At 34.4% G+C, this 68,188-nt stretch overlaps 10 protein-coding genes, 2 long non-coding RNA genes and 1 pseudogene across 26 annotated transcripts; 7 read left to right on the plus strand and 6 right to left on the minus strand.

The window, feature by feature from the left end:
- The first annotated feature begins 684 nt into the window (after positions 1-684).
- On the plus strand, positions 685-2,809 carry LOC105108878 (uncharacterized; annotated as a pseudogene).
- Positions 2,810-3,417: 608 nt separating this feature from the next.
- LOC105108877 (probable inactive receptor kinase At5g58300) lies at positions 3,418-7,975 on the plus strand. 4 transcript variants are annotated; one of them, XM_011003373.1, is made up of 4 exons: positions 3,418-3,550; positions 5,320-5,761; positions 5,900-6,652; positions 6,955-7,975. In XM_011003373.1, the coding sequence occupies exons 2-4, from the start codon at positions 5,371-5,373 to the stop codon at positions 7,569-7,571; spliced, it is 1,761 nt and encodes a 586-aa protein (XP_011001675.1). In that variant the 5' UTR covers positions 3,418-3,550; positions 5,320-5,370; the 3' UTR covers positions 7,572-7,975. The 4 variants fall into 4 exon arrangements, with proteins under 4 accessions (XP_011001675.1, XP_011001671.1, XP_011001674.1 ...); XM_011003369.1 differs by having other exon boundaries at positions 3,421-3,550; positions 5,320-6,652; XM_011003372.1 differs by having other exon boundaries at positions 3,422-3,550; positions 5,320-6,652; positions 6,958-7,975.
- A 1,305-nt stretch (positions 7,976-9,280) lies between these two features.
- Positions 9,281-12,359, minus strand: LOC105108876 (UDP-galactose/UDP-glucose transporter 3-like). Its single transcript, XM_011003368.1, has 6 exons — positions 12,188-12,359; positions 11,993-12,090; positions 11,749-11,907; positions 11,467-11,570; positions 11,258-11,379; positions 9,281-9,963 (listed from the first exon to the last, which is right to left on the minus strand). Exons 1-6 carry the CDS (start codon positions 12,292-12,294, stop codon positions 9,555-9,557), a joined length of 999 nt encoding a protein of 332 aa, XP_011001670.1. The 5' UTR covers positions 12,295-12,359; the 3' UTR covers positions 9,281-9,554.
- Positions 12,360-12,760: 401 nt separating this feature from the next.
- On the minus strand, positions 12,761-19,372 carry LOC105108874 (uncharacterized protein PFB0145c-like). Of its 10 annotated transcripts, XM_011003358.1 has the most exons (15): positions 19,136-19,372; positions 18,726-19,001; positions 17,716-17,760; positions 17,520-17,582; positions 17,306-17,368; positions 17,065-17,127; positions 16,877-16,939; positions 16,619-16,681; positions 16,474-16,536; positions 16,149-16,211; positions 15,912-15,974; positions 14,212-14,271; positions 13,876-14,019; positions 13,589-13,684; positions 12,761-13,366 (listed from the first exon to the last, which is right to left on the minus strand). In XM_011003358.1, the coding sequence occupies exons 2-15, from the start codon at positions 18,978-18,980 to the stop codon at positions 12,971-12,973; spliced, it is 1,500 nt and encodes a 499-aa protein (XP_011001660.1). In that variant the 5' UTR covers positions 18,981-19,001; positions 19,136-19,372; the 3' UTR covers positions 12,761-12,970. The 10 variants fall into 10 exon arrangements, with proteins under 10 accessions (XP_011001660.1, XP_011001666.1, XP_011001665.1 ...); XM_011003364.1 differs by lacking the exon at positions 17,520-17,582; XM_011003363.1 differs by lacking the exon at positions 17,306-17,368.
- A 1,245-nt stretch (positions 19,373-20,617) lies between these two features.
- On the plus strand, positions 20,618-22,661 carry LOC105108879 (ubiquitin-conjugating enzyme E2 28). Of its 2 annotated transcripts, none has more exons than XM_011003375.1 (5): positions 20,618-20,819; positions 20,899-20,990; positions 21,223-21,350; positions 21,502-21,676; positions 21,769-22,150. In XM_011003375.1, exons 2-4 carry the CDS (start codon positions 20,921-20,923, stop codon positions 21,634-21,636), a joined length of 333 nt encoding a protein of 110 aa, XP_011001677.1. In that variant the 5' UTR covers positions 20,618-20,819; positions 20,899-20,920; the 3' UTR covers positions 21,637-21,676; positions 21,769-22,150. The 2 variants fall into 2 exon arrangements, with proteins under 2 accessions (XP_011001677.1, XP_011001676.1); XM_011003374.1 differs by lacking the exon at positions 21,769-22,150 and adding an exon at positions 22,310-22,661 and having other exon boundaries at positions 20,621-20,819; positions 21,502-21,606.
- A 1,389-nt stretch (positions 22,662-24,050) lies between these two features.
- Positions 24,051-32,289, plus strand: LOC105108880 (thioredoxin H-type). The gene is made up of 5 exons (XM_011003376.1): positions 24,051-24,292; positions 24,702-24,775; positions 26,968-27,090; positions 31,368-31,490; positions 31,801-32,289. The coding sequence occupies exons 2-5, from the start codon at positions 24,755-24,757 to the stop codon at positions 31,951-31,953; spliced, it is 420 nt and encodes a 139-aa protein (XP_011001678.1). The 5' UTR covers positions 24,051-24,292; positions 24,702-24,754; the 3' UTR covers positions 31,954-32,289.
- A 421-nt stretch (positions 32,290-32,710) lies between these two features.
- LOC105108881 (uncharacterized) lies at positions 32,711-33,486 on the plus strand. Its single transcript, XR_839139.1, has 2 exons — positions 32,711-32,955; positions 33,137-33,486. It is a non-coding gene; the product is annotated as an uncharacterized LOC105108881 (long non-coding RNA).
- Positions 33,487-34,492: 1,006 nt separating this feature from the next.
- LOC105108882 (receptor-like protein kinase FERONIA) lies at positions 34,493-38,022 on the minus strand. Its single transcript, XM_011003377.1, has one exon. It carries the CDS (start codon positions 37,435-37,437, stop codon positions 34,753-34,755), a length of 2,685 nt encoding a protein of 894 aa, XP_011001679.1. The 5' UTR covers positions 37,438-38,022; the 3' UTR covers positions 34,493-34,752.
- A 3,289-nt stretch (positions 38,023-41,311) lies between these two features.
- On the minus strand, positions 41,312-42,271 carry LOC105108884 (uncharacterized). Its single transcript, XR_839140.1, has 2 exons — positions 42,057-42,271; positions 41,312-41,845 (listed from the first exon to the last, which is right to left on the minus strand). It is a non-coding gene; the product is annotated as an uncharacterized LOC105108884 (long non-coding RNA).
- Positions 42,272-42,506: 235 nt separating this feature from the next.
- On the plus strand, positions 42,507-44,775 carry LOC105108883 (mannan endo-1,4-beta-mannosidase 6-like). Its single transcript, XM_011003379.1, has 6 exons — positions 42,507-42,813; positions 42,902-43,181; positions 43,297-43,491; positions 43,612-43,734; positions 43,865-44,076; positions 44,159-44,775. The coding sequence occupies exons 1-6, from the start codon at positions 42,641-42,643 to the stop codon at positions 44,589-44,591; spliced, it is 1,416 nt and encodes a 471-aa protein (XP_011001681.1). The 5' UTR covers positions 42,507-42,640; the 3' UTR covers positions 44,592-44,775.
- Positions 44,776-45,597: 822 nt separating this feature from the next.
- Positions 45,598-48,640, minus strand: LOC105108902 (serine/threonine-protein kinase STN8, chloroplastic-like). The gene is made up of 6 exons (XM_011003398.1): positions 48,617-48,640; positions 48,112-48,426; positions 47,707-47,886; positions 47,010-47,414; positions 46,410-46,757; positions 45,598-46,148 (listed from the first exon to the last, which is right to left on the minus strand). The coding sequence occupies exons 1-5, from the start codon at positions 48,638-48,640 to the stop codon at positions 46,410-46,412; spliced, it is 1,272 nt and encodes a 423-aa protein (XP_011001700.1). The 3' UTR covers positions 45,598-46,148.
- A 1,349-nt stretch (positions 48,641-49,989) lies between these two features.
- LOC105108885 (serine/threonine-protein kinase AtPK1/AtPK6-like) lies at positions 49,990-54,091 on the minus strand. Its single transcript, XM_011003380.1, has 7 exons — positions 53,984-54,091; positions 52,164-53,123; positions 51,862-51,944; positions 51,654-51,774; positions 51,367-51,540; positions 50,814-50,921; positions 49,990-50,499 (listed from the first exon to the last, which is right to left on the minus strand). Exons 2-7 carry the CDS (start codon positions 52,800-52,802, stop codon positions 50,197-50,199), a joined length of 1,428 nt encoding a protein of 475 aa, XP_011001682.1. The 5' UTR covers positions 52,803-53,123; positions 53,984-54,091; the 3' UTR covers positions 49,990-50,196.
- Positions 54,092-63,459: 9,368 nt separating this feature from the next.
- LOC105108887 (uncharacterized) lies at positions 63,460-64,489 on the plus strand. 2 transcript variants are annotated; one of them, XM_011003383.1, is made up of 2 exons: positions 63,460-64,020; positions 64,110-64,489. In XM_011003383.1, the coding sequence occupies exons 1-2, from the start codon at positions 63,586-63,588 to the stop codon at positions 64,293-64,295; spliced, it is 621 nt and encodes a 206-aa protein (XP_011001685.1). In that variant the 5' UTR covers positions 63,460-63,585; the 3' UTR covers positions 64,296-64,489. The 2 variants fall into 2 exon arrangements, with proteins under 2 accessions (XP_011001685.1, XP_011001686.1); XM_011003384.1 differs by having other exon boundaries at positions 63,461-64,020; positions 64,113-64,489.
- The last annotated feature ends 3,699 nt before the right edge of the window (positions 64,490-68,188 follow it).

The following is a 68,188-nucleotide window of genomic DNA, read 5'->3' on the forward strand; positions in this document are numbered from 1 at the left end:
AAAAAATTTTGAATCTAGAAAAGTAAAAATAGACTAAACATCAAAATAATGATGTTACTATCATATAAACAATAATAAAAAGTAACATACGGTTGAAACATTAAGTTAAGCTTTGATCAACATCACTTTGTATTGACTTAATGCTCAAATCAAAATGGTTAGCTCAAAGTTTGAGAAGATGCATCCCTGACATAAATATATCTTTAAGACGTTTCAAAAAGGTCTTTCGAGGAGTAAAGAGAACTTTTTCTGGAAGATCATGGAATGATTTGAAATGCAACTGTTCTTTCCTAATAAGGAGCTGAGTTCTAGTCATCTTAAAGGTTAAAAGTTCTGGCTATGAAACTCAGCAAATTCGCTTCGTCATTTGTAATTCTAAGACCACATCCTATATTTGCATGCACTAACAATCTATTGATTCAGATTTATCCAGCTGACTGAAAAGAAGGGCTACAAATTATTGAAAACTTGCCTGCTGGGCCTTGCAAGTTGCGAGTTAGAGTCAAATGATCGTAGATTCAAAAGGGATAGACATATGGAATGGGCAGGGTCTATATATCTATAGTAAAGTTAATGTTGTTTGGCACATCCTATGTCTTGATTAGGGCCAACGTTGAGGAAAGTCAGAACTCATTCTGTTAACTGTTACTTGTTGTTCATGTATATATATGTGAACTTGCTTCTCATTTTCTCCTCCAATGAATGGTGAATATTGCAGCTGAAATGGCTTATCTTGAGACCAAGAAATATCTTAGCACCATTGGCTTTCTTGTCATCGTTCTATGCCTATTTCCTGCAATGGATGATGCTACTGCAGTTGTAAGTGCTAATATGCTTTCCACTCCATTCATTTCTTTTGACTAACGAAGCCAAGTTATTACTATATACTGTCATCTATCATGCTGCAAGTATTCTAATCTCTAATTTCATGTGATTGAAGTGGCTAAATCATGGAGCTGATATTAGCAATACAAGAAGTGCAAAGGGTGCTAATCAATCGATTGACAGTTAAAAATTTGCGGCTAAAATGGACATTCTTTGCCGGTAAAGACATATCTGCAACTCCAGCAATAGCCAATGGAGTTGTATATTTTCCTTCTTGGAATGGATTTTTGTATGCAGTTAATGCATTCAACGGTGCTTTAATATGGAAGCAGAACCTCAGTCAGCTAACCGGACTAACTGGCACCGGAATCGTAGTGAACGTGACAGTGTCTAGATCAACCCCCACAATAGCCGACGATCTCTTGCTTGTTGGAATTTATGGGCCCGCTGTAGTGATTGCTGTCACACGGGCCAGTGGGAGACTTGTGTGGTCTGCTCAACTAGATCCACGCCCTAGAGCACAGATCACACAATCCAGAACATTTTACAACGGGTTAGTCATATGAACAACTAGATTTCTAGGTACATATAGTGCCATAATCCACCACTAACATCACATGAAATCAATTTTTTCCGTTTTTGTTCCATAGAGCATTCTATGTTGGAGTTTCGTCACTAGAAGTAGGTTTACCTGCTAATCAGTGCTGCACTTTCCGAGGTAGCATGACAAAGCTAAATGTTCGGACAGGTGCCACCATATGGAGAACATATACGCTACCTGATAACCAAGGCAAATTGGGAGGCTACTCAGGAGCTGCCATTTGGGGAAGCAGCCCCGCTATTGATGTAACTAGGAGACTGGTTTACGTCGGAACTGGGAACCTCTACACAGCTCCTCGAGAAGTGACCCAGTGCCAAGAAGCACAAAACAATCAGACAACAAAACCAGCCCAGCCAGACCAGTGCATCGGGCCAGATATCCACTTCGACTCAATTTTGGCTATCAATATCGATACTGGAAGGATTAAATGGTCGAGGAAACTGAGTGGCTATGATGTTTTTTACTTTGCATGTTTGGTTCCTAACAACCCTGATTGCCCTCCAGGACCTAATCTGGATGCAGATTTTGGAGAGGCACCCACGTTGCTTACCATCACCGCTAACCGAACTAGACGTGACGTTGCAGTGGCTGTACAAAAGAGTGGCTTTGCCGTGGCTCTAGATCGAGACACTGGATCTATAGTCTGGTCTAAAGTAAGCACGAAACTAATGAAAAATAATAGAAAAACCAAAGGGTTCTTCACTAACAAGTACTGTACATCCTCAGGATCATAACATTCGCTAATAAGATCTGATTTCTATTTATGTAGCTGGCAGGACCAGGTGGTTTGGAGGGAGGAGGGATATAGGGGGCAGCTACAGATGAGAGGACAGTGTATACGAACATTGCCAACAGCAATCGAGAGAGGTTCACACTGGCGCCGTCGAACCAGACAACAACAGTAGGAGCATGGGTAGCACTGGATGCAAACTCAGGCCAAATATTGTGGTCCACAGCAAACCCCAGCAACGAAGCTGCTCAAGGACCCGTAACAATAGTAAATGATGTACTCTTTGCAGGATCGGTGGCTCCAAACGGCCCCATATATGCAATGGATGCCAAAACTGGCAATATTCTGTGGTCATACAACACTTGTGCGACTGTATATGGAGGTGTCTCAGCAAGTTACGGGTGTATCTATCTTGGGAATGGCTATTCAATTGGCCTGGCAAGGTTCCACCCTTCTTGGACTGGTGGAACTTCACTCTATGCTTTCTGCGTTGCCTAAGTGGCAGCTCGATCGACCCTGGCGAAATGAACGAACCTAATAAAACCATCATGTTACTTATCTCCATTGTCTCTGTTTCCTCAGTGCTGAGATAATATTTGCACTTTTAAATTGAGACAATAATACCATATAAAGCTGCCTGCTTTATATGATAAGTAACCTTATCTCGATAAGAGACAATAACACTTCTTTTTATTAAAAAATCTAAGGGCTTCAATTTAAAAAAACAAAAAATTTAAAAATATTATTTAAAATAAATAAATAAACCTGCTGAATTAGGTTATTAATTTACAAACTAAGCCACACCAAAAACCGAATCGATCTGGTGAGGTTATATAAACATTATGCTATATAAGTGATCATATTAAAATCAATTTAATTTATATGAAAATATAATTATGATTATTTTTTAAATAATTTTTATGTTAAAATATACGTTAATGATATTATTTATTTTTTAAAAATTATTTTTTATATAATATATTAAAATAATTTGAAAATACTAAAAATATATTAATTTAAAGTAAATAAAAAAATAAATTTTTTTAATATTTTTTAAAATTATTCTTAGAACGCAAAAACAACCAGTAATTCTTAATTATGGGAAACAGATAATTAATCATTGAGATCTGCATTAAGCTACTGATCTGATCACTCACTGGCTTATGGCCACAGCGTTAGCTTGACGATGAAGCCTAATATTTAAAAATATTAGAAACAGAACCAGCGGGAAGCGTGTTTTTGAAGCAATGCCGTTGCAGCTTTAGCTTCGGCTACCTACACAACTTTTTTGTCCTTTTAGTTTCCTTGCTAGCTGCCTGTATGCTTACTGTTTTATCCTACTATCTCCAACGGTTATGACTGCTGCGCTGCTCTCGTTCCTTGTCCGTTTCTAGGTGTCAACTCTCTCTCTCTCTCTCTGTGAATGTGGTTGTGCTTTTAATTCGAAAGTTTTTCTGTTTTTGGTCTCTGACAAAGTGTAGGAAAATTGAAGAAATCTGATTACGACGTTTTGTATTATTGTGTGTGTGTGTGTGTAGTCTCGGTTTGTCAAAGCTTAATTAAGTAAATACAAATTTCTTTTCATTTTATTTGTTTGAATTTTGAATTCGCAACTTTTCCTGTTCGATTGCTGAGAAAATGCAGGAAATTTGATTGCTACATTGTGCGTTATCTTTTGGCTGTATGTATGTATTTATACGTGTAAGTATGCTTATGTGTGTATGTAAGTATTTGTGTATACGTGTTTCCTGTTGGATTAAGCTTGATTGATACAGAAGTTCTTTGCATTTAATGTTTTTGAATTTTGAATTCTTAAGTTAATTTTTCTTTTTTATTTACTGAGAAATTGCAGGAAAACTGAAGAAATTTGATTGCCACATTTCCCCTCTTATTTTTTTGCCGTGCTGTTGTAATCACTGTTTGATTAAGCTTAATTAATTCCGAAAATTGTAACTACAAATAAGATATTTCAGGTTAAAAAAAAGAGACGAATTTTCCCGATTGCTTCACTCTAAAAGGTTACTACTGTGTAAGAAATTAATCAGTCCTTTAAGTGAATTTGACTACTGTGTAAGAAATTAATCAGTCCTTTAAGTGAATTTGAAGTTTGCTAGCTTTGATTCTTTTTCTATGATCACATGGATTGGTGATTACTAACTGTCTTTACGCAATTGAGGATTAGAAGAAGTTATGAAGGCTGAAAAATTACGTTCTTCAATTGCTTTTGCTTTCATTTTAAATAGAAAGGAAGGGAGTTTCTTTTACTTTTTCTTTTTGTTCTTCTTAGTCCTTTACAGTAGGTGATTTTGATGTGTTTCATGCTTTTACGCATTGGATCTATGTCCTTGAAAATTTGGAGTTTGTGGCATGATTATGTGTGTTTAGGGAGACTTTGTTAGAAATTAGAAGAACTTTTGAGACGATTATGCAGGTGAAACCTTTGTTGCTCGGACCCGGAATCTGGTATTTGACAGGGGTGAGTGTGTGTTTGATACACATACCCATGTCCCGACTCAGTGAATTTTTCGAACTTTCTTTCATTTTTCCATGTAGTTGGAGTACTGTCAGAGCTTCCATACTCGTATCCAAGTGTCCAACATAGGAGAAAACTATTTCAGCAAGATAAAGCAAAGACTCTTCCTGCCTACGATTATCTATGTCATAGATTTGCCCCTTTAAATGCTGGCATGACATCATGTCTTTTTCCGCTTTTCTTTTACTGGCTAACAAAGCATTTGGTCCTGACTGTTATTGTGGGGCTCACAGCATTTGGTCCTGAGTGTTATTATGGGGCTCTCAGTAGGCAGTTGAATCCAAGTGGAAAAGGATACGAAATGCTTTTTGATGATATCAGTGTTGACTGATCTCTGGATTATAAATTAGTGACGAGTCTTAGTTTTGTTTACGGATAGGTTAGCTTTCGTGAAGACGACTCTTGGCATCAATGCTCGTAGCTGTTGTTTAACTTCTTTACAGCACCATTTGCCATATAAGGCCAATGTTCATGAGTTTTTATGCTTTCTTGTTCTTTTTCTGTTTAGAATATGTGATTGAGTGGCAGTTACTTTGCTTTGTTAGTCATGCTTTTTATAAACTAGGAAACGTTTTATATAGTCATTATTCTGCATTAGTTCATTTGTAGAAGTATTTTTTGCTGTGCCAGGAAAATGGAGAATTGATAATCACCTAGGTGGACATTTCATCGGCAGACTCTATGATGATGCTCTCATTTTCTGTGGCCTTGACATGGTCTTTACTGCTGCTTTTCCTTCACCATAGTGTGGCTGCCCTCCTTTCTGACAGACAAGCCCTCCTTGAATTTGCTTCTGCAGTTCCTCATAGCCCAAAACTTAACTGGAAATCTAGTATCCCAATATGCACCTCTTGGGTTGGTATCACTTGCAACACAAAAGGCTCCCGTGTGATTGCTGTCCACCTCCCTGGTGTTGGACTCTATGGTCCTATTCCAGCCAAAACACTTGGGAAACTGGATTCCCTAACGATCCTCAGTCTCCGGTCCAACTTCCTAAGCGGGGATCTCCCAGCAGATTTGCTCTCCCTTCCTTCGCTCCACTCCATGTATCTTCAACATAATAATTTCTCAGGTAACATCCCATCTTCCTTCTCTCCCCGGACTAGTATGCTTGACCTTTCATTCAATTCCTTCACTGGACTTATTCCAGCTGCCATACAAAACTTAACACACCTTACTAGCTTGAGCCTCCAAAACAATTTACTCTCAGGACCCATACCTGAATTCAATACATCACGGCTCACGCAATTAAATTTGAGCCACAATCTCTTCAATGGTTCTATTCCAGCTGCCCTACAAAAGTTTCCTACCTCCTCCTTTGAAGGGAACAGTATGCTATGTGGACCACCACTAAAACTGTGTAATGTATCTACCCCTTCACCTTCCCCGAGCCCCACTTCCTTAACACCACCTCGAACAGTGACTAAAAGACCAAGTGATGGCTCCAAGAAGAAACTAAGTAGGGGATATATCATTGGTATTGCAGCTGGAGGTTCTGCATTGCTATTGTTTCTAGTTGTAATGATTGTGGTTTGCTGTGTGAAGAAAAAAAGTGGTGAGAGTAATGGTGTGCTAAAGGGGAAAGGGGGAAGGACTGAGAAGCCTAGTAAAGACTTTGGGAGTGGGGTGCAAGAAGCTGAGAAGAACAAGCTGGTGTTTTTTGAAGGTTGTTCTTGCAATTTTGACCTTGAGGATTTACTAAGAGCTTCAGCTGAAGTGCTAGGAAAGGGGAGTTATGGGACAACCTATAAGGCCATCTTGGAGGAGGGTATGACGGTGGCTGTGAAGAGGTTGAAAGAAGTGGTGGTTGGGAAAAAGGAGTTTGAGCAACAGATGGAGATTGTTGGGAGTGTAGCCCGGCACCCACATGTCATGCCTCTTCGCGCTTATTACTACTCCAAGGATGAGAAACTCTTGGTTTATGACTATGCACCATCTGGTAGCTTTTTCACGGTATTGCATGGTATGTTTCGCTCACCATCTTGTTCTTTTCTCCTTTCTTTTCCAAGCCTTGCTCCTTTTCTTGCATGTTTCGGTACTGATCAGCGATAACTAGACTTTGCATAGTATGCTTAAATAAAAAAAAAGGAGTGCAAAGAATTTAGTCTGCATCATACTTTGGTGAAAAGATAGGATGATTGTGTTAAGCTTGGGATTATTTGAAATGAAGAACACGGCTATTGGCTTCCTCTACTTCTGATGGCAGTTATATCATTTTTAATTGTATGATTTCTCTTGTCATCATAATTCTCCATACGTGACCTGCAGGAAACAGGGAAGTTGGACGAACTGCTCTAGATTGGGAATCCAGAGTAAAGATCTGCCTTGAAACTGCAAAAGGCATCGCCTATATCCATTCTGCTTGTGGAGGGAATTTCATTCATGGCAACATCAAGTCCTCCAATGTACTCCTGATGCAAGACCTCCACGGATGCATCTCAGATTTTGGTTTAACTCCTCTATTGAGTTACCCTAGTGTCCCATCAAGAAGTGTAGGCTACCGGGCTCCTGAAGTGATTGATACACGAAAATCTACCCAGAAATCTGACGTCTACAGTTTTGGTGTTGTCCTCCTTGAGATGCTGACGGGAAAAGCACCAGTTCAATCACCAGGGCATGATGATTTGATTGATCTCCCAAGATGGGTCCAGTCTGTTGTTCGAGAGGAATGGACAGCGGAAGTGTTTGACGAGGAGCTAATGAGATACCAGAACATCGAAGAGGAGATGGTAGAGATGCTTCAAATAGCAATGGCTTGTGTGGCAGTGGTGCCAGACATGAGGCCTACCATGGAAGAAGTAGTTAGGATGATTGAAGAAGTCGGGCCATCTGAATCTGAGAACCGCCCATCATCAGAGGAGAACAAGGGATCAGACACGTAAAAACCTCATAATTAATATGCCACACTTATCACATCGAGATTCCTGCTAAGATTCCTGTTTGAAGCCAGTTCCAGAACGACGATCTTGCGGTGAAGTTTCTGACCAAGACTACAGAGGCTCTCATGTAAGTGCTTAATTACAAGTCCCTCGCACTTCGATTGTTTTAGGAATTTAGTTAACAAATTTGGCGTGACTAGCTCTTGTTTCCTCCTAGCTATCATTGTAACAGTAGTGGTTTCTGGAAAACAAAAAAAAAAATATACTTGCCTTGGTTTATGAAACTGTTAATCAAGGTGTGATATTTAGTCCGCTTCTTATCATTCTGAGGCAGGATATTTTTTTTTTTTTACTTAAACACATGTATAACCAGCTGATTACCTAATTCTCCGGTAACTTTCCCGGAACCCAATGGCATTAGCCGCCGATCCGATGCCATGCCTGATTACCCATCGCTTCACCATCATACATTATTCTGAAAGGAATTTTGAAGCTATCACTCCCAATCCCATGCCAGATTGATCGAGAGAGTAGCCTCGTGAGAAATAATCTTGGCTAAATTTATTGGAGGTGGCTTCCTTATCTGAATGGGAGCTCCTTCAAATTTACTTGTTAGACGACAACTTAATTTCTTGTTGCTGGTGCTGCTGCTCAGCAGTTGGAGACATTTGATGACTGTTGATTTGTTCCTCAAACTAATAGGTCTTTTTCATGCCAGATTGTGCAGGACGTGGAAAGAAGGGGGGGGGGGGGGGGGGGGGGGGGCGCGTCTATTTTTTATTTCTATTGCCTTGGCGACATGGCCGAGTGGTAAGGGGGGGTAGTTGCAGCCAGCTTCTCTTCGTTAAAACATACCCTTAACAAGGAAACAACACATTTTGTTGAAAGCTGAAAGGAGTCGTTTTATGGTTAGAGTTTCATAGTACAAGAAACGAAAACGTATTTAGTGGGAGAAACGGGGGTAAAAGTATGAAATTAATCTGTTTTTTTTTTTTATATATATATAAATAATTCTTGTCTTTTTTGAAAAAACAACAAGGATAAAAACACAGCCTCTCTTTATCTCAATTGTTGGTGTCACGAGACAATAATCAAATTTACCCAACGGACTCCATACAGGGATTAAACTGGGAAATAGTTTCGGTTATCAAGGCAACGAGCCAACTAGTAGGTTTTCCAATCAATCAACTTTATTAAAAGTTGACTCAATAAAGTCAACCATGTTACTAAAGAGTCAACTGGGTCATAAAAGCCAAAAAAAAAAAGAACTGGACCTCTATTGTCGGCTTTTGACGAGGGAGGATGGAATTCCAAAACGCAATATTGTCCCTGAAATAACATTTAAATTAGCAACGTGGAGCACCAACTTTCAGTTTTTCTCAATCAAACACAAAAGCTTTATTTTTTTCACATTTTGGGACACCAATTTTCCGATTATCCCATTATTTTATAAGAATCTATTGGTTTTTCCTTACTATTAATTAAAAAAAATCTAAAAATACTTAATTGGTATGGCCGAAAGAGTCGGTGCACCAAAATATAGGAGAATAAAATCCTTGTAATTGTTTGAGATAACATGTTTTGATATGATTGAAAAAATTGGTGTGCTAAGAAAAAATTAAAGTTCACGTACTCAATTGAGAGTTTACTACTCTAGTGTAATTGTCCTATTTATTAGATGATATAGCAGCAATCAAATATCAACACGTTAGTTGGCAGAACGATTTTAGTATTCGTAGCATTAATCAGGTGAGCAAGTCCGAAGACAGACAAGGGCAGAGCAGCTCATCGGATGAAATTGTAGAACGAAGGCGGGCATTCTAAATTCAGTACCTTCATAAAGTATCTATTCAATTACATTTTACAATTCCTACTGGCAGTTCTGTAAATTTGTAACTGTTGAATCTTTACGGATATAGAATGATTATATATATAAAAAGAAAGTTAATGAGAGAGATGTACGTATTAAGTTCAAAATTGTTGTCGTCACATATGCTTTCTCTTCTTCTGCAGTTTCTGCAATTTTCTCCACTTGAGGTATATCTGATATGATAACCCTGAGAAGACCATGGCTACACATCCCCATTGTTTTGCTGAAAGGGGATTGCCACTAAGCACTGAAGAAACCACAATGCTGACAAACTTGCGGGTTGTGGTGATGGTTGTGTTGGCAAGAGACCCGAATCGGCTAATGGTTAAGAAGATGAAGTTCTGGCCCACAGCACCGCATAGGCAATAGAGCAAAATGTCCCATGCGGCCTCTGGATGCTGCTTGCAGAATTCGATTGCCTCATAGCCAATGCCATGTGGCCAGCCAAACATGTAGATCAGATTGTATATGGTGCCCCACAAATTCATTCCCAGCATTATATCCCAAGCACTTGTCTTTGGATACCTGAACAACACAGAGAGAGATGCTTTAGAAATAAAGATGCACATAGAGTGAAGAGAAGAATGAGGGTGATATATCGCCTAGTTTTTTTCCTATCAAAAAAAAAAGAGGAAGAAGGAAAAAAAGGAAACTTCTGGAGATACTTTCCAACATTATATCATTATTCACATAAAACTCATACCGCCCCAATTTATTTATTTCACAAAGATGTGACCAGATGGTATTATTATGAAAGGAGCAAGATCACAAAGAGATCAATGAGATTATGGCCTTGTGACACACAGAAAGACTGACCTTAGCCAATATGACGACCAAATGAGAGAACAGAGCAGATCACCACTCGACATAAACTCAAGCCCTACCTAACAGAACTACTTAGATACTCCATCGAGATCTAAGCAACGAAACGAAATGCAGACGGCAAATAACAATCAACACAACTGAGCTCACAAACAGCAGATTCAAACACCAGCTATGACTCTTACAAATTCAAATACCAATTGCTCAGATTTCAAAAGCTTAGTGAGTTCAAGAAACTAAAGTTCTATAACCAAGCCCCTTGGCTCTTACGTTTCCCTGACAAATAAGTCACCCCCCTGCTGACATACAACAAGGCACAATTGGAAAACCCATTTTTGTAACTGAAATGGCACCACCACCCAATGATCAACAAGAAAGAGATAACATTTGAAGCAGGAAAATATCCGCAAAACCAAGAGCCTTCCTGGTAATGTTGAAGAACCAATGCACTTCAGTAGATATCCCTCATACATCAAACAGGTCAACATAACCATCAGCAACCAAGCACTTAGGACTCAAACATTCAATTGGCAAGCTCCAGTCTACAAAACACCACCAGACTGGATGCTTTCTCCCAGGACACTGAAACCACTAACAAACTTGGATAGTGTTACAGGCCATTACACGAGAAGATGATAAACCCCTATATCATAGAGAAACAACATAGCCTGCCTCCACAGTCTCCCACTCCATTAAAATAAAAATGATTCTTTCCAGAAAGAGCATCAATTTAGAGTCATAGGAGAGGATTTTTCCAACAGATTAGCTAAAGATCTTCTTAGGATGAGTTGCATCTCAGTTCACCTAATAATTACTGGAAATAATTGCTTCTTCATTAAAATGATGAAACAACCAGAACAGAACCAATTTACTTCAACTTTCTGACCTCTAAAACGACAGAAGACCACAACAATATGATACACAGCCAGCAGCACTGAAATAGTAAAAACAAAATAAAAAACAAAAACAAAAGTTTGGACTGAACAAATAAACATACCTTGATTTAAGTGAATCCTGAGTCGCATTAGTAAACCCATCAAATGCAAGGTTCAAGAAACAAAGACCATATCCAATGGGTGCATTTGGATGTGCAAGCTTACTAATCGTCTTCGAGCTAGTCTGAAATCATACCAACCAAAAGCAAGAACTAAGAACAACCACACAACAACAACAATCACAAAGCAACTAATTAAATTTGTTACTCACCTTCAAAAGAGCAAATGTAGACACCCCTCCAGCAACAAGGAAAGTACAAAGATACTCGGGAACAGTGTAGCTTACTCCATATACCAAACAACCCATAAACATCACTGCACAATTCAAAATTCCCAATCCACCCATCAATTATTCAAGATAAATTACTAGGTGCTTCCTCGCTCACATTTAAAGTGGAATCCACCGTCACAACCACCCATACTAGATCCCACTTTTATCGGAGAGAAAGAAGCACCAGATCAGAAGTACCCAGCTAGGGAAGGAGGGACCGACCTGGAATCATTTTGGATGATTTGGCCAAGACCTGGGCAGGGTAACTGATATACTTTAGGGCTTCAATGCCCATAGCAGGACCAATTGTATTTGTAATGCCAGGACTCCAGTATGACCACCACGGAGCGCCGCTGCTGCCCGTCGACCAAATCTTTATCACTGAATTGAACATAACAAATTAAATTCACTCATTTTAATCTAATTTTTTAAAAACATTATTAAATTAGAAAAAAAAAATACGCACTTATATAAGACCAAATTAAGCAAACTACACTTTGCGCCAGATTTAAGAACGCAAGCTGCTCAAATCTCTTCCCGTCTGCACCAAATCGCTTCGTCGATCTAAATAAAAATTATATTCAAAATTAAATAATAATGCTTTGAAATTTGATTTATTAATAATTACTAAATAAATAAAAAGTAGAGGAAACTAACTTACAGAGTTTCTTGAAGAAAACCTTGATATATGTAAGCCGACCAGATCCCGGCTACGCAAAGGACCAGCACCAAGACTCGCCGGAGGCTGCTTCCGCCGCGTGCCTCCATTTTCCGATTACTTGGTTGCTTCTATTTTTCTCTTTGAGAGATCGCAATTCCAACAAACGGTGATCACATGGAAGACTGACCCATTTTAACATAACGGCCTTCCAACTAACTGCTACGTAAGTTTTCCACGTGTTTGTTTCTTATTGGCTTAGCGGCTTCACCTCTCCTTTCTCATTGGCTGCTCATACGCTACTCACTGTATCGTGCACGATGGTTGCCGATGATAGAAGATATTCAAATTAGACGGCTGTTATCGAGCACTAGCGTATAGGAGAATTCATTATTTCTTGGTGATGATGTGGCTAGAAATGATTGGTTATACGTGAGCACGTTGGAAAATGTGAGGCGCCTTGCTTGACAGCGATGACACGCGCCCCTTAAAGCGTTGGTTATTTAGCTAGCCGACAGGTCGTGCCAGATGAAAAACAATAGACGACTCGTCATTTAGTAAACAAAAGAGAAGAGATTCAAGACAAAATATGGTGCGCGTGCCAAGTTATCAACTCTGCATGTTATCTTACACTTTGATGAGCAAACATGTTTGGTATGTTTAAAAAATACAGTGTATTGGCTCGAATTTGGTCCATCACTACTGCATAAAAAATTGTATATGGGCAAAAAAAGAAAATAGATGGAAAGAAGGAAAGATTATGTATCCTATACCCTAGCTCAAGCCCTAATTTGAATCATCTTTGTTGACCAGGTCAGCACCACTGACATACTTAGCAACAAATGACATTAACCGGAAAGGAGCTCCTATTAGTGGAGCATCCGTGAGTGGCACGCCGCTCTTATCTTCAGCTTGCATCTCCACATCTGGAACTTCATTATCATCCAAAGGGATTTGCACAATTTCTTCAGCGTCAGGTTCTGAAGATTGTGGGAGCACCGCAGCGGGGTGGTCTGCTTCTAAGGACTCTGACTTAAGGTCCAATGCGGACTCGCTTAATTCAGACATGGGACCAGTTCCATTGGCAAGTTCAGAACTTCTAAGAATGACATCACTTCCCGCTGATGAAGAAAGACTAGCTGCTGTCTTTTGTTGGTCAAGTTTAATGTACAACTCATTCACCTGAGAAACAAATATAGAGTTAGATGATTGAAGTCATGATGCTTGCTAACACATTCCACATGAGTTCAAAGGCAAACCGCGCACCCCAACCCGCACATACACAAGCATGGACATTACAAACTTGGTCGATGCATATCATCGTCAAAACCCACTTAAAGACCATACATAAAGCCTCATTAAAAGCATGGAATTCATTAAAGAAAGAGGAAAGCAGTTCATTACTTTCTCAATAAGTTCTGCATTTTCAGTGATCACTTTGTCCACCAGTGCACAAGCTGCTTCAATCTGGGAGTTCAAGTCCTCTTTTTCAGCATCATTCTACATCAGAAACAGCAACTTTTCAGTATGTTTAATCACAATTCATCAGAAATGTTAACAACAAAAGAACATAGCATCTCAATATATGAATGGAAGTGTACAGTGCAGAAGTGTTCAGCAGCAAAAACTCAGACATATGACCATAAATTTAACTTCCAATAAGCTCACAAGCAGGACACTGGATGACAAACCTTTCCAAGTTCTGATGTGTTAGCAGAGGAGATGCTCTGTTGAGTCTCAACATTTTGAAGCTGTAACTTCAGGTCAGAGACACTTTCCTTCAGCTGTTGGTTTTCTTTCACGAGACTATTCCTGGAATATTCCAACTCCACCACCTGCCAGGCTTTGTTTTAATTACCATATCAGAACAAAATCAAGGATATGCTGCATAATGACCGTGCCCTACACACACTGCCTATAGGATAACCAAATATATCAACAATTAGCTTGAACAAAATTTGAAGTTCAATAGGCAGCAACAACAGAAGCAGTGATGTGACCATAACTACATGGATAAAACTATATACCTGTATTCGTAGACTTGCGATGTCGATATTCATTCTACCAACAATTTCTTTGGTTGTATTCTGTGTAGACTCATTGATATGCAAAATTAGAAGCACATACATTAATGCTTTGGTAATTCAATATCACGACTATATAAAGGATAAATACAAACTTCAGTAGATACATGCTTCAACAATGCAGGAGTAATGGAGCATCTTCAAAATATTTTTTCTCATTTTTCTTGAAATCTTATTGCATGTTATTTCTTATTTAGAAATTATGGTTATTATAGTTTACCATGACCTTCAAATTTATTTATTCAGAAGTTATACTGTTTAAAACTTTATTCCATTTCCTATTAAGTTTTGATAATTGATCTGTAAGGATTATTGTAAACTTCAGTAGATACTGCTTCAACAATGCACGAGTAATGGAGCATCTTCAAAATATTTGTTCTCATTTTTCTTGAAATCTTATTGCATGTTATTTCTTATTTAGAAATTATGGTTATTATAGTTTACCATGACCTTCAAATTTATTTATTCAGAAGTTATACTGTTTAAAACTTTATTCCATTTCCTATTAAGTTTTGATAATTGATCTGTAAGGATTATTGTAAGGATTCACTTTTCCTCCTTTCGTTTTTGCTGTCTATAAGAGAACGCCCACATTATCTCTTATAGTCATCACTTCGATTATTAAGGGTTAAGAAATTGAAAACAGTTTCTCCTCCAATACAATTATTCTTGTTTCTCCTATTTCATTTGCTCTACTTCTCTATCCTTTCTTCTCTCCTCTCCTCTCCTACCTAAATCCCTCTGTGTGTACAACATCATTGTGGAAGAACCCTCCAACTCATTTCCAACTTAAAATTTTTAACCAGTTTATTCTCTAATACAATTCTTCTAGTTTTCTCCCATTTCATTTGCTCTAATTCTCTACCCTTTCTTCCCTCCTCTCCTTCCTAAATCCCTCTCCGAGTACAACATCATTGTGCAAGAACCCTCCGACCATTTCCAAGTAAACAACATACAATGAGCACCTAACCACTTTTTTCTCCCTTCTCCATGTATAGAGTTTTAATATGCATATATAACTGAGATTTTTCATTTATCAAAAGAGAATAAGAGGCACTTTTCCCAAAGAGCTTTACTTTCTAGCCAACTGCATACACTAATTATGGCTGATGAAAATGTTTTAGCACCTGATCTATTTTCCAAAATCACCCTTCTAAATTAGAAACTTTTGAAGATAGAGAATTCTATTTGATTCTAAATAAGAAGTACGATAGAAGAGTAAAGAAATACTACTTTGCCTTTTCAATAACAGAATCTATATTTGAGAACAAACCAAAAAAAGAAAAACAAGACACTCCGTTATAATGGAAGCAGTGCAATTGAAGTTGGCCATATGTAAATATGCTGTGATGCATTGTTTTTTTTTAATAAAAAAATAATAGGAAAAGGTAGGCCCTTCTGCAGACATCATCTAGTAGTCTAGATATCCCAAAACCCAAGAAACGTTAAAGAAGGACAAATCTCCACTCAACCACATTTCAATTCCAGCACCTGCATACTTGAATGCATATGATACAAGATGAAACAGCCCAGTATCCAACAGGTATGTCAGAGCTCAGCTCACTAATTAACCAAACAAAATCCTTTGAGAAGGGAAAAAAAACAGGGGAAAACACAAACACAATGCACATAACAAGAGGTACCTCTGATACAGCCCAAGAATCTTTCTCATTATCTAACTGTCCAATTTTTTCCTCTAGGCTTGCCTGTGGAACATATCACAAAGCTATTCAACTATATAGACAAAATTTCCAAGGAATTATCAAACAATATTTCTCATGAGCGCACAACCAAAGACCAAAAATGAAATGTGTGATGCCAATCATCTAAACTTTTCTTATCTGGTTTCATTAAAAAAGCTTGTGAGGCAAGAAATATACCACTTTTAAACCCACAGCAGCCTTCTCATCCAGTAAGCGATTAAGTTTCTCCTCCAGGCCAGCCTGCATTTGATGTGGCTATAAATTAACAGCTCATCTTATAAACTGCATGCATTCAGTATTAAAATTCCATGGTTTGATGCTTATGATGAAAACACAGCTGGCAATCTTATAAGAAGCTGGGTATGGTCAACTTGCATATTTAAACATGGTTTTTCAATGATGGTTCCAAGGCTTATCATGCTAACGAGATATGCCCTTGAATGTGTTAAATGTTGCAAATGAGAGAAGATTTTGTTATAAGCTTCTATAAAACCAAAAGTACCTCTTTCAGAAGCCAGAAATCTTTTTCTCTCTGCAATTGCATGATTTTCATCTCTAAACCAGCCTGCAAATTATCCATTTAGACCAGAATGTAAAAGTACATTGAGCATGAAATTCACAAAGATTTAGCTGCCTGTTTATATCACCTCTTTCTGCATGTGCGAATCATTTTCAGTTTTCAATTGTTTGATTGTATCTTCAAAGGTAGCCTGTAAAAGGTATAGTCAGGTGACTTCCTCTTCCCAACAAATATCAAACAAAAAGATTGGAACTTTTGTAACATGACTGAAAGAGAGGAGAGATAACACTATTTTCCTATCCAAACATAATACATTTCTCAACATAATTTTCCTATCTAAACATAAACTAAGTGCGTTTCCCCATCTATCTAACAAGTTTACTACCTCTTTCTTTATGCACGAATTGTTTACACTTCTTAATTGATTGATTGTTTCTTCTAAGGAAGCCTGCAAAAAAATTATTGCAAACAAGGACACGACTTACATGATTAACAAAAAGTAGAAAAAACTAGCCTCTTAGAAGTTCAGGGCATTAATCCATTTCATCCCACCATTAGATGCATTGATATTACCTCTTTCTGTATGCGTGAATCATTTTCATCTTGTAATTGTTTGATTGTCTCTTCAAAGGTAACCTGTTAAATGCATTAAGTTACTTCTTGCATGAATTAAAAAAGAATGAAGTGAGTTTCTTCATGCTTTGCATAAATGTTAATACAAAGAAACTAATTCAATATTACAATACAAAATGTGTGAAGTAATTCAGAAAATTTTCACAAGTACATTCCCACAGTTAGATTAACCTCAAAATACCTCTTTCTGTATGTGTGACTCATTTTCATCTTGTAATTTTTTGATTGTCTCTTCAAAGGTAGCCTGTGAAACACAGTAAGTTACTTCTTAAATTAAAAAAAAAAGAAGAAAAAGTCAAGATGACAACAGAAAGAGTCTTTTGCACAAGCAAAAATGTCAACATGACAACAGAAAGAGTCTTTTGCACAAGCACGCATGCACATGGTTTCCACACCTGTGTCTTTATGAGTGAATCGGTTTCATTTTGTAAATGTTTGATTGTATCTTGTAAAGCAGCCTGTACAAAAGAAAAGAAAAAATTTCCTATTTAAAACTAATGTCAAAAACAAAGATATCCGATTATGTAAATAAATGATAGAGAGAAGAGGGAAAGAATTAAGAATGAAAAGCGAGCTGACTGAATGTGTCACCTCTCTTTGAAGCCACCACTGGTTCTCTGCTTCAGCCAAGATGGACTGCAAAACAGAATTTTAAAACGATGGGATCATTATCAGCAGTCAATCCTACAGAAAATCTAAATGTAACTAGCAAAATGAAGAAGAATCTGAAAACACAAAGCAACTGGAAAATGGCCACACGTATTATCCAATCTTTCCTTAGCAGAAGACAAAAAAAAGTATAAACAAAAACATTAAAATACACCATGAACCAAAATCTCAGAAGTTTACATTAAGGGATACAAAAAATACAATTTGTCACATCTTCCCTACTCCCACAAATCTTCCACAGAAAAAACCGAATAATAATGATTTCACAAATTAGACAGAGCCACAAAAATTTAAGCAAGCTGCCAGGCTTCTGAATTTGAATTTGTTGACATAATGAGAAGTTCCCGCAACATCAAATAAAGAGAATCATGGTTCCAATTCTTACAATCACATCAAATCAAGAGAATCACGGATCCAATTCTAATTCTTATAATCACAACACTGAAAGCCAGCAAAAAAAAAAAAACAAAGGAGGGGGAGCTTCAAGGCCAGAATCGTACACAAAATAGAGCAGTAATACTATGCCCGCACACTTAACATTGAATTAACCAAAACGTTCATCTGAGTGACCCAAACCAATCAGTGCAATAAACACATATATAAAAACTTTTTTCCAGACCCCTTGCTATCAAAACTACAGTTATCATAGTAAGTGTAGCAAATGACAATGCGATTCTCGGGTTATCATTATTAATCAAAACTTAACTTAATTTATGAAAAAAACACAAAATTTTCACCTCTAACATATCAATAATCAAATCATACATAAGATCTAACAATTCCTCTCTCTTTTTTTTCTTTTTCCATTTTTTATTAACTAAACTAAGTGGTTAATTCTCCATTTATTTATCAATAATAAACTTAGAACAAATCAAACCCACCTAGTAAGACAAACACAAAAAAAATTACGAATTGGATTGAAAAAAACTTACAGATTGTGGTGCTACTCCATTGGGCTTATCATTATGTGTATTAAAATCCCCCACATCCACAGCATCACCATTTGAAGATGCCTCTATTACTTGATTATCATTCTCATTACCATGATTCTGCCCATTGTTGTTGTTGTTGTTGTGATGATGAGCCGACACGTCGTCTTCCGCTGCTTGATTACTATTACTATTACCATGATAGTTCTGTTTGTTTTTCTTTTTCTTGTTTCGCTTCTTCTTCTTCTCTTCCTCCATTTTTAATAAATTAAAGAAAACCTGCAATCAGATCAAAATTAAATAACTGATTAATTAATTATATAAGATCTCGCTTTCATTTCTTGCAATCAGATCTGAATAAAAAAAATCAGTAAATTCGATAGAGATCGGATACAATGATCTCTAATACATACTGATGCACTGAAGAATCCGCCTTCTTCTCAAGGAGAGTGAAAAAGCTGAAAACTTGTCGTCTTTCAGCGGGTAACGGTTTCTTTTCGTTGATGGAATAAGAAGAGGAGAGATGTTCTTGTGGCTGATGAAAGAGAGGTATGCAAATCAAGTGGCTGTCATTGTTGCTCAAGCTTCGTATTTATTTCGTGCATAGCTGTAATAAAATTCCTTTTTTTCTAATATCAAGACAGGTAGTTTGGAAGAAGATTTTTTTTTTTTTTTTTTTGTTAAAACCAACTGTTTTAGCTGAAGTTTTTATAAGTAATTTGGTGTGTTTTGTTTTTGTGTTTTAAAAGTATTTTAAAAATAATTTAATTTTTTATTTTTTTATTTTAAATTTTATTTTTATACAAGATTAATATAATTTACGCGTTTGTTTATAATTCCATGCGTTTGCCCATCTGCTATCTGTCCAAAATTATGTAAAGCGTGTCTAATGTAAAGTATTTGAAAAAACAATCATAATTATACTTTTAAACGGGTTAGGTTTTGAATTATTTTGATATATTTTCTAATGCAAGGTATTTAAAAAAACAATCACAATTATACTTTTAAACGGGTTAGGTTTTGAGTGAACTAGAAGATTTTTATTTTTATTTTTTAAATAATTAACATATTAAAATAATTACAAAAATTTAAATTTTAAAATAAAATTCTTTAAAAATAAAATTAAACTACAATGCAAAATAAAATATAAGTTAGTTAATCATTTTAAAATTATGTCAAATAATTTTATTTTTTGATTTAATAATTTAATATTAAATTTATTAAAGAAGCATTATTTTATTTTTTATGATGATAACTTGGTATTAAGGTCAAGTATTAGTTTGGATTAATTTAAAGTTTTTCATCATTTTTATATTTAATTTTTTTAATTTTATTTTATTTTTAAAAAAATGATTTTTCAGCTTCATCATTAAATTTTGGAGAATTGGGTTTTGTTACCTTTTTTTTTTTTTATGCTGTCAACCTTATCTTAAGCATGGATGACGTGTATATCATTAGCTGTTGTTGATATTGATGTTTTTTTTTACATCTTAGATTTCTTTCATCTTCATTGTGCCTGTAACTTGAGTCAGAAAATTTTTGTTTGCTTTAAAACATGGTTGCATGCCTTTAACATTATTTTTTCAAGTCAAGAAAAAAATCAACTCAACCGCAGGCTACCCCCATCTAGTCGTTCCTCAAGCAAGCAAGGTATTGGCTCAACGAGGAAGAATCCAGTTTCTACTCTTGGAGGTTTTTTTATTTTTTTATCGACACCACCCTTTTAATTTCCCGCCGTATTGCCAAATAAACCCTAAAATCATAATAGTAATTAATAAATTTTAAACGACGAGAGTCGAAGTGTAACGTTAATAAATTTACAAGGACAAAGATTTATTTAACCCTAAAGAATAAGACCATACGGAGGAAAAACACTAAAAAGGTGGCATGATTTTTATTTTAGCACCGCCAAACAGACCCTTAATACACAATAAAAGGAGATTCCGACAAAAAAACAAAAGCAGACCCTCCTCCTCCTCCTCCGCGGCTACCTCTTTGTCTAGCAGATAACAAGGGAGTGGGAAATCAGCGGTTGTGTTGGTCCACCGTCAACTTATTTCCAGATCGCAGATTTCCCCTTCCATCACTCATCTTCGGGTACTCTTTCTTTTTCTTTTCTTTTTTCGTTTGTTTTCTGCTGTTTGTAACTCTTTTTTTCTCTTTTGTTTTTAAAAAGGTGAATAAGAGAGGTAAAAATAATGGCTGCAAAGCGTATCTTGAAGGAGCTCAAGGATTTACAGAAGGATCCACCTACTTCTTGCAGTGCAGGTGTGCAATTTTTTTTAAAAAAGATTTCTGAAAGCCCAGCTCTCTATTTATTCTGATTTGGCAAGATTTCAGTTTTCTGCTTTTTTCCCTTTTTTTTATGTGAACTTCACTGTGCTTGGTTGTGGCTTTAAGCCCACTCTGCTCGAACTCTTTTTTGCAATGGATGATTAGTTTTATCTGGGATTGTTCAAATCTGGAGGTTGGTAAATCCTGGGTTTTGTTGGATATATAGGTCCTGTAGCTGAAGATATGTTTCACTGGCAAGCAACAATAATGGGACCTGCTGATAGTCCTTATGCAGGTGGGGTGTTTCTAGTAACCATCCATTTCCCTCCTGATTATCCTTTCAAGCCTCCAAAGGTAATTTGCTTTGCTGTCAATGGAGCAATTCCAGATTTTGACTTGTGTTTGTGGTTAGATAAAAAGGCTTTGTTTTGTTTGGTTGTGTGTGCGCGCCCTTTTTATTTTTTCCCGGAGGTATAATGATGTTTTTTTTTTGCACTCGTTTCAGGTTGCATTTAGGACCAAGGTCTTTCATCCCAACATTAATAGTAATGGAAGCATTTGTCTTGATATCCTCAAAGAGCAGTGGAGTCCTGCTCTTACCATTTCTAAGGTTTCATTTTGCGCTGTTAATACATGCTGATAACATGTTAATGTGCTGCAGTTCTCGTTTTTTTACTAGCATTAGCTTGCTCGAGTAAAGTTTGTAGACTATCATCTGTTTAGGATGAATGGAGAGTTTGTGATCACATAGTTTATGTGGCAGTAGTTTAAGAATACAGGCATTCACATCACTCTCTTCCAAATTTATTGTTACTAGTTATGCTTATTGCTAAGAGTCTGTCATCTTATAGATTTGTATCCATGTTTATTGTCTGCAAAATGTGTCCATCAAGAATCTAGAATGTTATTCTGAAATGATCAAGTGTAATGTTACGGCAGTAAAATTTGCATGCCAGTCTATGCTTGTTTGTGTAGATAGCAATGGTGTGTGTCTTGTTCTCCTGTTTAGCAACTTGAATGTTCTCCTGCAGTTAATGTTTCTTAGGATATAAAACACGGTTTGGCTGCATGTTCCATAGATTAAGAACGTGAGGCTCTCTGTTGCTAAAAATCAAACAGGGCTCTTCTTCTTCTTCTTTAATTTATCAATGCTGTCAAAGCAGAATGAATGGTTCAGTGGGTTGGTTGGGTGAGCATGAGGCTTTAGATTTCATCTTGAAACCAACACAGAAGTCTCTGTACTTTACTTCCATGCTACCACAGTCAAAGAAAGATTTGTTAATTATCACTGCTAATTGATGGATGCTTATCAGGTACTGCTCTCCATTTGCTCATTGCTGACTGATCCAAATCCTGATGACCCTCTTGTTCCAGAGCTTGCCCATATGTACAAGACTGACCGAGCCAAATATGAATCCACTGCTCGCAGTTGGACACAGAAGTATGCCATGGGCTGAGGTTATGGAAACAATGTATAAATGGCTTGCGTTTATTGTTATGTGTTGAAACGTGTTCTGTTTACTCTTTTGGGGTTGGTTTTGTGAGGGTTTGAATTTCATAAGAATGAATGATATTTCGTGCAGCTCCAAACTATGATTTGGGGGTTGCATGGAAATAATATAGGGAAAGTATGTCGTTTTGATCTAGACGTTTTTTGTTGCTGCCTTTTTTTAACTGTTTACCCCTTGGGCATCTCATTTCATTTATTTTTCTGTATCCTACCTTGTATGCCCATTGTAAAAGCCAGGCCAGGCCATTTGTTTTATGCGAGTTGTCCATAGAGTGTATACATAGAAAGAGGCAGTCCACTTCTATTTTTAAGCTTTGACATCCAGCTGTGGAAAAGTTTGTTTGTTTATGAGATGCATCGCTTAGTGCACCTCATGAACAAACACACACAAAGCACTCAACCCATGTTTGCTCACCAGCCCTAATTGTGAAAATACTGGGATTGAATGTGAAAGATTATCTTATAGGAAATGGAGGCAGGAAAAGCTTAAATCACTTTAGGCTTGTCTCTTTGAATGTTTAAATAGATCAAAATGAGATTTCATTGTCGCGGCGATTCTGTTTCATTTACCCTGTTATGGGGCACAGATAAAAGGGTCACCCGGGTTAAATTCCGTTCGAGGTTCTGGAGGGTGGAGTTTTGCTCTCCAACTGAAAACCTTCGAAGTGAATTCCTGTGAAATATGAATGAGAGGCATCATCGACCTCATGAAGAATCAAGCTTCTTGTTCTTCACCTTGTCGGCCATTCTTCTCTTGCTTGCAGCTAGCAAATTTAACTACCTCTCAGATACCAGTTATGCTGTCTCTTGTTGTTGACAGCTATCTAGGAGGATATTTGTGATGCTTGGCGAGAGACAAAACAAAAGAAATGACATCTTCAAACTGACCAAATACCTGCCAATAAGAGCATGTAAATCCAGCATAGGAATCTCAATTTAAAATGGAGTTGTTTCTTTTTGAAAGGATGCATCTTTTGGTTTTAAAGATAACATCAAAATTTAACTTTCAAAATTATGGATATATAATTTAACAATCATTTATTTCAAAACAAAAACCCTAACTTGCTAGAAAGTTCACTTGAAACAATGCAATATTTTTTTTTATCTTGACAAGCTTTATCTACTTTTTTTTTTTAATGGGAGGCGATATTTAGGTAAGTTTTCTTGTATTTTAAGGTAGGTTTTATGGTTATGTTTGAAAAATTAATTATATTTTTCTAATCAATATTTTTTTAAAAACAAAGTTTTCAGTGACATTTATTAAAATTATTTTCAGTATTTGAGTTTAAAAACTATGATAATAGCTAAATTAAGTTTGTTTATTTTTACATTCAAAAAATATTTTTGAGTTTTTTTATTTGAATTTTTTTATTTTAATAATTTTAAATTGTTTTAATAATTTGATATTATAAATACTTTTTTTATTAAGTTTATTTATTTTTATATATTTTCAAATAAAAAAATAATCATTTCTATAACCATGAACACTTACTTAATGACATTACGGCAAGTGATAAATTTCAGTGCAACCTCCTCTCTAAAATTAGAAACAGAGCAAAATATTAAGACAGTAAACCAAAGCAGCAACTCCAATTACCCAACAACCAAAGAATGTCTCACCTTTGTTTGTTATTTCTTTCTCCTTTTCATTAGTTTAATCAGAAAAAAGCACAAACCTTTGTCTACCTGTGGACAGCAAAACATTCTTCTTCTCTCTCTCCCCTTCATTACTCAGCAAATCAAGACTAGGGTTCATAATCTCCTTGTTTTAATCTTAAAGAAGAAGGTAATCATAATTGATGAACCCCTTCTTGTCTTAATTTCTCTCTATGCTTCATTGTTTCTATTTTTATATTTTTTTTCTTTTTAAGAATAGTGTTGTTAATGTTATTGAAAGAAGAGAGTTTTAATATGCTGATTGTTGAAGTAAATGATCTTACTTTTGGTTCTTAATTGTAATTTAAAGAGAAATGTTTTGAAAGATTTTTCCCATTTCTTGCTACCCAAATTTAATATTACTGATATGATTTAGAGGCTTCTGCTTCACAGTTTTGAATTGAAGTGGTTGAATTCTTTTTAGTTTACTGTTTTTTTTTTTTTTTTGTTGGTGTTGCTTTGAATTTTTTAGAACAATATGCATTTTAGTGGTTTTTCTTTAGGCGTGTTGAAGATTTTGGATTTCGTTCCATTTTCAGGGTAATTGGGACATTACATCAATCTGCTTGGGTTTAAAGTCTGGAAATCAGATATGGGACTTTGCTTGGCTAAGGTAAGAGTTTCTATGGAAATTAATTATTTTATCTTCTTACATATAATTGCAACCGATTACTCTTTTTTTTTTGTGTATGGGGAAACTTGGAATTCAGTTTTCTTATTGTTTTTCTTGTTTTTAGATACTGCAAATGGAAAAAAAATTACTAGACAGTCGTAAAATGGAAGTTTATTGATTGGGGGGGGGTGGCTCACCAGCTGATATGCATGAAAAAATAATGAAAAAAAGAGGATATGCAATAAATACAACATTGTTATTGTCATTTTATTACATGTAGAAAAGTTCCAAGAATAGTGGAATTCTGTATCATTTTCATGGTTATGCATCGACTAAGAGAAACATACTGTTATCATATGTCCTAAAACCATCACAAGCTTCTCATCATTTGTAGTTTTGGTTAAGATAAATCAACTGCATATGCGAAAAAAACATACTGTTATTATATGTCCTAAAAACATGACAATAATAGTTAAGGATTTTGTTAATGGTTTGTGGGTGGCCAGTGAAGCCACAGAAGGGATTTGCCGTGCAAGGATAAATGTTATTAACATGAAGAATAGCAAACTCTCTCAACCCTCTGAAATTCTTAAAATGTTATCAAAATCTTTTCAACTTTGAATAGGAAACTTGGGATCGAATTCTGCATTTTTATTTTTTTTTGTTATACAATAACCAAATCTGTCAATTTTGTTATGTTCTATTGGTGGCACCCTAATGAATCTATTCAATTTTGTAAAGAACACTGAATCAGTTTGTTTGGCTTAGTATTTTAATGGACTCCTTGAAATGTAGATTTAGCTGACTCCATGGCATACTCCCCACCTATTCTTAAGGTTTCCACTTCATGTTATTGCACTGTTCCCAGGAATCAAATTGTACCCCGTCCATCATGAATCACCAATGCCCGCTTGGTGTCGTGGTTTCTGTGTAAGATTCCATGTGGATTTAGGTATATTGTTGTCTTCATATTGCTTTCACAATAACAAGGAAAATTTACTTTGGAAAAGATCATGCTTATCAATGGAATCTAGTTCTCTTGAATGGACTGTGAATAGTTTAGAATGGAGAAATTATCAAAATAGTAGTTTGTAAGACTGCAGCAGAAGTTAGTATTGAATTATGATTAAATGAAGATTAGGGCCTTGGCTGGTATGATACTGCAGAAAAGGATTCCCGAGGCTGATCTTAAAGTAGTTGGTAACATGGGATATAACGTGGCTGAAAGTATCTAATTACTGAAAAACACATTTTCATGGGAAATTGAGACAACCTAAGCAATTATAGTACTTTTAAGCTAGAGACTTACAAACTTGTTATCTTTGATAGGAGATCATGGGTTCTGGGATTAGTTTCAGGAGTAACATTGTCCAGGAGACTACTCGTCTGATTTTTAATATTATTTTTTTCCATGGTAGTCAGTTAGGAAAAGAGGAACCTTTTAGCGGTAAGTTTACTCAGATTCTCAGTAAAGGCTCCCCAGCTGATGTGATTTTTATTTGCGGCCTGGAAAAGATGGTGAAGACTAAGATGGATACAATGTCGTCGAGTCATTGATTGATTGCTTCTAGAAAATTTCCAGGTTAAAATGGTGCAAGTCTGTGTCAGATGCATTATGCATTCAGGAAGAGACATCATGTATAGTTATAACAAGTTTCACATCACTAGCAGTTTTAATTGAGATGTCAACAGAATATGTAACACGAATATGTATCATCTGTCCAAAAAATGTTGCAGTCACAATTAAAAACCTTTAAAGTAGCCAGTGAAGAGTCAAGCCACAAAGGCGAACTATATTTTTACCTATTGTTTTAGAGAGGATAGTGCTGCTAAAGCAAAGAATAATGAACTCGCTTAACCACTTAAAAACTAGTAAAACAATAACAGAGACTTTTCAACTTTAAATATTAAACTTGTGGATAGAAATTTGCATTCTACTCTGTTTGAAATAAAGAATAAAAAAAAAGAATCAATTCTCTTGGCTAAATATTTTTTCTGAAATGGACTCCTTCTGTATATAGAGATATAGCTGACTCGTTATGTTGTTATTCCCTGGTTATCTTTTAGGCTTCCATGTTTGTCCTATGTAAATGTCAATGCGCACTTGCTATTATGCACTCATATTCATGTTTTATTCTTATCTTGTGGAAGTCATGTAAGGACAGAGTTCTGAGTGTTCATGCTATTTGCAGCGCAACCATGATGCGGATGATGATGAGCCGCATATCGAGCTCACTGGTGGTAATGTGCACCTCATTACCACAAAAGAGGGATGGGATCAGAAGCTGTCAGAAGCAAGCAGGGATGGCAAAATTGTAAGTTTGACTTCTATCCATCCACGGGAATTTTTTTCCTTCCATTATCCTTTTTTTACAATATTCATTAATGTCTTTTAACTAAGAATTATAACTTGAGGTTAGCGAATATCTTATTGAGAACCAACGGAGACGAAATAGTACTGATGTGGGATATAAAAGATTTAAAGCTTAAAATAAAAGAAAGAAGAACCTCAGATATAAAGAGCCAAAGAAGCTGAAAAAGAGAAGGATGTGGGTTAATAAAAGTCTTATGCAATTTTTATTTAATTTATAAAAAAATATCTAACATTTAAATAAATAGGATATAAATACTAAAATTCTAAAACAAACAATTGGGCTTATAGCGCACTAAATAAAATATCAAATAATAGTTAAATTAAGCTCTCTAAATAAACCTAAATAAAATCCAATAACACAAGGGTTTGACTATTGTCCATCATCATAAAACTTGTGTGAACCATGTCTCGGGTCTGATGTTCCTATCAACTCTCTCAAGGTTGGAAGAACTTGACCATGTCGAGTATAGTTTATGGCGGCTCCAATAACACTTTTAAAAATAAGGATCAAGCTGTTATGATGTCTCCTTGGTAATCTGAGTATAATTTGAATTTGGTCTACTAACTCATTTTGAGAATTGTTGAAATTCATTGTCCTTGGTAAAAACAACTAGTGCTTCCAAAGTAGTGTTAATATGTTTTTCTTATTTTTTTTTGTGCCAAAGATAAGGTTAATGAAGTAAGGTTTTCAAAAGGATCATCAAAGATAAATTGTGTTATATATATATATAACAAGATCCATCATGACAAAAGTATAGTTATCATCAAAGTTTAGTGGTAGTTTAATAACATAACTATTTGATTCAATTATTTGCAACGCTTTAATGGTCTAACACTGCTCGCTTAAAACTTAAGATTGGTTTCCAGTGAACATTGTTTAGTTTTAATTTGTATCATAAAATAATCTCTAATATTAAGTGCATCATGATATTTATGTAAATTAGCTTGAAATTTGTATTGTTCATTACTTGCTTGAATTTGTTTTATGATCTCAATATGTAAATTATGAACTCAATATGTTAAAGACTCATCCGAATCAGATATTTGAAGTCTTGGTAAATATGATTTGGATATAACATATTAAATTATGATTATCTTCATCTTTCTCATCACATACCAGGTGTAAGGGATCATGGAGCTCAACATATTGCTCTAAACCCATGATATGTTGGATGATGTGTTGGATGTCAAGCATGAGGGGGGTGAGGAGCATGTTGCTCTAAACCTTTGACGTGCGAGACATCAAGCATGGTGGGTAGAGAATCAAATAGTTTAAGAGGACTAATATCATGAGATTCTTTTAAGATCATATTTACCTATTCGGGCAATTTCACTAAAAACTCCTTTCTCTATCACTAAAGTAGAGTTATTATATTCTTTATTAACCTCATTTTCAGACTCCTTTAGACTTTTAGTGTTAAGTTCCTTCTTTCACATCCTCTTCATCTAGATCTTTAAATTCCTTAGGATTGAGTTCATACATTTAGATGTAATAGTTTTTCTTTTCACCTATATGCTTATGTTTTTGGATGGCTAAAGGTTTAAATGTGCAGGTGAAAAAGATATGATTTAAATCTTGACATTTATCACAATAAATCTCTGAACTCATCCTAAACATTTCATTAACCATTTGTTTTTTCCTTATCTTTATAAATTTAGGCACTACTAGGATTAAGTTTATATGATGGAGTACCTAACAAAGAATCATAATTTTTAAATTGAGATTTAAAAATGGTGCTATGGGGTCTTGATATTTTATCCTTTACTTTTTATAAACAACTCATAATCTTGCAATACGGTATAGATTTGGTCAAAAGTGAAAACATGTGAGCCTAACTTTTTTTCTAAAATCATCAAACTTTTATAAAATCCATGCAAAGTACTCTTTTATTATCAAACAAGTTATGCCACTCAAAAAATTGATCCATGTCACGAATCTACTTATCAAAGATCCAAGGGTCATGATGATCTTCAAAAGTGGGGGTTTTTATTTTGTCGGGGCTCATTACTTGCTCATCAAAGTTATTATATTTAAAGTAACCTAAATAATTGTCATATGAGTGATGCTTAGGGTGAACTTGTTTATAATAGTTATTCTTATAATATTTATTAGTCTTTTAGTGTCTTGTTCGAGAACTCTTTGAGAGTTTAATTCTTTTAAACATGTCAGTTATCTTGCATTTCTCCTCAAATGGCTCTAAGAGTATCATTATGGTCGAGTTCACGGTAAGTGCAGATTTAAGTTTGGACACTATATGATCATGATACAAATACATGCAATACTAATTTAGAAATGAAATTAAGATCACATAAGATTTCTACAAGTGAAATAATAATAAATAAATAAATAAAGCTAATTCTTTTTTTTTTTACGTGGAGATCAATCAAGAATAAAAAAACACAAGAAAAGTTTTAAGCATGCAATGTTAGATCCTTGAGTATAAAATGATTAATCAAATAAAGATCATGACTTTTTACTAGTTACGATAAGCTCTATATGTAATGAAAAATCTTGTGACAAAATTTGAATAACAAAATATAAAGTGAGCAAAGTGTAAGAATATAATGCAAGATGATATTTTTCATTTTTATTTTTTTAAGGCACAAAAGAATGTAAAAAGTGTATTTCCAGATAAATAAAATTCAATGAATCAAATAGTTAAGTAATTTACCGATCAAATTACTTAATATTGACGATAAACTATTTGGATCATGTGAGCTGCCGTTGATGTCCTGAAAAATATCCTTTTGCTACTTTCACTTTCCCCCCTATTTTTCTCTCTTTCTTTTTTTTTTTACAGTCACTTTTCACTTTTTTTCCCCTTCTTCTGACCACATTTTTTTATATTTGTTTGTCACTGTTTTCTTTTCCCCCTATTTTTCTCTCTTTCTTTTGTTTTTTTACAGTCACTTTTCACTTTTTTTTCCCTTCTTCTGACCACATGTTTTTATATTTGTTTGTCACTGTTTTCTTTTTTCCTTTTCTTTTAAACTAATATAAATAAAAATTACAACTAAATAAAAAAATGCTATAGAAATAGGCAGTAAAGTAAATTGTGGAATTTGGCAATAAACTGTCACGAAATCTCATCCTCTTCCACGTCTCTCTCTCCCAATCTTGACGTGTTAAAGAAAGATCTATCTTCTTTAATAGATAGTGTTGCTGCTAATTTTGATGTGTCAAAAAGGAAGATCTATAGTGTTGCTGCCTTTTGACTTCAACAGATCAACGAGAGGGAAACATTTGTCATAGTGCTGCTGCAGTTTTGTCCTCTCCTCGCCTTTCTAATACGCTGCTATCTTCTCTTCTCAAAGACTGTTGTGCGACGGCTGGTGTGGCAAAGTTGCTGAATTATTGGTTCGTGTCTGGACTCTTGTTGCTGTGGCTGCTGGTGGATGTTGGATGGTCTGCTGTTGGTTCGGTCTGTTGCCACACTTTGCTGGTGGCGTGGTGATTTTTTTTTATCACTATTGATGAAAGCTTCCTTAAAATCTAGGATTTAAACAAGTCCATAGATAGTTTAATTTTGAGAACAATTAAAAGAATATGCTCTGATACCAAAACTGTTGTGAAACAAAAGAGATTTAAAGCTTAAAAAAAAAAAACCTAAAAAAAGAAGCTGAAGAAGAGAAGAATGTGGGTTGAGAAAATGTATAACTTCGTAATTTTTATTTAATTCATCAAAAACTGTGTAACATTTAGATTTTTTGGAAACAGTGATTTGTATTAAAAAGGAGAGGTCTAACATTTAGATAAATAAGATATAAATAGTAAAACCTAACTAGAATAAATAATTGGATTTAGAGCCCACAAATAAAATATCAAACAATACATTTAGATGAATAAGATATAAATATTAAAACCTAACTAGAATAAATAATTGGACTTAGAGCCCACAAATAAAATATCAAACAATAGTTAAATTAAGCCCAATAAATAAATCTAAATAAAATCTAATAACACAAAAGTTCAGCTATCCTTCATCATTAATAGAATCATTAAAAGATCATACGGACATGTAAACCATGGTGTGATGTCTCCATCAAATAGATGCACCCTACACCCTAAAATTTCCCACAGCTCTCATTATGCAGCGTATACAATGCAACCATGTTGGTTGGCTTTGTAGCTGACTTCATGTAAAATTTATTTGATCTACTGTCTGGTGTGTTTTAGTAATCTGTTTTCATTTTGAACTGAATATGGATGTTTAACAGGTGCTCGCAAATTTCAGTGCAAGATGGTGTGGTCCTTGTAAACAGATTGCACCATACTACATTGAGCTATCGGAAAACTACCCTTCTCTAATGTTCTTGTTGATTGATGTTGATGAACTATCTGTAAGTTGTAAATTATATTCGAGCTTCCTGATATCCCAATTTCTCTCGTCATTCATGTACATAGGTTGGACTGTCGTAACTATCCTTTTAGTTGCATGATATGCACCCTCCCTCTCTCTCTCGACTTATTGTACAGTCTTCACAATAGATATTGAATAAAAAGTCATATAAATGAAAAAAGAAAAGAAAAGAAATTCAATCCTGATTTTGAAATTTGCCATATATTGATATGGCTACAAGTTTTGTTTACAGCGGAATATGTTGAACTGGATGATGGTTAAAATTAGTGTGTTGCTATGTGTGTTTGCAGGACTTCAGTGCTTCATGGGAGATCAAAGCTACTCCTACTTTCTTCTTCCTTCGAGATGGGCAGCAGCTGGACAAGCTTGTGGGAGCCAACAAGCCAGAGTTACAGAAGAAGATAACTGCTATTTTAGACTCATTGCCCCCTAGTGCCAAATGATTGCTTTGATGGTTCCTGGTGTCTGAGATTGAACATTATCCTGTCGATGTTTTTGAGTATTGAAGCCCTTCAATTGTGTGGTTCTGCCTGTGCATTTTGTTCTGTCATGTAGATATGACCAATTTGATGCAAGCATTTTGTTGTTGATATTTCGGCAGGATGAGAAATTCCACAAATGAATACTGTTAGAGTTTGATGTTTTCAGCTTTGGTTTTTTGTTTTTTGTTTTAGAAGGCCTTGTTGGGGGAATAAGGCTGTGAAACATTTTGGAAGATCTCTGTGTATTATTGTTTTTAATTAATAAAAGTTACCTTGCGTGAATAGCAATTTGAGGTATTTTTTTAAAGCCTTTTACAAGTCAAGAATTTAGGGAGATGAAAAGAGAGAAGAAAAGCCTAGGCTCCATAACCTTCAAAAAAGCTTTAAAACTCTCCATTCTATTTCATACCAACTCAAATTAATGAATTACAAGAAAAAAGCTGAGCTAAAACAATCAATTTTTAAAATTCATTTCCCAGAAATTTTACTTGGGAGTAGTAAAACAAAATAAAATACCATTGTTGAGATGATTAGTACTTGATTAATTCCTATACTAATTCCTAAGACCAAGTTGATTGCTCAGGTTTCATCATACCCTCAATCTCCACCAGGATATTTCAGGTTAGATCATCTTGTTGGTTGTCTTTCTGGGCTTGGTTTTCCAGTTGTCTTCTCTCTATGGTCTAAAAAACAGTCTTATCTTCTATCTAAACAGCAAGGGGAGAACTAAAGTGTGTGCCTGTAGACAGAACATGGTCCTAACTCCTCTGCTTTTCATTCTTTGTATTATAGTGTTGTTAACTGATGTTAGCTCTGTTCATCAATAAACTTCTGCTTTAAAGTTTACTCTCTCTCTCTCCTTTCTTGGTGATGAATTGCTGACACCTTATCATATAATTTGACTGTAGGAAATCTTTGATTTGGCTGTCTAAATATCAGATGTGGGCGCAATGCTTGGCTAAGGTAAGTATTTCTGATGGAAATTACCATGAATGAGTGCCTACTGCATGCTATTTTCGAAGGATTAAATCGTGTCTTTTCCTCTGCAAATCATCAATGCATGCTTGGTATAGCACATTGCTATGCAAATTTTTATTCTTATCCCACTAAAAGAATGCTGTTCTGAAGCTCATAGTATTTGCAGCATCAGTGCAATGCATGTGATTTTAATTGGGATTTCCACTTGGTGGTAATTTTCTCCTCAGTGCCACCAAAGAGAGTCAGGATCAAGAGCTGTCAGAAGCAAGTGGGGATGGAAGACTGTAAGTTCGATTTTTGTCTGTTAAATATGACCCCACTTGGAAGAACATAGTTTCTGCTTCAGATATTTAGGAACGAAAACAGCAACTTCACTGCAATTCTTCCAAAAGTCTTTGGAAATATGTACTGTCAACGTGCTGTTTTCGTAACATTTTTCAGTGACTGGTAATGATTAGCTGGTGATCTTTCTTGGAAAGGGGTGTTGTGGATGCGATTTCCACCGCTTACCACCTAGTGCCCACTACAGCAAGCCCCACTTTCTGAATATCTTGATAATCTTTCGAATGCCTTGAAAGCAAAAACATACACAAATTTGGACTCTCTCCCCTTCAACCACCACGTTCTCTTGTAGCTTTTTGGGGCCAATTTGAGCCATGTGAACGAACAATGAAAGAGTCGTCAGGAGCTGGATGGCATTTTCTGTTCTATCTTTACCTCTCTGGCACTTTTCCGTGTGGACCCTTCCCTCGTATAATATGGTCATGCCGGTTTCTCTAGCATCATAAAATCATGCCGTTTGGTGTCTTGGAGCTTCTGATATTAACTAGAAACTTTTAAGTTACAATTTCTTATCATATAGTTATTGTAAATTATTTTTATTCAAAACAATTAAAATTTTAGTTTAAAGATTTTAGTTTAAAATGTGTATTAAATATGCTTTTTAAAATGTGTATTAAATATGTTTTTTTATATATATAAAAAAACAAAATTCTTTTCTCTTTTTTTTTAAAAAATATCTCATACGTGATCAATCCACATCATGATTTATAAGCTTTCTTAAAAGATTGTTATATGTTACAGGGGGCATAATTTCATTCAATGGGTGGCATCTGTCTATCTAACGTCTCTTTTGGCTAATAATAACAACATAATAAAATCTCTCTTACAGAAGTCAATTTACCGACAAACCCTACGACAGCCCTTCCACTTATACTTCCCCACGTTATTGCCAGCCGCTTCAAAATGACTCGTTGAACCAGGCAGTTTTAGGGCATAAAAAACCTCCCCTGCCCTTTTCCTTGTATTAACAACACTATGCTTGGATCCCGCCACTTGTAAGAGACCAGAATTTACGGCCACTTGTAAGAGACCGTAACTGACAGCAATTAAGACCATCAAAATACCAAATGCAAGCATACATCACAAGACATGGACTGTTGTTCTATCGAAATCCATCCACTTGAGTTTCAAACATGAAAAGGCATAAAAATAGTTTCAACCGCGACACAGACATGACCTAAACAAGAAAAAAGAATATGACAGCATGTAGATGCTACTATCACAAATGCCAAAGGAAGCTACACAGCTTTATTTTACACTCTTCAGGTAAATTGTAGATACAAATTATAGTAACTGATCTGATCAAAACATATCAGAACTAGGGGAAAAGGTAACTAAATGAATTAGACAAGAAAAAACTGAAGAAAAAAAAATTGCCAAATTGAGTTTGTTTGACGATTGACAGTAGATTGCAAACTGCCTTCCTGGATTTCCACAAGCTCATCGTCCTTTCGGGTTCATGATCTGCGAGAAAACAGCGCTTGGTGTTAAGCCATCAGAGTCTTCGCTAGCAAGGCTCCGGCCACCTATGCTCATGCTGATTCCACTACTTCTTGAATCAGTCGCGATACCATCATAACCGGGGGAAGCATCAGGAGCTTTCCCTTTATAGGCAACATTGAATGGCACCTCCTCATCGTCTGCACCTACAATATCCTTGCTGCCATCCTCTGCACTCTCTTGTAGCTGCAAAGCGAACTCTAGGTTCCAGAGGACATCACCCATTGAAGGCCTGTCAATGCTTTGGTCAGAGACACACTTCATTGCAGTTTCAGCAAACTTCTTGAAGCATTCTGGTGTGATCTTCCCCTTCAGATAGGGGTCAAGAATCTGATCAAGAATGCCTTTCTTATGGCAATGAGCAGCCCATTCTGCCAGGCTCACCTGTTCCTTAGGCAGTGTTGGGTTCAAGGCTGGCCGAGCACACAGGATCTCAAACAGCACAACTCCGAATGAGTACACGTCAGATTTTTCAGTTAGTTGTTGCCTCCTGAAGTACTCTGGATCCAGATAGCCAAAACTGCCTTTAACAACAGTGCTGACATGAGTGTGATCCAAAGTAGGGCCTGTCTTTGACAACCCAAAATCAGAGACCTTGGCGACCCACTTCTCATCCAAAAGAATGTTAGTTGTCTTCACATCACGGTGGATAATAGTGTGCTTTGCCCCAGTGTGGAGATAGTGTAAACCACGAGCAGCCCCAATGCATATTTCAAGTCTTTGCTTCCATGGCAAAGGGGGCTTTTGGGTTTTGTATAAATGTTCACGCAATGTTCCATGAGCCATGTAATCATAAATAAGAATCATCTCAGTATTTTCTTCACAGTAACCAATCAGTGAAACAAGGTGACGATGTCGAAGTTTTGAAAGCATTTCAATTTCAGTCTGGAACTCATGCACTCCTTGCTCAGAGAGTGGATTACCGCGCTTGATCGCAACTTTAGTTGTTCCACCATCAATTTCTCCCTTGTAAACTTTACCAAAACCTCCCACCCCAAGGAGCAAAGCCTCATCAAAGTTCTTGGTGGCAGCCTTGATCTCAGCAAATGAGAAGTGGCGGCAAAGGTTTGAAGGCAGGGAGGAAGCATAACTTCCTGTAGTATTTGTCTTGGCTGAACCTGCAGAGTGCGAATTTCCATAAAGAGAAAGAGGAAGCCACCCAGATGGTCCATCACTTGAACTTGTCTCCTTCCCTTGTCTATGGCGTCTGGATGCAGCAAGAACACAAAAACCAATGACAATGGCTAGAACAACCCCACCACTCACACCTCCAGCTATAATTGCTATTTGGCTCTTTGAATGACCAGATCCAGAAGCTGGTCTGGCCCTTGAGGGATCGATGATGTCCTGTTCAGGAGCAGGAATTGGATTTGGTCCAGCAAGATTACCATTTAAACTGCTTAGCTTGAAAATTTCCACACCATTTAATATTGAATCATAATACTGGGGCTTTGATTTCACATCAGGATGAAGTGCAAGCCACATATCCTGCTGTGGAGGCCCGGTAGGAACTAGCACGACGTAATCTTTAATAACTGGAACTCCATTGTTCCCACTCCCCCCTGCCCAGGCAATGACATCCGCTGCTTCTTCAGCAGTTTGATTATTGAGAAAGATGTCAAATACCCTCTGATTGATCTTGGTTATATTTGAAATCTCACAGAAATGGAGCCTAACCAAGTAATTGAAACCAGCGTCCACGCTAAATATCCAAGTCAAATTGTAATTCACGTTGACATTAGGAGTTGGCCCCATCGATCTAGCAGTGAGATACACATTATCTGGGGCATCATAAGAGGGCATCCCTTGAGGATATCTAATCTTCACATTTGAATCAGCACTCTCTGGAACACCAAATGCTGACCCATAAAGATATATTTGATCATCAGACCAGGATCGAAATAGACCTGTATCACCAGATGGGGTGATGCTATTACCTCCCACGTTTAACCTATATACATTCTCAAGGGCAGTAGTATTGTCAATGACATATGGGACACCCTGGCCGACAATCATCACTCCATTAGCATTACTATAAATGTCCGGCATTGACACAATTTCAATCCCGTTTACAAATGCATAAGCACTTGAAGGATTTGAAGACGGACTAAAAGTTATGTTCAATGTATCACCATTCACATTGATCAAATACTCCTTCATGATTGAAACATAATTCAAAGCATCCGTGGTTTGAGCAACACTAAAATTGCTAAGAAGTGTATAAGACCCAGCAGTAACAGAAAAGAGAGCATCGGACGCATTAAGCCCATTGTATGAAGAAGGATAGAAATACAAACGAACGAATTTATGACCAGAAATCACTGGGAAACTATAGGTAAAATTTGACTGAAAAATGCGAGCTGTTAGATAGGGAACTTGGGGAACGGCAGGATCCTGAGTGGAAGCAGTGGCTGTGGATGATTTTCCAGAGGAAGACAAGAATGAAGAACCCTTATCTGAGGTCCAATCTCGACCATCCGAATCAGGTCGATCGGAGTTGGCCCCACAGTCCAGGAGGGTTTTCTCAGTGGGAACATAGTTTGCAGCAAAAATAACTTGAATTGACGATAACAAGCAAAGAAGAACAAGTACAGAAGCACAGAAACACTTATCCATGCTTCTCATGGACTCAACCTCAACAAAACAACCTATAAAGTCTCTTTTTTATCAGAACCCACGAAATCAACACCCAAAACAGAAACAAAGCAAGCTCAAAACTAAAGCTTGACAAGGATAAATAAAGCAGAGATCTAGGTGATTAAGCACTCAAATCAAGCTCAAACCTTTATGTGACCAGATCAAGGACTAGCTAAACAAACACCAAAAACCCAGTTCCTAAACAAGAAAAACTAGCTAAAAACCAGATTACAAGAAGCTAAGATGCCAGCACTGGAATCCCAAAGAAGCACTACTAATAAAGGACTCCAAGAGAGAGAAACAAAGAGAACTCAAGCCATCTTTCTTGAGCTCTAGGGGAACAAAACAATGGAGATTAGGGTCGGTGAAGGTGAAAGTTTACCTTCTTAGAAACACTCAGCTGAAAATAACCTGTAAGAGAAACGGACTCACTGGGTCAATTCGGACAGATCGCCTGAATATGAAGGTGAAGAAACTAGAAGAAAGAAACCAACTTGTGTTGGCTTTAGTAGGTGCCACTTGCCAGTTAATTAATTTTTTTGAAGTCGCTAGCTAGTTCTGTGGGGGGTTTCTTCATATGATGTAATAACTTCTTAATGGATTTTTGTTGTAACTTCAAATTAGTCCTCGTACTATTAACTACTTCACAATTTAGTTTCTAATTAAATTATTCTTAGTGGGGTGGGCAAGACCTAATTGAATCCCTCATTTGAGTTTCTAATTAAATTAATCTTCATATGATGCTTCGAAAATTTAAGTTCTAACTATCAAACTAATTTAGATTGATTTCAAATACTAAATTCAAAGGATTTTATAAAACCAATTAAACTAATTAAACCTAGTTTGTTGAGTCCATCACGTAAAAAAAAATTAAAAAAATTAAATTTAAGATAAAATATTTCAAAATTTGATAATTTCTTCAAGAATTAAACACTTACCACTTTGTTATTTTTTATTTTAGGCTTAATACCACATAATATATCTACATTACAATATTAAATAATCCACTATTTAAATCGATAATCTAGTGAGTTATTAGTTTGACGGATCGGTTAAATAATATGACAGGAGAGGGAATTTGATTTCGGATATCATAGAAGTGGGGTGGGAGATCGTGAAAATATTTTGTTTGAGACTAAATTGAAAGAACGTAGATAGTTAGGGGACCGAAGTCTCCTCATGTTTTATTTAATGAAGTAAATTGTTTTCGACGTAAATAACCTTGGAGGAGGTAGTAATTACAGTATTTGCCATTTACGGTGGAAAATGGATTTGTGATTGGATGACAGATCACTGATGAAGGGTCGCAGGGAGAGATTCCCTAAAACGCGTTCAAATCATACCGTTTTAACGCGCTTGGTCTCTGAGGCCCTTCCCCCACCAAGCTGTGATGAATTTTTTGCTCTTTTCTCATTTTTCTACAGATTATTATTTGTTTGGCATTTTGTTTGAGAATCTTGAATAAAATTCAATGCATTAAACCCTGTTTATATATATATTATATATTTATATATATATATATATATATATATCTGCCGATATAAAATTATTATTATATTTAATAATACGATGCCATAGTTTTGAAAGTGTTTTATTAATCAATATGCATTTAAATTTTTATGTATATTATATTTAGAAATCCTTTTTAAAATCTTAATTATAAAAAAATATCATAATTTATAATTTTGTTAAATTTATTTTTTAAAACCGTAATAAAAAAACAACACAATATTAAATACACTTGGAAAACTGTAGCATGAATGTAGGAAAATGAAAATTCAATCTTCCTTCTTCTTTGTTTACAATAACAACCACAAGTAAATTATTTTCTCAATTGATATAAGATAAGATATGCACTTAGAAATATATTTAGGATTAATTGAAACACCAGCAATCCATAAATACAATTTGCTATAATAATAATAATAATAATAATAATAATAATAATAATAGAAGTGAAAATGTTTTCCATATGTAATTTGTTAAATGGAATTATATTTCGTGTTAGACATGCATGCCACTAGTCGTCATCCATAAGGGCTCCACCATCTTGCAATTGATAGGAACCACGAATAGTTTTTATTTATTTATTTATTGTGCATTTGACGATAAAGTTTAATCTTTGCACTAGTAGTAGGTGAAACTGGTTTTCAACCTTCCATGATTATTTATTTACAACTTGTAGTGTGAATAATATTGACTAATTGCCTCTTTTTTTTGTACGCTACATGTAAAATATTGAAACAAATTGGCTAAGTTTCTATTAATCATGGGCCTGCCAAGGAAAAAAAAAATTGATGTAAAACATAAGTAAATACCACTCTGCAAATTAACTTTAATCCTTGGCTAGCTATTTAACCCGGGATATAAATTTTGTTTTCAAAAAAAAATATCAGATATGTTGATTATTTTGATGTAAAAAAAATACAATTAAAGTGCATATCAAAATGCATTTGTAGGTATCCGATTAAAATAAAAAAAATATTGTTAATTAAAAAGATTTAAGAAACAAATGTAAATTCAGATATTTAATCACATAAAATAAAATATTTATTCAGTTGTGTGTTATTGAATTTATTTATTTAAATTAATAAATAATAATAGAAATAGAAACACAAATAAAACTAATTGAATAAACTCATACTCTAAAAAATATATTACATAAAGCTAAATATATCAGAAATATTATTTAAAAATAAATATTTTTTATTTTGAAAAATAAAGTTTATTTTTATAAAACATTTATAGCTAAATTAGAATAATATCTTTAAAAATAAAATACAAACAAAATAATTTTTTAAAAAAACCTGTATTAAAAAAAATATGCAGAATCCATGATCTAGATTATGAGATTATAATAAATTTATATAAATTGTTTTTGAAGATAATCACAAAATTAATCTTTTTTTTAAAAAACTAATGAAAAATGATAAGATAGCAAAAGAAAATGATCCAAAAAAATATCAAACAACATTACATTTTTAAATTTGTAATTCGGGTCATTAGACTGGAAGCATTAAAAATAAAAATAAAAACACGAATCCCAAATTTAACAAATTAAATATCAAATAATAAAATAAAAAAGATCAAATACACAAAAGGATCTAGAAAATTTATAATTAAAAGAATGATGATAAAATCAAAATAAAAAATAAATTTAAGGGCAAACAAAAAATTTCAATTGGAGGGTGAAAAATAACTTTAACAAAAGAAAAATAAGGGTTAAATTAAAAAAATAAAATAATATAAACTTTGATTAAAATATAAAATAGAAAACTAACAAAACTTTAATAAAAACTTCAATAAAAAGAACAAAAAAAATAAAAATCAAAGGATAAGAATTCAAATAAAAAAAAACATATGAAAGAAAACCTTGGTCAATAATTTTAAAATTTGTTGATGAACAAAAAAAAAAATCAAAGGATAAGGATTCAAATAAAAAAAACATATGAAAGAAAACCCTTGGTCAATAATTTTAAAATTTGTTGATCTTGACGATGTTTTATTATATAATTAATTTGAAAAAACTAACATTCCTGAATAAATTTTTAATGAACAATGAACATCTTAAAAAGACCAAACTACCTCATCATAAAGCCTCTCATTTTCTCCACTTAAAAATAAAATTATAATTTCATTATAGAAATCCACCGTTATGAATAGTGTTGAAATGAAAAACCCTCTCCCTGGTCCCTATATTTCATGTTAATTGATATTGTTAACAATTGGCAGAACAGAGTCTTAATAATAAAAATCCCATTTAAGGTTTGGGTTATTGTTTTATTAGGTCAACTTTCAAATTATATTGTTTTTTATTTAAAAATTCCTCAGCCATGTATCACTTGGATTTGACTCCATCAACTAGTCAATGGAATTTGATTAAATCAACCTTCAAGGATGGCAGTAGCCTCTCTAACAACAGGGGTGCATTAATTTGATAAAAACAAGAAAAATAATAAAAATCCTGAACTTTTGGGTGACAATTCTAGCATGGCCCAGATAGAAGTAGAAAAAAACCAGAGCCATGCAAGATGAGTGCTTCGTAATGGGCCAACAACAATAGTTCTAAAAAAAAACATTTTGCATGGTAGACATTTTTTTTTTCATTATAAAAAAACAAGGGATCAAAATCTAAGCTTCTGATGGCTGAATTCAACTCATATCTTCCCTGAAAATTTTGAATTTCAAGTTTGATTAATCCAATGTTAGGTTTTTGATTCAATAAAAACAAAGCAAAATGATGCAAAAATATAAACTCTCGAAGCCATACCAGGATGCATAATGACATCAAATGCGTTGTTATGATTAAAGCAGGACCTTGGATTCCTTGGGAGCTACCTTTTGCTACTTCAAAGTTAAAGATAGTTTTCTCCAGTTGTTAATGGGAACTTTGAGACTGCACAGAGCACAAATATGTTAATTTGACCCAAAAAAAAGGCCAGAAACAAAAAGCATATGATAGTTGATAAATCAGACAGGTTGTGTGTTTGGACAATCAAAGGTTGCCAGGCTACATAACAGGATTTTTTCTGGGTCTGCCACACATATATGATGTATCACAGAACATTCAAGTTAAGCTTGCAACAGATCAGCTTAGTTCTGCTTACCTGTTTACCAGCTCCACTATATTTCTTCAATCTCCTACTCTCCAGATAGCTTTTTGCAGAGGAATGGCATGCATCGATTTCGTCTTTCTTTCCATGGATTTATTTTTTCCGTGTTTGTCTATGTATGTGTGTGTGTAGAGACCAATCTAGTTTGCAGGTTTTAGGACATGTCAACATGCTCTTCAAGAAAGATGCAGTGACCTCGAAGTAATGTCAGTGTCATCTGAACTACAAGTTATCTAGGTTCAAAAGGGTCTCATTTTCTTGTAGGACCCTTAAAAACTTACCTTAGGAGTCATACCTGAAGCCTTGTTTAAGTATGCAACTATACCTGGGTCTGTAGCTTTTGCTTGTATACATCCATCAATGTATCTGTGTTTGGAAGAAAAGAAAATGGCATAGAAAATATAAGAATTGAAATTTTCTTGGATTTAAAGCCATGGTGTAGATCCCCTCTTCAACACTCGTCTTGCATATCACAGTTTCTGCTACTCGGTAGAAGACAGCCTTAGATGGTCATGCATATAAATATGGGGGGTCCAGTGAAGAGGGGTGTGCAACCCTTGGTTTGCTGACTCAATACTATGGATACCAACAAGAGGGTATTTGGGTTCAAGATCATTTTCTTGGTGTCCGTTTTTATTCTTCTTAATGAAAGTTCAAAATGCAGCAGCTTTGGTGTTATGGATGATGAACAATTTAAAACAATGGTGGAGGAAGTAGACAATCATCTACCATCTTCTAGCTCAAGTCAAGGGTAACCATAAAGGAAGACAAAAAAACAAAATGTAATTTTCTGTAAAACATTATTTTTACATTTATGCTTTGATTATTCAAATGTGCAGGGTTTATGAGTTGAATGATGTGGAAGAAGATGAATGGCTAATGGTAGCAAAGAAAGGAAACCAGTTTGTGATCAATGACCAACCTTTCTATGTCAATGGATTTAACACATACTGGCTGATGGTGTTTGCTGCTGATCAATCTACCAGAGGGAAGGTCACTGAGGTTTTCCAAAAAGCATCCTCAGTTGGCCTATCAGTTTGCAGGACTTGGGCTTTTAATGATGGTCAATGGAGAGCTCTTCAAAAATCTCCAGGTGTTTATGATGAAGATGTTTTCAAGGTATTTCTAACTGTTACCTGGTTTCTGAGCTTACAAAGGCTACTGATAGCTAGGATGCCAAAGTTATTTTGGTATGCATTCTTTATTATGTGTCATAATTTTGTATGAGCTGCAGGCCCTGGATTTTGTGGTCAGTGAAGCAAAGCAGTACAAGATCAGGCTCATATTATCATTGGCTAACAATTGGGATGCATATGGTGGAAAAGCACAATATGTTAAATGGGGAAAAGCTTCTGGCCTCAATTTGACATCTGATGATGATTTCTTCTCTCATCCAACTCTCAGAAGTTACTACAAGGCTCATGTCAAGGCAACTTTCAGACTACTGCTCCAACCAACATTTCTTTTTTTTTGTGCAATCTAATATCGAATTCAGAAGATTAATCCATCTGACAGTTGGTCTTACAGTTTCTTTATTCACTGAATGCAGGCGGTGTTGAATAGAGTCAATACGATCACAAACATAACCTACAAGGATGACCCTACAATATTTGCTTGGGAGCTGATGAATGAACCTCGATGCACCTCAGATCCCTCTGGCGATAAACTGCAGGTTTGTTGATCTTCGACACTTGATTTTGCATTGCAGCTATACAATAGATTCTTGTAGCTGGTAGTGCTTTGAGGAAGAATTCTGTTTATGCCATCGGTTCTGAAGCAAATGGATGTCTTTGTTTTTATAGTCATGGATAACAGACATGGCAGTATATGTGAAGAGCATGGATGCAAAGCACTTAGTAGAGATTGGATTGGAGGGATTTTATGGACCATCGGCTCCTGATAGGGCTCAGTTCAATCCAAACTCATATGCTACGCAAGTTGGTACCGACTTTATCAGGAACCATCAGGTTCTTGGTGTTGATTTTGCTTCTGTTCACATATACGCAGACTCCTGGTAAGTACTCGCTGCACAGCAATGACAAAGAAAACTTGTTCTTATTTAGGATCTAAACAAATGATTAAATCTATGGATGAAGGATTTCGCAAACAATTACGGATTCTCATATCCAATTCACCAAGTCATGGATGGAAGCTCACATAGAGGATGCTGAGAAATATCTGGGAATGCCGGTTGTGTTCGCTGAGTTTGGTGTATCTTCAAAAGATCCTGGATACAACTCATCATTCCGCGACACTCTAATTAACACAGTGTACAAGACCCTCTTGAACTCAACCAAGAGAGGTGGGAGTGGAGCTGGGAGCCTTCTGTGGCAGCTTTTCCCTGACGGGACAGACTACATGGATGATGGATATGCAATTGTTCTATCAAAATCTCCTTCCACATCAAACATCATTTCCCTCCATTCAACACGAGTCGCAATCGTCAATTCCATGTGTTCATGGAAATGCAAATGGGGCTGCAAGAAGAGGAATCCTTTAGAGGCATTCCTCTACCATGATGATTTGTAAAAGTAGTTGATCGGTCACAACAGGAAAAGGAAGAAGTACAGTGGTTATGATAATACACCCCTGTTTTTGTACCTCCAAAAACATGAATACTGGTGGTATTAAATAAAGAAAATGGCTTTACAAGCTGTTATTGTATTATCAGACAAGCAATTTTATCTCCTCCACTTGGGTTTTTCCTTTGAAATTGTCTGTTACAAAGTTCTTTCTTGTCAGTCTCTGTATTATGTCCCACTTCCTCAGATTCTAGTCACTAGTAATAAAAACATATTCCGGCTTTAATGCTGCAAGATTAAAAGCTTAAAAAAGATGAACTCAACAAAACAGACCCACATTCCATTCCCACAGCCTAGATTTGAAAGTATCTTCCATCATAATTATCTATCATAAAGATGATCTTCATCTTCCTTGGTTGGCTCACAGAACATCTGGAAGGAGGATTCTGAATGAAATTATTGACATTACCACGTGCATATTGGTAATAAAATGCCATATGGGCATACTAAGACTGCCCGATGGTTTGGCTGATGTTCATCAGGTTCTGTCTAGGATTTGACTACCCTCTTTCCGCTGCACTTTTAACCCCTCAGCTGTATGATTCCAGTGCTAAGGATTGGCACCTTATGCTCAGCTGTCTTAGTCACCATTGTTTCTAAGATGTTCTTTAGTTTCTATGTCCTTGGTTTTTGTCAGTTGTATTAGTTCAGGCAGTTGTGCATGAATAGAGATAGTAGCTAAATTGACAGCTGTTTCAAGCAAGTCATACGGAAACCATTGTAGATTAGTCAGATTTAGCAAGAAACGATTCAACTGATTTTCCTCCGAATTTCTCAGAAAAATAGTCCAGCGCTTGTTTTCTTTGTATGTTTGCAAGTTATCTCCAATACATTCCTAATAGTTTAGTCGCATGTCCACTAAAAAATTACAATGTGCTAGCACTGGAAGTTCAGCATAAGTCAGTTTTTACTCAGACATGGCATGATAGACTATTAAAAAAGGATGGTAGGTCTCATACATAAATTGATATTACTTAGTTAATGATGGTTACAATGATACACATAGAGAAGACAAACAACATTGCAGAAGGCCAGAAGATTAGCAGAAGCTGGAATGAGCAATTCTAGTGCAAAGAGACAAGATTTTTTTATTTTTTTTATCTTAAGAAAACTCCATCCTAACTAGATATCTATCAATGGTCTTTTAGGCTGTTCTTATAGCACCCAAGGGCCACACACACAAAAAAAAAAAATTGAGAATGCTATGTGCATACAATAAGTAAACAATTACCATGGCCACAGACTGCAGAAACAGCAATGTTCACAAAATAGAAATTAAGCAGTTCACAGCGTTGAGCCTCTTCCACGTTCTCATTATTGAATAAAAAGGGAACAGGATGTGAAAGTTTGGTCTCGTAACCTGGATTTTTTAGGAGCATTTTCTCTTTAGTCTTCAATCATGCAATGCCAGCAATATAATGATTTGAGACAGATCCACAGGGTCTGAAAAGCAGCAGAACCATGAGATAATTGTTTCTGGGTTTTAGGAGACCCCAAGGAAAACCTTCAATCAAAATGAAGACAAACGGATGATTAACAACATGTCACCAATTTCAATTCATTAATTAGTTGAGATTTTCTTGGTGGATGATACACCAAGTAACATCCATCAGAGAGACCCCAGTATTGTATATGGCAGGCCTGATTGACATGTTATGCTATGAGAATTACAGATGCAAGGAAAAAAGATACAAAATATGTACAAAGAAATGAAAATGAAAGATTTTATGGAGTAGAATATGGACTCAAATCATTAAGACGGTACCTATTTTGTTAAGCTAAGCTTCGAAAGAACTGTGGCTGCCTGATCACCCCCCAACAAGAAATAAGGATGCCTTAGAGCTGCAGCTGCTGATAAACGTCCCCTTCCAAGATAACCTCTTTCTGAAATCAGTTTTGTAGCTAGATCCCACCCTCTACCTGAGTCAAGTTCAAGAATTGTCACGTCTGGCCTCAATCGAGTGCTCTCCCTCCATATATTCAAGTCATATCTAGCTTTCTTTATTTCTGTATTGAAATTCTTTAAGCCTGATACAGGCCTTAAGCTTGGTATTGCCATTTGCAGGAGAACAATCCCGGCAGAGTATGAATCAAATAGATCAGGGCTGTTTAACTGCAGCAATGGTTGCAAATCTCATTCAGCATTCTAGAAAATTTCAGTTAAAAGACTAAGTCTGTCAACAGATCAGCTTAGAATCTGAAACCTCATTAAGACATAGATGACTTTGATACATTAAAAACCAACGAACTTTTTAACCTCATCAATTAACAGCATTTGTTGTGATTTCAATAATATACTTGCAAAAGTTAGTGAAAATTCGGTACACCTGGTTTCATGTGGAGAAGAGATTGGATAGTTGAGTACCTGCCATAAAATTGGAGAAAGAAGGGCAGCAACTGGCTCAGGTGGAGGACTTGGTGTCTCCTCTGGCAGCACAAATAATTCAGGTGGACAATAGTCCGGATCAAGCAGACTTTGATCAGGTATGTAGTTCTTGCCAATCCGGAGGTCAGTGGCTGCCCCAAAATCTATGAGCTTAACCTTTCCCTTCTTTGTCACCACTAAGTTGGCTGGCTTTACGTCCCTGTGAACAATCCCAGTATCATGGATTTTCTTAAGTGAAGTAATAATCTGGCGCATTACTTGCTTGATGATCAATGCACTTCGTTTAACAGAATCAACTCCTTGCAGGAACCTTCCAAACATGATGGACTCCAAGTTAAAAGGGAAGTTGCGATCTTTCATGTAATCGCCAAGGGTTTGATCTCCCTGTCAGACGAACAACCCTGTAATTAGTGAATGGGGCAACTGTTGCATCATTTAATGAATCTAAAACTGTAAAAAATTCTGTGCATCAAGATTGAATTGATGAAGCTAAGTGAATTAGAAAATATTCAAAGATCCGAAATAAATGAAGCTGCAGAAGTTCACTGGTATTTGAACATTAACACCATTCAAACTCCTATGTAAAAAACTAGCAAAACATTAGGAAGTTGAACAGGGAAGACTTTTTATCTAGTGTTTCGAAAGTCCTTGGAAGATTTCCAGCTGGCTGAAATACCTCAAATTTCCAAACAAGCCATTTTCCACCCTTTGTAAATTGTGAACTTGTTCTGTCAGATTCAGCAACAAAACTTCCAAGGAACTTAGCACAAGTTTCGGGAGCTGCTCTTGACAGCCTGTAATTAAACCACTCCTCATATTCGCCGAATTGTTCTGCTCCTGTGACTCCAACCTTCACCTGCACATTCCCATTAAGATCACCATCACATCCACACATTTCAGAAAATTGAGAAATTATATACATGGAGAAGACCAGGTATAAGAGTAAAAACTCATCTTTTGATTGCAGTTTACTCTTTAAGAACTGAAACTCTTTGAATCTTTCAAGGATGTATATCAATGATAGAGAAGGGAAAGCAGTCGTGTACTCATGTTCAATTATGCAAGGAAAAAAGGAAGTTACCTTCTTTAGTATAACCTTTTCTTTGAACCTCGTACTCAACTGCAATGCTCTTCCTGTCCCCCTCTTCGGCACCTTCTCGTCTACAGTTGCATTCCTTGGAACAACCACCCCAGAATAAACAACACCAAAAGAACCTTCTCCCAATTTATCCCCAACCAGGAAATCACTCCTCTTCAGGTTCCTCCTTCCACTCAAACTGTCCAAACCAAGTTGCAAAGGAGCCAGAAGGTATGCATCGATGGCACCTATGAGAATACCAGGCCTTGCAGTCAAGTAAATCCATGCCACCCCAGCAAAAACCAGAAGACCCCATTTCTAAGTTTTCATAATTTTTTAAGTATGAAATAAAATTAGATAAAATATTATCAGATATAAATTTGATATTACAATGCAAGTAAATTTAATTCACTCTATACTAGTTTTTCGAGAAAAAAATATTATTTATATCATAGTACCGAGATATTGCCAAAGAAAGCTTTACACCTGACTGAGTTACCTTTCAAACGGTTAGTGAATGAAGATATATCATTATGGAAATTGGGCTTGAAAGTAGAAAAGCAAATAATTTTAGGATTCTGCTGATTTATATCATAGTACAAATAAATTTAATTTACTCTAAACTAGTATTTTTTTTAAAATATATTGATAAAATTAACATTAAAAACAACCAATATGGATAAACAGGCTAAGTGAATAGTACAAGTGAATTGTATTATTTATTATTTTTAAGTGAATAGTAAAAAAAATTTACACTGTTTACTAAATAATATAATTTACATAAACATAAACTGCGTATTAAAAATAGAATTTCCTTGTTTTTTTATTAATCACATTTTAAACATAAAAATTATGTGAAACCATATACAGTAAATCAACCGCGTAAAGAAACGCCCATAGAGTCCACCACAGCTAAAACATATGAATAAGCAAACAAGACCGTTAATTTACCATTGGGAATGAAAAAACAAGATAGAGCATACTGAGAAGCAGGAACCCTAGCATTAGCGCTTTAATTCATTAATTTAAAGGCGAGACAACATCCACGAACCATAATGTAGTTACATGTTTCAAAAAGACTAGCAGATACAAGGTGTATTTAATATTATTATAGTTAATGTGGTTGTGATTTAAAAAATATTATTTTATAAAAAAATATTTTTAGTTGAGATTGGTTTTAAAAAATAAATATTTGGTTAAAAATATGATTGAAATTAAGGTTAAAAAAAAATAATTTAATGTGTTTGGTTAATAATATTTTTAAAATTGAGATTATAATATAATTTTTAAAAATATATATTACTATTGATAGTTTTAAATTTAAATATTTTAAAATTAATTACTTTTATTATATCATGAAATAAATAATATTTTATATAAAATATTTTTTATTATTTTATTAAATTATTTATAATTCTATATTATGTACAAAATTCATCCAAGAATTAAAATTTTCATAATTTTTTGAGTATATAATAAAATTAAATAAAATACTATCAGATATAAAATTGATATTAACATTCATATAAAAAACCAACATGTTATTTTTAAATAAACATTAAAAAAAATTTATACTGTTCAATTAACATAAACAACATATTAAAAATAAAATTTCCTTACTTTTCATTAATCGCATTTCAAATATAAAAATTATATGAAACCATACATAGTAAATCAATTTTTTTCAACCACGTACACAAACATCCATATAGTCCATCACATAGCTAAAACATATGAATAAGCAAACAAGACCGTTAATTTACCATTGGGAATGAAAAAACAAGATACAGCATACTGAGAAGCAGGAACCCTAGCATTAGCGCTTTAATTCATTAATTTAAAGGCGAGACAACACAATGTAGTTACATGTTTTTTCATTAATCCACGAACCATAATGTAGTTACATGTTTCAAAAAGACTAGCAGATACAAGACAACACAATCCAACAGAAGAAATACATCCTGTCCATAGGCAAAGCATTCTTTGCAAAAAACTCACGAAATGATATCTTGACACTTCATAAATAAACTTCTTCAAGCTCAAACCACATATCTTGGGAGATGAAGCAGTGATCCGATGTATGGCTTTCTAACATAGGGGGCTATTCTGTTTAAGGAAAGAGGCCGCAGGCCTAACATAAGTGAAGTTCACAAAGGGATTGGTATTCATCTTGGGACTAGCAGCTGGAGAATCTGATAATGTCATGTCAGTCCAACACTTATCGAAGTTAGCTATGCAATGCTTCCCAGCCACTTCTGGACGGAAACTGGGCTGGATCTCCCTGGCATCCAATTTCTTCCAGTTGATTGGCTTGAACCACTTGTGTCGCTTAATCTCTTCACTTCCCAATGATCCACTTCCTAAGCGCTTGGCGGCATCCTTGTTTAAGAGCTAAAACAAAACCAAACAAGTTCTCTTAGCTTTAGTGTTAGTAAAGAATATCATAATCAGTACCTCAGACGCCCTTCCAATCCTAACTCTCCTCCTCCAACCCAAAACCAAACACTATCGATAAGGTTCCCGATAAAAAATTGGGTGTCAGTACATCTTAAACAGGAAAATTAAAGAAAAACAGTAATGTCAAAACGATGTTTGCTTCTGTCCTTTTGATCTTTTATTTTATTTCATTCCCTTCTTTTATTGTTGTGCCAACTACAACCAAAATTCAAGCCCCAAAAATGATATATAAGAACAATAAAATTTACCCCTTTCAACAGAGAGTGTGCTTCACTTGACAAAAACGATGGCAGCTTGATCTTATCCTTGACTATTTTCTGTTGAATGTTGTTTCTATTCCCACCAATAAATGGAGGCTGCAAGAGCAAAAGGCAGCAAACATAATAATTAGGCAACATAACCTGCTGTAACTGATATTGAAAGACATGGCAGACCCCACAGACACATAGATGTTCATACTTCATATCGACAATGAACAGGCAGCAAGATGAGGAGAAAATGTGGATACTACCTTGTATCCAACATATGCATAAACATTCACATGATAGTATATACTTTTCACCATTGCCATTGCAAGCGATTTTCTCAACATCTTACACTTTCAAACAACATCCAAAACTTGGCATCTGAACTAACCCTTGGGTCGCAAGCATTAAAGAAAATGCTTTGCAAGCAAAGGGGCACACAAAGATACACCAGGATGAAGCATCAACAATTTCAGCAAGCAACTGAGAGACAAGCATATGTCATAGGAGGGTAACATGATGAGAAATTAGATAGGATTTAGTGAAGAAAACCAACCTTGCCAGTTAGCATCTCATACAACAGAATTCCCACACTCCACCAATCTGCTGCCTTGTCATGACCCCTTCCCTGAACAATTTCAGGTGCCATATATTCAACTGTTCCACACATTGAGTTTGATCTCGTATTTTCATCAAATTCCTTTGCCAGGCCGAAATCAGTCAACATTGCCTAGACAAGAGAACGTATAAAACATTACAATCTGTTTGTTTTTTTAATTTAGAAATGAATGTGTCAGTGAGTGAGCGTGCAAGTCCATAGTAGGAGAAAGGAGGGGGGATTACATGGCCATCTGAATCCAGCAGGATATTTTCTGGTTTAAGATCCCTATGCATTATGCCATTTGCATGAAGGTGAGAAACTGCAGAAGCAATCTCAGCAGCATATATACGTGCCAGATCCTCCCTGAAATAGAATAAACACATCTTAATATTTATCAATCTACTTCTAATCTTCAGCAAAAAGTATCCAAATCAACAAGATTTCAGATACCTGAAAAGGCCATGGTTATAGAGCTGGAAAAAAAGGTGGCCACCATTTATGAAATCCAACACAAGGTATAGCCTATATTTGGTCTGCATGGCAGTGACAGCCAAAATATATAGTTCAGTAGTGTCAATGGGAAAGAGAAGAAATGTGAAAATGCATATTTACTAATTAAGATTCTATTGTCTGGAAAGATTTTCATGAAAATGTAATTCCTCAAAAAGAATCTCTTTCATCACTAAAGGCTGGAAGTCTGTTAGATCTAAAGAAAATCAATGCAGTAATCAGATGATCGGATGGATAGTTACTTGGAAGGAGTATTTGAGCTGGACAATGAAGGGATGATCTATTTTTGTTAGAATATCCCTTTCACCTCTCATGTATTCAACATGATTTTTCTCCACTATTCTGTCCTTCCGCATGACCTTCATTGCATATATTTCTGGTGTACCCTTTTTCCTCACCTGATAAACTTTCCCAAATGCACCCTGCCCAACAACCTTCAAAACCTCAAAGTCTTCAATGCCAACAGTTTGAACCTTCAAAGTATCTCCACTGACATCCTCCATGTCTTCCTCAACAGCACCATCATCTGTGAAAGACTCCTCTAGTTCTTTAATAGTCTTGTCCAGGACACACTCAACCAGTTCCAATGAATCTTCCGTCTCTTGCAAGTTAAGTTTGCTGAGCTTCAATGATTGGCTAACATAAGAAGAGGGGCCAACCAACGAATGTGACCGGTTATGAACAACAACAGGGTCATCATAAAGAAGCTCACTACCATCTCCTACAGACAGAGGATCACCACAACTCACATCTATTGATGGCAAAGGGCCAAACACATCAGTGAAATCAAGTTCAACGTGATCTGATACTACAGTATCAGAGGGATTAACAGGAAACAACAACCGGTTCTTTGTCAAACCAGGCAATTGAGAGGAAACCATTTTGCAAAAATGCCAAATATCACCAGGATGCCAACTGCAGCTGACCTAAATCTACCACTACCACAGAAGCCAACTGCAGAAGGCCAAATCTATAATGGCTAAAGCACGATTTCTCCACAGGTATCCAAGACACAAACTACTGAGGGACACCTATCAATGGCCTTAATCAAAAGGAAGTTGACGAATGCAATAAAAGCCCCGAGGAACTTTGGCAATAGGCAAAATAGAATCCAGAAGAAAAGGTTGTTCTTGTTTCCTGATTTGCAGGAAACGGTCGATGCTCCAGTGGTGCTTGAATTCATGAAGATCAGTCCGTCAATTCTGCAAAATTCAACACAACACCCACGAGAAAGAAAAAACATCAATTAAAAAATAACCACAACCACAATTTTATTCTTTTAGTTAATCAATTCCCAGTATTATTTCTATATAAAGAAATTAGCATATCTACTTTTTTAGGTATAAAAATCAACATATTTCACACGTAATTCCCAGTATTGTTTTCTATTAAACAAACCAAAGAAACCCCAAAAATTCATATTCAAACCCCAACAAAAAAAATACTATAAAATTAATCAAACTAAACCTTAATTATATCCACTCATCATTCATATATTAATTTCTCTTAATCATAGAAAACTCCAAAATATCATATTTTGAAACCGAAAAAACCTACACTGAACACGAATCAATAATATAAAACTAAAGAATGGAAATGAAAGATAAATTCCTCTACAATTAATACTCCAAGTCTTTTCCAAATTGGATTAGGTTACAAAATCCAAAACAAACAAAGACTAAAACTTTCATGCCAAATCAGGGGGAAAAAACCCAGATTTAATTTCTGTTTTTTATTAATAAAACTCAATTAAATCAAATACCAGCCCAATTAAGATCCACAATGACAAAATTTGACCATTTTTTATGTATAAAATCAACGTATTTCATGCATAATTTCCAGTATTATTTTCTATTAAACAAACCAAAGAGACCCAAAAAATTCATATTCAAACCCCAAAAAGAAATCCTACAAAATTAATCAAATTCAAGCTAAACCTACAAAATTAAGCAAAAGAAAAAAAAATCAAGTTTCTCTGTAATTACAATACGTGAACAAATGGAGCAAAAAACCCAAAATTGATAAAAAAAAAAAAAAACAAAAAAGAGAGAATTTTGATTACCTAGAGAGGACGCAGAGGGAGATTGAATTAGGGAAGGATTTACAAAGAGAGAGAACTCTCGAGGAGAAAGCGTGAGGCTACCACAGCTTTCCTTTTCTATTATTTATACAGGTGGGCGTTGAATGCTTACGTGAAGGGTTTGTAGACGACAGGTGGTGACGGGTGATGCTTTTTTTTACAGCTATTACGTGGCGTTATTTTAGTAGGTGAACGGGTACGTGACGAACCCTTATGCCCAACTTTGGATTTTGGGAATATGCTTTTTTGGGAGACCCGACGCTGCGCGTGGGCTGGTGGATGACAGCCACTGTTACTCTATCTTTGCACTCCTTCTATTATTATTTTTTATTTTCCAAAGTTTCGTGAAGTAACAAAATTTCCTTCTTTATATTTAAATCTTATAATATTTAAAAGTAAAAAAAATTACTAATATGCTAAATAAGTATGTTACTAATGCAAATATTATATATATAAATATAAATATAATATCAATGTAATATGAAAATATAATAGTACGATAAATTAACAATTTATTTTTTAGTGGAATGTCAATATGCATGATAAAACATAAATAATTACTTTATTAGGATAAGACTCTATTTTTTTTTCTTTTTTTTTTCATTCAGCTTGTAGCATAAAAGTGTGTATAGTCTCTATTTTTTTTTATTTTTTTTTTCCATTCAGCTTGTAGCATAAAAGTGTGTATATCACTCTCCCTCAAAATTCTTGAATTCCAAAAGAAATGGATATGTTTTGTGAATCAAATTAAATAAGATTTGTATATGAAATTTATATTTTACAAGGTCTAAAAATGAAAAGGTATTGAGAAAATTAAATTTTTTTAAAAAAATAAATATATCAAAACAATGATATTTTAACTATAAAAATATTTTATTATTCATGCTTCTAGTTTTGTTTTAATAAATTTGTTGATTTAAAATAATAAATATGTCATCATATTTAATTTTATATATATAGATATGTATGTATGTATGTAGAATTTTATATATATACATATGTATGTATTTATGTATGTATATTGTTGGTGCAATAAATGTATTAAATGCAAAACAAGTATTTGCATTTTTACCATATGTATATTGTTGGCAAGAGTTTTTTTCTCTAATTAGTTAATGATAATCTAACATCATAATAATAAAGAATGTACAAATAAGGATTCATTAATATTCATTGAAATGGGTATTTAAAACACATTTTTACTAGTAATTTTTTAAAAATTTATAAATTCATAACAATTATTTAAATAAATAAGTAAATAATATGGGGCATGTGTGTTCTATTTTATTTTTTCAATTCATTTATGACCATGGCATGCCTCTAAAAATAATATGAGACAAGCAAATGCATGTATATATAAATTGCATGCATCCCGGCTAATCAAGATCTAACTCTTTAAAATTTTAGAAAAAAAACAAAAGAAATAAAGAAGTGAACATGATAGAACAAATGACAACATTAAAAGTTCTATGATATAAATATATGTAAATTATCAAATAATAATAATATATCCTATTGTTTCTATATTAAAATATGAGACAAGCAAATGCATGTATACATAAATTGCATGCATCCCGCCTAATCAACATCTAACTCTTTAAAAATTTAGAAAAAAAAAACAAAAGAAATAAAGAAATGTACATGATAGAACAAATAACAATATTAAAAGTTCTCATGTATAAATATATGTAAATTATCAAATGATAATAATATATCCTATTGTTTCTATATTATTATTATTATTATTATTATTATTATATGGTATAAGTATATTAAATATCATACTTTGAATAATTTTGTTCAACTTGATAATTAAAAAATAATAATTAATTACTCATTATGTATTTAGTAAACTTTAATCAACTCTTAATTACTTGTTAACCAAACTAATCTATAATTTACATGTTAATTTGTAAAGTTTTCCCTATGTTTAAACTTGAGCGAAAAATAAATTGTAAAAAATCTATAATTTTTCATCCTAAACAATATTTTTTTTTAATGAATCCTTATTTGATATAGGTTCTTTTATGTTTGTCTCAATTAAGAAGACTTTGTAATTTAAAATTAAAGTTTTAAGCTAACTGAGTTAAACTCTAGATTTGATTTTAAATCTACTCACATAATTTCAAATTTATATTACAAAGTTATGGGACTATCAATAAAATTAAATCGACATCCATACATATAATAATTTAATTAAAGAAGTAACCAAATAATTAAAACAACTTGAATGTAAAGTAAACTCAATAACTTATAAGAATATTTACATTTATATAATAATTCATACTCTGATTACATCTATAAATTGAAACTCCTGGATGATGAAACATCTTTTTAGTATTTTTTTTATTTATAAAATTGAAATTATCAGCCTACTGATTATAAAGTAAATTGCAAATATACTTGATTGTTGTCTAGAGAGTTATCTCTTATTGTTTAACCACTAATAGAATTACGCTTACAAGTTATCGTCTACTAGTTATCAATCTACAATTAAATGCTTACTTGATAAAGAAGTTTTGAAGATCCTTTGAACTTAATTGAACTCTAATACAGTTATTATTGTTTTGTTGAGTTATTGAGTTATATAGTTTTTAGTTTCTATCATAATTCAATTTTGACCCTTTATTTTTGAAAATATTTGGACAAAAACACCAAATTGCAAAGAAAAAAAATAAAGAACCAAAATGATTTTAGATTGTTTGGTCAACAAGTTGGCTTGAAAGCCAAGTGATTCAGAGGGAAAGAAAAGAACATGTTATTTGGCTTATAAATAGTAAATGAATCTCATTTAAGATGAGAGATTAGACCATAACAAAAAAAATAAAATTAAAAAAATACTAGAAAAAACCTCTCCCCAACTCATATACACTCACAAAAAAAAAAAAACCTTAGCCGTAAAAGATGAACTATCACTCATAACCTAATAACTAAGAGCCCCTCTTATTTAATTAAACCACCGTGAACCAACTTCTCTTTGCCTCCATTCTTATGGTCTCTTTTTCTTTAATCTCCCATCCTACTAGTTGCAACCATTATTTTTTTTTTTCCGACAAAACCCAAAACACCTGTAAAGAAAGGCTTTGGCCATCCAAATTTTTCATTCACCATTTTTTTTTTCTTTACCAACCAATAAAATTGATGCTCGTTCCAGCTAACCATCATAAGATACAGCCACCAATAACAAACAAACTACATTAGCCCTCTACTCTTGACTTTCATATACACCAAAGATATCTCCACCAGCAAAATCATTATCTTTCTTCCACCCAGTAACTATTATCAATATTCTTTTCTTTATTTTCTCCCACCATGCTAGTGCCTTTACAAACCATCCTTCTCTATAGCTATCAGCTAACACCAAGTTATCATTACTAGCAATAATTATTTTTTTAATCAAAAACCTTAACAGCCACTCTCAGCCTATACACGGTAACACCCATTAGTCCATAGTAGCCCCTACTTATTGGCATTAAAATCTAAAAACATTGTTTAAAATCACAGTATTTTTAAGTCGAAGACCCAATAGATTTCCTCTTTAAAATCTCATTTCTCTCAACTCATCAACCCCTACAATCAATCCAAAATCAATTTTCATACATATGACCAAAAAAAAAACCAATCGTCTTTACACAATTGAAATCCTCTCTTTTAGCCTCCATAATAATTAATAAATTTAAGTAAAAGTGATGAATTTAAAGAAATTAACCCAAAAAAGAAAAGGAGAGAAATGATTGAACCTTCAATGAAGTAAATCTATCTTCTTCCTCATATGTTTGTTTGTTTCATCCTAGTGTAAGAGCAAAGAGAAGACAAAAGAGTAGTAGATCCACTAACCCATGCTCCTCTAGTAGCTGCAGTGTGAGAATCCACACGCCGATAATGATGGTGTCGTTGTTTCAGCGGTCTTCTAGTGTTGACTTTAGTGCATCCTAGACATCTCAAATACTTCGTAAGGTTGATTTATAAACTCAATTTTTTTAAAAAAAAATTACTATAACACTGTGAAATTTGTGAAAAATTATTTATTATTGTGTATATTTTTACACTATCTTGACATTATTTGATTTGAGTTCATATGTGTTTTTAGTTTAATAATTTACGTTGAATTACGAGTTTATTTTTGGATTGTGATTGCTTTTTGGATTTTAAATATTGATTCATGATTTATGTTTGGATATGTATTGATTTATTTGAATTAGCATGAAATTTCAATGAAGTTCATGAAATTAATAAGATTTGTGTGGATGTTTGGCCTTTTTTGATTTTGAGTTCATGAAAGATAATTTGTTTTAAATTGATATCATGGTTAAAATAGCATCGATAAAAATAATTTTATTTGTGGTAAAACATATTCTTGATATAAAGAATAAAAAACAAAAAAAATATATTTTGACTCTAGAATAGCTAAACTTTAACTTCATAAGATAATGACCTTCTTATTGAGGATTACTTTTCTTAAACCTTTGAAAAATCATCGGCTAGAATACACAACAATGTCCTAGTTTATATCATACAAATAAATAATGTATTTTACTTTAGGTAAGATGTGTTAGGGATGATACGTCCTTCCTATATACAATCAGTTCCTTTATCTAGGTTTTAAGATATGATCGAAATACTAGGTGACGATTCTATCCATTTTCTTGCTGATAAGAAACAAGTTCCTTATTATTTTTTCCATAACTAGAGAGACCCCAACCCAAAAGAACGATCTCCACAACGTTGCATAAGTGCGACAATTATTTTATCTCTTTTTTTAAATAAGAAAATTCAAGATTTCTAATAACTATTCACTCACCTTATTCAAGATAACTACTAATAGCTATCTACTCATCATGTTCAAGGTAACTACCTATTTATTTCTTGTTTTATGAATTTTGTACCAAGTAGGCTTTTTATAACTTTCATTTACCATCCATGTTCAAGTCTAGACTTCATCAAATATGGTCTGCAATCAAGTTTGACATGTTCTTTTTGGTCACTTCATAACTTTTTAATTAATTTTAGTGTATAATATTTATTCCCCCACCTTAAACAACTCATTAATGACTAATTTATTTTTCAAATTAGAAGTTAATGGGCAACTAAAGGAACGTTAATCTTTTTATCTATATTTATATCAACTTTTTAAACAATTTTTTTTGGGATGATTTGAATTTTTTTCATTTAAAACCCTTTAATTTTTGTTCTCTTATATCTAGAGATAATTTTGGTCTTAGATCACACTCCATTTCTTTTATGTCTAATCCTTGTCTTGCATCCAATGTTTATTCTTCAAGCTCTGGATTGTGTAGTAAGTTAATAACCTCTATATAACAATATGGACTAATACCTCTTTAGAATTTTATTTTTTTAGGATATCATAAATCTCATCCTTGATTTTTAAAAATATAAGTTTGTAGAAAAATCTCTCTTCAAATATTTATTGTCTTCTTCCACCCTTCGAAAAGATCTTCATTTTCTACTATTACCCCTAGAAAGATTGATTTTTTATTTCCTTCTTCAATAGTGACATCTACCAGTTCTTTTATTTATTCTAAATTTATGATATTTTTTATCTTTTTAGTGCTTCAAATTTAAAGAAATAAATATGGCACTCTCATTTTGGTCGCCAATTATTTAATGTAGGTTATTTTGTGTTTGTCTCGATTAAGATAACTTTACAACTTAAGAATAAAATGTTTAAGTTAACAAATTTGAACTCTAGATTTATTTCTAGATCTACTTACTTAATTTCAATTTTATATTATAGAATTACATGAATATTAATATGATTAAATTTACTTCATATAAATAATAGTTCAATTAAAAAAATGATTAAATAATTAAAATAAGTTGAATGTAAACTTAACTCAATAACTTAGAAAAAAAATACTTGTATTTATATAGTGATTTATACTCTAATTACATCTATGAATTGAAACCTTTGAATAATGAAATATCTTTTTAATATTTTTATTTATAAAATTAAAATTACTCGCCTACTAATTGCAAAGGAAATTACAAGCCTACTAGATTATTGCCAATAAAGTTATCGTTTATTATTTAATCACCTACAAAATTATTACAGAATTATCGTCTACGAGTTATCACTTATTGATAATGAATAAACTCTAAAACTATATTAGCGCAGTCTTCTTGACAGCAACACTAGCTCTCTCATCCTAAGCCAGTTTAACACCATGTATGATTCCCTTCCCTCTACTCCTCCTCCCTTCTCTGTCATCAAGCCTCGAAAATTAAGACAACCACCTTATTCAACTGTTAACTTCTTAAGCGTCAACAGAAATGGAAGGCTAAAATTTTCAAGCACAAAAGCCAACAAGAATCCTAGCGAACTGGGGTTTAAAGAAAAAGGAGAAGAAGAGGAGAGAACTTTGAATTACAGTCATCAAGAACTCAGAAATGTAAAGAAACAGAAGTGAGGATGATTGGGGAACTTCCAATGGATTACTTGTGATATCTCAGTTTCTTGATGCTGCTCTCATCATGTATATACTCCATTGTTGGTCAGTACTGACGTGAAACATTTTTGGATGTGTTTGTGGATGTGATAAATAAGACAAAACTCGTGAAGAAGTATGGACGCATCAGACAAACAATCTCATAAAAACAGTTATAACTTTATATTCGATTATTGTATCGCATTCAAATTTAATTAAGAATTTTACCAGTACAGTGTTATATATATATATATATGAAAATGACTGGGAATTCTAGTGGATTTCTTGTGATATTTCAGCATGTATAAACATGCACTCCATTGCCGTCCGGCACACCGCGCATTTCCTCAAGTCTCGTGTCTCTTTCCTTTTCTTTCTCTTTCGCAAAGTTCATGGACTACCAGCCCACCATGTTCAAGTACTTGTCCCTGAAGCTCGAGCTATGTTGTATTTCTGTGTGTATACATATAATTATTTGTAAAAAAACATGCATTATACCTTTGATATGCTTCCAACAGTTTCATTTCCAGAAGTTCACTTGAAGTGTACATGCTTTGATCTCTACAATATGACCCGTCAACTGCTACGCTAGTCTGCAAGACGCCACTGGCTCTCGTGAGAGTATTACTGGTTCGGAGAGCATACAGAGCCCAATCATCTAAAAGAGTGTGGGTTTCCACACTCCCATATGATTTCTCCAGGGTCTGTATATTAATACACAAGGTGATATGCCAGTGGTTGTGCCACAATAAGATCATCAGTTGTTTCTTTTTTTTTTTTTGCTGGAAACAAAATTATAAAAAAAAAGGTTTGAATTGCAAAATTTTGTAATATATTTTATTTAAAAAAGCGATCTTCGATAATATAGACCTCTTCACTTAAGATGAACAAGTCAACAAAATAATTATTTTATGGCGTCACTTGAAATTATTAGACATTGTTGTCTTTCAGATTAAAAATCTCAAATTTTATACGCTATTTTATTATTTTCGATCATACATATGCAACACGTAAATGTTTATTTTATTCATCTAATTAACATTTTATAATAAACCCTTGTTTATTATGAGTTTCATTTAGTACTGTGGTGAGATGAGTTTGAAAATGTGTTTTGTTACCTTTATAGTTTTGAAAATATTTGATTAATTAATTAATATATCACAGTTTCTTCAAAAATCTCTCTTAAAATGTAATGTTGGTTACAAAAAAGCTATAGTTTATAGATTTTTTTAATTTATTTTTTCAAATTATAGCTGCAAAAGCTACTGTCATAACAAATACACATTAAATCTCAACATCAAATATTATAATTAACAAAAGCTAAACATGGATTGAAAAATGCTTTAGATGCAAGCTTCGAAATAGTTTAATGTTGTCTTCGGCCTCTAGCCCAAAAAATTTCATCCTAGTTTTTGGAGCATTAGGATCTTTTTATATAGTGCATTAATTATTATTAAATTAATCAGGGGCAAGAATATTTTTTTCTCATTTTACAAACACAATAAAAAAATAGAAATACTCTGGAAAACAAACAAAAAAAAATTTAATATTGGTATTAAAGAAAAATTTAGTATTTTCAAAATATTTTTATTATTATTATCATATAAGATGAAGGACAATTTTGTATTTAGTCAAATATAAAAATTAATAGAATAATTCAAAGCATAGTAAAATGAACAAAATACTCTTGGAAGTCAAAAACTTAAACCTAGCCTAAAAGGGTTTTCTCATCTTTTCATAAAGGTTCATGTAAAGCACCGGAGATGCATTAAAGATGCTCGTGCATTTTAGATAGCATATACAATGCATTTTGATATTTAAAAATGTCTTTTCTCAATTTAATTGGAAGAGTCGTTGTGTTCTTTTTCTGGTGGTGTGATACATGTCAGTAATGGTAGTTTGGTTTATCATCAATTAATCTTTTTTGTTTTCATCCCTCTAAAATTATAGCTTGGTTCTTTTTATTGTTAATATTTTAACTTCAATATTTATTCTTTATATTTTTAATTTTTATTCTTTGCTTTTTTGTATAAGTTTTATATGTTTTCAATTTTATTTTTTTTATCTAATTTATCAAATATTATATTTTTGTAATTTTTATTTTTTTTACTTGGTACTTTTATAAAAAATTTAATAGTTTTCAATTTAATCTTTCAATCTAAATTAATCGTATTATGTTTACCAATTTGATATTCATTGTTTTGATATTTACTTTTTTTTCTTGACCCTTTTATTAGAGTTATTATTTTTTTCAGTTTCATCCTTCGATAAAAAACACTTGTTTTTATTATTTATGTTTATTTTGATCTTATTTTTTTGATTTTGTTGTTTTTTTTACTAAATTGATTTTTCTTTTCAAGTTCATCATTCAATCAAATATAAAATTTATTTTGTATTTTAATTGCAATCACATCCTTTAATATTTGATTGATTTAAAATTAAACTTCATAATTTTTTCAGATAAGATGCTTCAAGTCTAATGACTCGGGTTACATATTTGAAAAGTTAACATGAGTTTTATTTTTTAAATAGCTTTGTAAAGCTCTTTGGTTTTTTATCAATCTATTTCAATTTCATTATCTGAACTACAAATTTGGAGGGATATTGTGAGTTGTCTTGATTCTAATTATCGGGATTATAAATTTATCATGTTATCTTGGATGAATTAACTAGGATTGATTTTTTATGTTTTTTTTATCTTATTTCATTCTTTTATATTTTTAAATGGGCTATAAATGTATATTATTTGTTCTCTTTAAAAAAAATATTTTTCCTCAAGTTATCCTAATCATTTTCTTAAAAAAATGGATCAATTTATTGTTCTAAAATCATTTTATTCCATGGAATATGATTTATAACCCAAATCACACATTTTTAAAAATAAACATATTTACAGTATCTAAATATTATATTTTGCAAAAAAAAAAAAAATGGTTCCGCGTTAAAACACGGGCATCGAGGCTAGCCACCAAGGAGCCTCTCTGACCCTCCCCAACCACATGTATAAATATTAAGAGCCGTTAGCGCCTGTCTTCGTTCAAATTCAAACCAAGCTTTACTCTCAGTCTCTGCTTCTTACCAGAACCCTGTCCTCTCTCACACACATCTTTCTCATCTGACACAAAAAACAGCAAAACCATGCTTAAGCTCCAATCTCCACTCACCGGAGACAAGGACCTCCGGACAAAATCTGGCCGGAAACCACTCCAACCAAAGAACTCGCCGGCAACTCCAATGACTCAGATTCAAATCTTGAAACCAAAGCAAGAGTGGACTGAGTTCTCAGTTGTTAAAGACTCCAACAAAGAGAACCATCCTATCTACAACACTACCCCAACAAAACCCATCGTTGAGCCATTGGATTCTTCTCTGGCAGAAGAACTTAGTGCCATCAAGAAGAAGCTAGAGAGGTTGAGGTCAGACAAAGAGCGAACAGAGAAGATGCTTGAAGAGAGGGCAATGGTGCTTGATTTGCAAAAGAAGGAGCTGGAGCAGAGAGGGGAAGTTCAGAAGAGGCTAGAGATTGAAGTTGACAGACTTTATAGATTGAAGGAACTCCATTCCTACTCTATGGTAAGTTCTTCTGCTTGATGAGTGTGAAACACGAAAATACCATGGAGTAACTAGAACATATATCTCATTGTTTTGTTTATATTTTGAAGCAGAGAATTTCACCAATTCGAACGCTGAGGGAGAAGGAACATGAAAAGAAGATGAGTGAAGCGCAACCTCTTGAAAAGGAAACAGAGGAATTGGAGGAATCAGTGGGAGACAATGCAATGCAGAGTCCAAGTTCAAGTTGTGGTTCAGCAAATTCTGTTTCATCTCAATTTGTTGCTGTGAAGTGAGGATTTTTCTCGACTGTAATTGTGTTTTGATTTGTGGGTTTTGGTTTTGTGGATTCTATCTTGTTTTCTGTTCTTTCTCTTCTACACTGCTTCGCTGTAGAATTTGGAAGATGGTTTTGAAAAAGAAAAAATAGTAGTTAATAGTTTGAATCTTGAATTCTGAAATCATGATTAGCCGCTATATTTGACTTTTAGAGCTTCATTATTTTTCCTTTTCTGTTCAAAATTGGGACCCGACACTGCTGGATTGAGACATGCCATCTTTAACTTCTTTCTTTCTCTTTTTGAAAAACAAGAATCATATAGGCTGCCTAGTGAGGGGGTGTTGCTGCCTAATCCGGAAGCAACCAGTGGTGAAAACAGACACGAAATTAGGCATCTGGGATACTGAATTTTGCAATTCTGTAGAAAATCTACGGATTTCAGCAGCAAAAACACACTAAATTCTACAAAAGAAAGTGGAGAAGGCAGTGTTGAAGCCAGGACTTGTACACTGGCATTCACTCGCAACTGTGCATGATTTTGTCACAAGACATGGGCACGGTGGAAGTAATAACCAGGCAGTGTGAAACTTTTACTAACCAAAAGATGCTTTGCATTAATGCCACTTCTCAGTATTCCATCAAACTCTTCCATGGAGGTATCAAGTCAATCTGTGACATGAATGCGACTCATTGTCACGATAATAAAAAATGGCAAAGCTTCAAAAGAGATGAAACACCAAGGCAGATTGATCTGCAACCAGTGTCAACCATCGAAATTTTTATGTGATAAATTACAGAACTCATATCCTACTAAAATCCATCAATAAGGTTTTGTTGATGGGATTTTTTCTCTCAACACTCTTTCTTGTCAAGATAAATAGGTCCAACTGGTTTGTGCCCAACATTAACTTGAATCATTTTCACCGTAATTCTTCTTTTTCTATTTTCCGTTCATCACAAGACTCTTGCCAAGGTCTACGTCAACAATTGAGGGCAGATAGACTCTTCATTACTAGAGCTGCAACATTTGAGGTTCCTAGACCTGGGTATAATTTTGGGAACCTTCAACCTCGAGCTCATTGGTTCACTACAAAATTTGAGGTATCTAAGGTTGTCCCACTGTGCATTTAAAGGAGCTATTCCTCGTCAGTTGGAAAATCTCTCCAGGTTGGTTTTCCTAGATCTCAGCTACACCGACTTTCTCGAAGCTGAAAGTCTTATGAGGCTTTCTTATCTTCCTTCTTTGAAGCATCTTGATATAAGCAGTTCAAATCTCAGTCAGGCAGTAGATTGGTTCCAAGCAATTAATTGCATTCCTTCTCCGCTCAGCTTGCATTTAAGTTATTGTCAACTCTCTCTGGTTGTTCCTCCTTCAACCCCTTACCATGCCAATCACACCTCTGCTTCACTTGCAGACATTGATCTTTCTATCAACAGTCTTCCATCTTCCAATGTTTGTCTAACCTTAACAATAGTATTGAATATCTTGATCTTTGTGAGAACTACTTGCAAGGTCCAAATCCAGATGGATTTCTAGCAATGGAACTACTTACAGGGTCCAATTCCAGATGGATTTATAGCAATGGATTCTCTTAAACATCTTGATCTTTCTCTGAATGACCTTGAAGGTGACATTCCGAGAGGTTCGGGGAATCTTTATAGTTTGGATCATCTATATTTGTATTCTAACAGACTAACAGGAGGTCTGTCCAATCTACTGAATTGTTCTTTGATGAGACAGTTAGAACTTGGATATAATAAACTAAACTGGAGTTTAACACAACGAATTGGGCTACTTTCCAATCTTGAAGTATTGAATCTATCATGCAATTTCATGACTGGTGTAATCTCAGTGATCCACTTTTCAAACCTAGTCAGGTTAAAGGAGCTGGATGTTTCTTTCAATTCATTCAACTTGACCTTGAGCTCGAGTTGGGTTTCACCTTTCCTGATTGAATCCTTAACAATGAGGTCATGTACCTTCAGTATCCATCTTATGTCCAAGAGGAGTTGAAAAGGCATATTATTTAGAGACCTTTCTGATAATGTTCTATCAGGACGACTTCCTGATTGCTGGATGTTGTTGGAGCAATGAGGCATCCTAAATTTGAGAAACAGTAACTTTTCTGGGAGAATCCCTGCCTCCCTTGGGTCACTAGGTTACCTTCAAACTTTTGAATTAAGGAAAACAACTTACCTGGAGAATTACCTCCTTCCTTAACCAATTGTACAAGAAAGGAACTAGACCTTGAGCAGAATAGATCGTCTGGTACAATGTCAGCGTGGATAGGAGAAAATCTTACACAGTTGATTGTTCTTCGTCTAAGATCATCGCTTTCATGGAACCATGCCTTTGAACCTTTTCCATCTAGATTACCTTTAATATTGGACCTGACCTTTCCTATAACAACATATGCTTGAGTAATTTCTCTGCTGTGGCAAACTATGGGAGCGCCTTCAACACCTTTTCTCATAGCAGCTTTCGTAACGTTGGTGCTTATTTCGAACTAGAATATCAGCATTATTGCTGTTTTGAATGGAAAGGAGCTTGAATATGGAAACACTCTTGGCTAGTAAAGAGCATCCTGATCTTTCATGCAATAACTTGAGTGGAGAAATCCCTGATAGAATTACAAGCCTCCCAGACTTGATCGGACTAAATTTATCACATAACCAGTAGACAGGGATGATTCCTCCCAACATTGGCCAGCTGAAATCACTAGAATCTCTTGATTTGTCTACAAATCAACTCTGTTATTTCAGCCTTGGGACTAGAATCTCCTCCGGCGTCTAAATGTCTCACGTAACAACTTGTCAGGAAAAATTCCCTTGAACACTCAACTCCAAAGTTTTGATAACACCTCATTCATGGCGAATCCACAAATTTGTGGGCAACAACTTCTGAATAAGTTTCCTGAAGAACAAGCTCATCATTCATCGATCGGTGAAGGCACAAAAAATGTCACTAATGATGGGCAAATAAGCCAGGAATTCTATCTGGGCATGGGGCTTGGGTTTGCAACAGGATTCTAGGCAGTTTTTGCTCTACAGACCACGGAGACATGCCTTCTTCCTTTTCACAACCCATATTCAAGATTGGCTATATGTGAAAACTGTGTTGAATATATTCAGGTTGCAGAGAAAGCTTTGGAACTAAAAGGTAATTCACCTATTTTGCTTGTGTGGATGCATGCTAGTACTTGTTTGAGCAATGAGTGCTTAGCTCATCATTACTCTCTTACAATAGGGGGATTGAAGTTTTTTTCAAGTCCTGCTCCTGTCATTCAGAGAATCAAAAAACATTTAACTGACACGAAATTTAATACCTTGCACTTAGTATCTGTTTTAGAATTGCTTTATGATGTTCAAGATACCATCATAGAACTTACACTTTGATATTTCTCAAATTGAGACCTTCTTCCAAAGAAATTGCTACAAAATATGGAGTTGTTTCATATAACTTGATTTATGTTTCCAGCTGGGCCACTGCATCCAGGACGGCATGATCTTACTAAATTGAAGAAATTGCTTCTCATGGAGCTTGCTAAGCTAGATACAAGAATAAGAAGAAACTAGCCGGACGCCTGCAATGCTAGATAATTTTGTTGTATTGAGCTTGATGTATTGTGCTAACCAAACAGAACAATTTGTGGTTAAGAAGTAGCCCTGTGCCTACAAGCCACCTATGAAATATTTGCTCATATTGTTGTGGCAAGCAAAAATTTTCTGTCACTCATCCTTATGCGCCATTATTAATGTATTATAACAAATGCTGCATGGACTGGGATTCCCCTGTCCTGTTCAGAAATGTTCAGGATTTTCTACCTCATCTTTAAGCATTGTAACAAGGAAATCAAATTTCTAATGATCTATTTTTCTCGAGATACTATAATAAGTTGAACTCTGTGT

This window comes from Populus euphratica, unplaced genomic scaffold (assembly GCF_000495115.2).
Source record: "Populus euphratica unplaced genomic scaffold, PopEup_1.0 scaffold230.1, whole genome shotgun sequence".
NCBI lineage: Eukaryota > Viridiplantae > Streptophyta > Magnoliopsida > Malpighiales > Salicaceae > Populus > Populus euphratica.

Excerpts from the sequence above, each read along its gene's own strand:
- LOC105108902 (XM_011003398.1), bottom strand. The coding sequence starts at position 48,640 with ATGATATATCTTCATTCACTAACC. Across the intron at positions 48,427-48,616 it reads TATATCTTCATTCACTAACC|AAATGGGGTCTTCTGGTTTT; the intron begins GTTTGAAAGGTA and ends ATGAAAACTTAG. Across the intron at positions 47,887-48,111 it reads AAAAGGTTATACTAAAGAAG|GTGAAGGTTGGAGTCACAGG; the intron begins GTAACTTCCTTT and ends GGGAATGTGCAG.
- LOC105108874 (XM_011003358.1), bottom strand. The coding sequence starts at position 18,980 with ATGGAGGAAGAGAAGAAGAAGAAGCGAAACAAGAAAAAGAAAAACAAA. Across the intron at positions 17,583-17,715 it reads AGTGGTGGCTTCAAAGAGAG|GCTGCTTTACAAGATACAAT; the intron begins GTGACACATTCA and ends TCTTTTGTACAG. Across the intron at positions 13,367-13,588 it reads ATGCAGAACTTATTGAGAAA|GTGAATGAGTTGTACATTAA; the intron begins GTAATGAACTGC and ends TTTGTTTCTCAG.
- LOC105108880 (XM_011003376.1), top strand. The coding sequence starts at position 24,755 with ATGGGACTTTGCTTGGCTAAG. Across the intron at positions 27,091-31,367 it reads CAAGCAGGGATGGCAAAATT|GTGCTCGCAAATTTCAGTGC; the intron begins GTAAGTTTGACT and ends GATGTTTAACAG. Across the intron at positions 31,491-31,800 it reads TTGATGTTGATGAACTATCT|GACTTCAGTGCTTCATGGGA; the intron begins GTAAGTTGTAAA and ends GTGTGTTTGCAG.
- LOC105108887 (XM_011003383.1), top strand. The coding sequence starts at position 63,586 with ATGCTTAAGCTCCAATCTCCACTCACCGGAGACAAGGACCTCCGGACA. Across the intron at positions 64,021-64,109 it reads AACTCCATTCCTACTCTATG|CAGAGAATTTCACCAATTCG; the intron begins GTAAGTTCTTCT and ends TATATTTTGAAG.
- LOC105108876 (XM_011003368.1), bottom strand. The coding sequence starts at position 12,294 with ATGGAGGCACGCGGCGGAAGCAGCCTCCGGCGAGTCTTGGTGCTGGTC. Across the intron at positions 12,091-12,187 it reads GGTTTTCTTCAAGAAACTCT|ATCGACGAAGCGATTTGGTG; the intron begins GTAAGTTAGTTT and ends ATTTTTATTTAG. Across the intron at positions 11,908-11,992 it reads CTTAATTTGGTCTTATATAA|TGATAAAGATTTGGTCGACG; the intron begins GTGCGTATTTTT and ends TGTTCAATTCAG.
- LOC105108885 (XM_011003380.1), bottom strand. The coding sequence starts at position 52,802 with ATGGTTTCCTCTCAATTGCCTGGTTTGACAAAGAACCGGTTGTTGTTT. Across the intron at positions 51,541-51,653 it reads TGCTGGATTCAGATGGCCAT|GCAATGTTGACTGATTTCGG; the intron begins GTAATCCCCCCT and ends TCTCTTGTCTAG. Across the intron at positions 50,500-50,813 it reads CACACTCTCTGTTGAAAGGG|CTCTTAAACAAGGATGCCGC; the intron begins GTAAATTTTATT and ends GTTTTGTTTTAG.
- LOC105108879 (XM_011003374.1), top strand. The coding sequence starts at position 20,921 with ATGGCTGCAAAGCGTATCTTGAAGGAGCTCAAGGATTTACAGAAGGAT. Across the intron at positions 20,991-21,222 it reads ACCTACTTCTTGCAGTGCAG|GTCCTGTAGCTGAAGATATG; the intron begins GTGTGCAATTTT and ends TTGGATATATAG. Across the intron at positions 21,351-21,501 it reads ATCCTTTCAAGCCTCCAAAG|GTTGCATTTAGGACCAAGGT; the intron begins GTAATTTGCTTT and ends CACTCGTTTCAG.
- LOC105108882 (XM_011003377.1), bottom strand. The coding sequence starts at position 37,437 with ATGAGAAGCATGGATAAGTGTTTCTGTGCTTCTGTACTTGTTCTTCTT.
- LOC105108877 (XM_011003369.1), top strand. The coding sequence starts at position 5,371 with ATGATGATGCTCTCATTTTCTGTGGCCTTGACATGGTCTTTACTGCTG. Across the intron at positions 6,653-6,954 it reads CTTTTTCACGGTATTGCATG|CAGGAAACAGGGAAGTTGGA; the intron begins GTATGTTTCGCT and ends ATACGTGACCTG.
- LOC105108883 (XM_011003379.1), top strand. The coding sequence starts at position 42,641 with ATGGATACCAACAAGAGGGTATTTGGGTTCAAGATCATTTTCTTGGTG. Across the intron at positions 43,182-43,296 it reads ATGATGAAGATGTTTTCAAG|GCCCTGGATTTTGTGGTCAG; the intron begins GTATTTCTAACT and ends TATGAGCTGCAG. Across the intron at positions 43,735-43,864 it reads CCTCTGGCGATAAACTGCAG|TCATGGATAACAGACATGGC; the intron begins GTTTGTTGATCT and ends TTGTTTTTATAG.